General features: G+C 35.2%; 1 long non-coding RNA gene across 1 annotated transcript; it reads right to left on the reverse strand.

The window, feature by feature from the left end:
* Positions 1 to 24,027: 24,027 nt before the first annotated feature.
* LOC131028891 (uncharacterized) lies at positions 24,028 to 25,969 on the reverse strand. Its single transcript, XR_009102666.1, has 2 exons — positions 25,665 to 25,969; positions 24,028 to 25,486 (listed from the first exon to the last, which is right to left on the reverse strand). It is a non-coding gene; the product is annotated as an uncharacterized LOC131028891 (long non-coding RNA).
* Positions 25,970 to 72,089: the final 46,120 nt, after the last annotated feature.

Raw genomic sequence — 72,089 nt, forward strand, 5'->3', positions numbered from 1 at the left:
CATGCACATGGTCTCGGACATTTTTCCCGAAATTTTGGGAGCACGATCCAATCATAAAATAAAGCTTAACCCCAAGAAATTGGCAGGATATTCAATCTCTAGGTCGGCCAAAAGTCGAAATTAAGACCTAGGGTTTCATATATAAGAGCTCTCTTTCTTCATTTGAAAGGATCCGATTTTTGGCTTTCAAGGACCTCATATGCAATGAAAGAGAAGATCTTTGAAGACTTCAACAACATCCAACATCTTTCTATCAAGCATTTATTAATTTGATTCATCCATTTAGGGCTTGGAAGACATTGAAGAACAATAGGAGATTACCGACTGAAGATTGGCTTGTACTCCTCCCTTGAGGGTTGGGTATGATTTCATGTTGTTTTCATGTCTTTGCATAATCTTCAAATATCCTTTATTCATGCTTTAGATCACTTTGCATCTTGATTTAGAGCATTTACATTATCATTTACAAGCAATTAGGGTTTACTTTCTAGGTTGCTCTAGTTTACTTTCTTGCATTTTAGGACCTTGCACACACACTAGGTCTGCACACACAATACATTTTACAATACAACTTGGCTATTCGTGGAGGTGGAAATCACCGAAGTGGGGGTTTGACTAAGGCAAAACCCTATATAGCTGCCCAAACACCTTTTCAGATATAAGTGCAGGTTTCGGGACTTGGACGACGCCGCAAGTTACAGATCCGGAAGAAGCAGACTGAGACCGGCCTTCCTACCAAATTTCAGAGCAAAAGACCAGGACAGGGGCGTGGGGCACCCTGGTCCTGCCAGGATAGGGGTGCTGGGTGCCCTGGTCCCTGGGACAGGGGCGCTGGGCACCCTGGTCCTCCTGACAGACAGCATTTTCAGCATTTTGACAGCTTTTCCAGAGTGCAAAACAACAGTTTCCAGAGCAGTTTCAGGGGCAAAATCAGGACAGTGGCACCTGTGCCCCCGTCCCAAACATTTTCATTCATATTTTAACACCAGGTACACATTTACATTCTTGTCTTGTCCTTGTGTTTACAGCTTTCCATCATTTAAGTTCAATTTTGTAATCTTGTTATTAGTTCATACTTGCACTTTGGGGTTAGGGATTGAACTTGCATCATTTCATCTTTCAATTACAACAAAGGAATAGAAATCCTAATAGGTAGCTCGTGGCTCTCTCTTTCACAAAAAGAAGTAGCCAATTGTGTGATACCTCTAGGCTCTTTCGTATTCCGCAAGTGTGTGGTTGAAAGTGAGATTAGGGCATGTTGCTTAGTGTCACTTTTTCTCCTACACATTTTGGTGAACCCGACGTGAACTCCAATTTTCTCTAATTCTGATTTATGTTTTCAAATTTGAGTGTTTATGCTATTTAAAATTCAAATTTATATTTACAAGTCTTAATTTCTTGCAAGATTCAAAAATTTAGAGGAAATTTTTGCTAAAACCCTAATTTTTCAATTCAAAGTTGAACTTGTGGATAGCTTATTTGGGATCAATAATTTCAAATCTGATTTAGGAACTCATTTGAATCATAAATTTCATTTTCTAAATCTACATTCTAAGTGCTTGCATTGGTTGAAATTAAACATTTCATTCTATTTTTGCATGTGTTATCATTTGAAAGAGGAAAATTGTTGTCATGATGCATTCATTTCATAGATGTGATAATGGGTTGGCTTCCCTTGTTTCAATTTTTCCTTCTCCTAAAGAACCTCCCCCCATCTATAACAACATTTTAGTGCCTAAAAGAGTTTCTACCAATTCCTTTGAGACTCTCCCATGCTCTAAGGATGAAGAGTTTAAGAGTGATCTTGACAATTCTCCTAAAATGTGCCCTTCCTATTTAGATATCCTAGAGGAAGAGAATAATATCATAAACACCTTTCTTAATGTTACTTTACCTTCCCTACATGATGCCTCTCTATGTGAAAAGGTATTGATGGACATTGACTTATTTTCTCCTAAAGTTGGTCCTTCCAATGGGGGCATGTTAGTGCAACGAGAGGTTATGAACACTTCTTTCAAAGATCTCCTGCCTAAGCATGAATCTTTGGAGAAATATGTTCATGTTCCTCCTAAAAAACACTCCCTTCATGAGGATCCTTTTGTGCAAGAAGATGACATTATCCCTACATTTCCTAGTGATGGCATTTCCTTTTCCAACAAAATTCCCACTAGAGATGATGAATTAATGATAAATGCTTACCCTTCTCCTAAAGTTTGTCTTACCCATAAGCGTCCCTTAGAGAAAGAAGATGAAATAATAAGCAATTTCCTTAATTCTCTCTCCCCTAAAGATCATATTGAACATATTTTGAGGAAAGAGGATGAGTTTAACACATCTATTGATGCTCTTCCTCCTAAGGATGAGGAATTAATAAACAATGTTATCTCCTCTCCCGAAATTAACAATACTTCAAACATTCCTTTCAACCACTTCACTATTTGGGATGAACCATTAGAAGAAGGTGTAGATTATTCTCTCTCCCTTGATAGTTTCTCACCTTCCTTGAATATCAATTATTCTCCCTCTAAAAATAAAGCATCTCCCCCTTCTCAACTTGGTTCTACTCATGAGGAAACCCTAGTTCAAAGCAAGATGGTTAACATCTCTTTCAAAGATCTCCCTCTCAAAAGTGAGACTTTAGAGAGTAATGTTGATCCTTCTTCTAGAGAGTTTATTCCCCATGTAGATCCTTTGATGATAGAGGATGATATGACCTTTCCTAGTATTACTCTTCCTACTAGAACATCAATGCTTATCCCTTGTCTCTCTCCTAAAATTGATTTGATCCGTGATAAGATTTTAGTGCAAGAGAAGACTATCAATAATTCTTCCAACACTTTTGTTCATTCCTCTAAACCATCCTCAATCAATTTGATACATGTGAATGAAACACCTAACAAACCTCTCTTCACTGTCCAAGGTGCTTGTCTTTCTCAAAATTCTCAACCTTTAAATAAGCCTATCTTACTGGTTCAAGGTGGTTATGCTAATGATTCTTTTTGCACTCCTAAGAAACCTGTTATTACTATGCAAGGAGGTTATTCTTCTAAGAGCCCTTATGAGTATGCTAAGCAACTGACTAGAGAGAGTTATCATGCGGTTGCTCATACCTATAACACAAGAAACAATACGCAACCTAATCCTCCTCCAGTTATCCCAACTTCACTTCCTCCTTCTCAACCAATTCTTCCGCAAGCTCCACGTATTTCACAAGTTCTTGGTAAGGAATATGATCTCATAGAACAACTTAAAACTACCCCTGCCAAGATATCCCTTTGGGATTTGATCCAAACTTCTTCCGCTCATCATGGAATGTTACAAGATGCCTTGAAAGATTTGAATGTTCCTCCACCTAATACATCTAGTAATATAGTGTCTTTGGTTAACTCTGTGATGAATCCTAAAGCTCAAATTGTGTTTACTCAAGATGAATTGCCTACTAGTGAAATTCAACATCAATATGATCCCTTGATGATTGTGGTTATCATAAATGACACTACTATAAGACGAACACTGGTAGATAATGGCTCTGGCCTTAATGTGTGTAGCATTAATCTATTGCATAAGATGAATGTGGATACATCCCTTATTGAGCCTGACTCTCGTCCCATTCGAGGCTTTGATAATGTGGCTAAGTCTTCATTAGGTATTATCACCTTACCCATCACAGTGGGACCTGTTACTTTGCCTACTCCTATCCATGTTATGTCGGGAAATCTAACATACAACTTGTTATTAGGGAGACCTTGGATTCATAGTATGCAAGCTGTCCCCTCTACATTGCATAGACAAGTTAAATTTATTTATAACGATAAGACATATACCTTGATAGGTGATACTAATCTTCAGGCTTGTTTGCAAACATCTACTTCCAAAGTGAATTCTTCTAAGCCTTCCTCTTCTAGTGATGACTCATTAAACAAAATACCTATGGATGAATCATTACCCTCTAATAATCAAAATTCTTTGGATGAGCCTAAAGCTCCTGAAGAAGATCTTTCTCGACTTGAGTCTACACATGAAATGGCTTTTGATCCTGAGAAGGTTCTTGCAGAAGATGAATGGGGATCTCTTGACTTTAATCCCACCTTTGTAGGTGAGTATAGGGTTCCTCCTAGAGAGCTTAAACTTAAAAAGAAGGAAGAAACTAGAGATCTATCTTTCTTGCATGAACCTATGAGCAATAATTTTGTGGCCGCTTCTCAAACTTCTTCTCCTAACACCTCTAATTATGAAGAGTTTGATTCTTTGTCTTATGAAAAACCACCCTCTCTTCCTGAAATGGCTGATCGTTATGGTCATGGTTTTCGGATTTTTGCTAAGCATGGGTATCATGGAAATGGTTGTGGCACTCATGAACAAGGGATAAAAGTTCCTCTAGAGACTAATTTTCACAATTATGCCTTTGGACTCGGCTATAATCCCTACAAACGTACCAAAGCATCTAAAAGACCATCTCTCAATGTGAATGCTATATTTAGTAGTGATGATGATCTCACTTCAACTAAATCATCTTCTACTTCTATCAACTCTCATTCCCCTCATAAGGAAATCTCGGCGATGAACAAATCTCTTTATAAATCCCCTCAAATTTCCAAATCCACTTATGAATCTTTATCTCCTATTCATCGTAAGGTCCTTTCCTCTAGGGATAAGGCTCTAATAAATTACACTTATCCCTCTTCTAAGATTTCTTGTGACTTTTCTTCTTCAATTTTTTTATACATGTTTTTGATCTCACTTATAGTTGAGCATTTAGCATGTCATATTCAAATACCTCATTTAGTCTATCATGTCTTTAAATAACATTAATGGCTATTATGTTGCTCATCATTATGTGACATTGGTAGCTCATTTATTGGGGGCTCATTGTCATTCATGATGGTACAATTTCAAGTGCAATCATATATTTTTTGAAGCAACATAATAGCCTAATTTTCTTGTTCCTATGGGGACAAGAGTGATTTCATACATCTCTTCTTTTTCTTATGTCTAAATCTCTCCCTAGAAGATTGTGTAAGTCCTTCTCATTGAGGCAATGATCTTTCCTTATTTTTATCTAAGGATCCACTTTTTCCTATTTCGTGGACGGTGTGAACTTTATTACTTGATGTTATTCCATGTATGCATTTGTTGTTGTTTGTTCAAGGATTCTCTCTTACAAGAGGTGTAAGTCCTTGACTACAACCTCTTTTGCACTTGGTAAAATACATCTATAATGAATCCACTCTCCTAATTGGGTTAAAAAGAGCGTCATCCTTCATTAAGAATCACTTTCACCGCGCAAAAGAAGGAAGTGTTGCATTCTTATTCTCTTCTTTGTCTTATTCTAGAAGATGTTATATTTGTCTAAGACAATTCCTCTTGGGGATAGGTGTCTTTTGTACAAAGATCTCTTCTCCTCTAAGGATCTCCTTTACACATACTACAAGATATCCCTTTTCAACTATCTTATCCTTGCTTAAAGAGTGTAAAACTCTCTTGCTTGGATCTATGACATGGTTGCATTTTTTGGGGTATCTTCTTTTGTGATGAAGGTAGGTATCCTTGTTCTACTTTTCTTATGACATAAACATTACACTTTTTGAGCAATGGGTCATTCTCGGAACCAGAGCACAGACTCTTAGAGTGAGATGTTTCCATTTTTCTTTTATGCAAGCTGATTATTCTCGGAACCAGAGCACAGACTCTTAGAGTGAGATGTCATGCTTTTGTACTATACATATATAGGTTGTAGCATACTCGGGCATAGACTCCTATGAGGTGCTTCTAACCTCACTTACACACACATGCACGAGGTTGAGTGGAACTAGCGGCATAAGGCTAGACTTTCTCACTCTCCTCCCTTACATGGATCACCTAGACAGACTCTAGGGGCTAGTTTTCCATGTCCTCTTTTCCATGGATCACCTAGACAAGATCTAGGGGCGAGAAGTCCATGTTTTCTCTTTCACTATTCTTCTCATGGATCACCAATGTGTGTATTCATGCTTTTTTCCTTTCTTTTCTTCTCTTTGCATTTTATTTCCATTTACATCCTTCATCTTGTGTTAGAGAACTCCCAAATCCTCACACTCTTTGTTGTGTTGGAATTGAGATTTAGTCCTCTTTCTTACCAAATGATTCACCATTAGCTTTTTGATCTCATATCAAATCTTCTTGTGAGCATTTGTCATCAATATTCTTTAACAATTCGAAGTGGTAAACATGATACCCTGTTTCAACTCACTAAAATTAGCAAGCCGAAACAGGGGGGGGCATATAGCTACCCTTGAATTTTCATCACCTTCCTTAGTAAGAATTAGGTGATTTTGTGATCTAACGTGTGTTTTGTAGGGTGCGGTTCCTAACTGTGTACTGCAGATACCGCTGGGGGCTTCGTTGGACAGACTTATGGATATATCCTTTTTCAAATAATGTTTAATTTTCTGTACTTTAGCTTGCATATGCACGTAGTGTTCATATGACCACTAAAGTGGGGGCTAAATGTAGCGTCGTAAATTGTACGCACTTGCTAGGGTGGTACAATTTCACACCTAGTTTAGCACCCGCCTTGGCGCATTTTGCATTTTGCATTGCATTTCCCCTTTAGCACTTAATTAATCAAATTAGTTAGGTCTAAGGTTCTATTTTATCATCTCCCACATCATAAAGTTGGGCCCTTTCATTAAAGTGTGCCCTTTTCATTTTATTCTTCCTATACATCATTTAATAAAAAACCCTAATTAGGTCCTATTTTGAACTTGGGGGCTTGATTTCGGGGGTCAAAACATCTCGAAATCACCTGTAACTTCGGAATTCTCTCTAAAATCATCATATCCGATGGCCCTGAAAAATTTGGTGAAAAGTTGTCGGGACCATGGCGCCCGTGCACATGGTCCCGGACATTTTTCCCAAAATTTTGGGAGCACGATCCAATCATAAAATAAAGCTTAACCCCAAGAAATTGGCGAGATATTCAATCTCTAGGTCAGCCAAAAGTCAAAATTAAGACCTAGGGTTTCATATATAAGAGCTCTCTTTCTTCATTTGAAAGGATCTGATTTTTGGCTTTCAAGGACCTCATATGCAGCGAAAGAGAAGATCTTTGAAGACTTCAACAACATCCAACATCTTTCTATCAAGCATTTATTAATTTCATTCATCCATTTAGGGCTTGGAAGACATTGAAGAACAATAGGAGATTACCGACTGAAGATTGGCTTGTACTCCTCCCTTGAGGGTTGGGTATGATTTCATGTTGTTTTCATGTCTTTGCATAAGCTTCAAATATCCTTTATTCATGCTTTAGATCACTTTGCATCTTGATTTAGAGCATTTACATTATCATTTACAAGCAATTAGGGTTTACTTTCTAGGTTGCTCTAGTTTGCTTTCTTGCATTTTAGGACCTTGCACACACACTAGGTCTGCACACACAATACATTTTACAATACAACTTGGCTATCCATGGAGGTGGAAATCACCGAAGCGGGGGTTTGACTAAGGCAAAACCCTATATAGCCGCCCAAACACCTTTTCAGATATAAGTGCAGGTTTCGGGACTCGGACGACGCCGCAAGTTACAGATCCGGAAGAAGCAGACTGAGACCGACCTTCCTACCAAATTTCAGAGCAAAAGAGCAGGACAGGGTCATGGGGCACCCTGGTCCTGCTAGGACAGGGGCGCTGGGCACCCTGGTCCTCCTGATAGACAGCATTTTTAGCATTTTGACAGCTTTTCCAGAGTGCAAAACAACAGTTTCCAGAGCAGTTTCACAGGCAGAATCAGGACAGTGGCGCCCGCACCCCTGTCCCGAACATTTTCATTCATATTTTAACACTAGGTACACATTTACATTCTTGTCTTGTCCTTGTGTTTACAGCTTTCCATCATTTAAGTTCAATTCTGTAATCTTGTTATTAGTTCATACTTGCACTTTGGGGTTAGGGATTGAACTTGCATCATTTCATCTTTCAATTACAACAAAGGAATAGAAATCCTAATAGGTAGCCCGTGGCTCTCTCTTTCACAAAAAGAAGTAGCCAATTGTGTGATACCTCTAGGCTCTGTCGTATTCCGCAAGTGTGTGGTTGAAAGTGAGATTAGGGCATGTTGCTTAGTGTCACTTTTTCTCCTACACACATATCATGATGAAGAAGGAAGGTCCAAAGTTTAATAGAGAGAACTATATGATATGGAGCAACATAATGAAAATTTACATCAAAAGTCTGGGAAGTCAGTATTGGGAATATGTCAATACTCAATATGTTTCACCTATTTGGATTTTGACTGATGATTAGAAGAAAGAGTAACAAGAAAATCATCAACCATTAGAGGCCATTATCAGTTCTCTGTCTGATGCTGAATATGTAGATGTTCATGGTCTAGAGACTGCATATGAGGTATGGAAAAAAAAATGAAGAGATTTATAGCGGTGATCAACATGTTAAGATTTCTAAAGAGGAGAGTCTAAGAGGAAAGTTTGATGACATGCAGATGGATGAAGGTGAGAATATCCAGTTGTATGGTCAAACAATAAAAGAGATAGTTAGTGAAATTAAGAGTGCGGGAGGGAAAGTGGAAGATGCCACAGTGATCAGTAAGGTACTGAGAACCTTGCTACCAGTCTACGCTATTCGATTTGTAGCCATTCAGGAACTAAAGTCCATTGACAAAACTAAGGTAACTCTTGACTCCATCATTGAAAAATTTATTGCTTTTGAATTGAATGGTTATGATGGTAGTGTATAGAACTTTGAGTCTTCATTTAGAGCTTTTGTTTCTAACCCATCTATGAGAAAAAGTAGAGATGTCAGTCACAGTTATGAATCCAGATCTAGCAAAGATGCTGATGATGGAGACGGTTTAGTGGAGCTTGAAGCATTGTTCACAAAGCAATTTCCTAGAGGCACTAGAAAATATAGAGGTAAATTACCTTTGAAATGTTTTTCATGCAACAAGATTGCACACATAGCTACTAACTGTCCTAATGGTGAAAATTAACACAAGCGAGAGAAATTCAAGAAGTATAAGGGTAAAGGCAAGAGAGATTGTCTTATTGTTGTTGACGATGGTATCACTGATGAATAATCTAATGGTGATGCTAATGAAGACATAGTGTTTGTAGCTATTAAAGAAGAGATATCAGACCAAAAAGCATTAGTATCTAGGATGGATAACTCTGATGATTGGATCATTCATAGTGGTTGTTCACATCATATGATCGGTGATCGGAGCAAATTTATTTCTTTGAAGGAATTTGATTCCGGAATTGTAAGATTTGGTAATGACTCACCCTGCATGGTTAAAGGTAAGGGAATTATTTATCTTAATGGGAAGAGAAATGCTAATGATGTCTATTGGGTTGAAGGTCTAAAGCACAACCTTTTGAGTGTGGCACAACTCAATGATAGAGGATACCCATTGGATTTTAAAAGTGGTATGTGCAAAATCTTTGACAATCAAGGTGAATTGATTGCAACTAGGAATCAAACTAAAGGTAACCTATTTCACCTTAATCCTAAAGTTAGCAACTATTTAATTGGAAAAATAGACGATAGTTGGCTTTGGCATAGGAGATTTTTTCATATGAACTTTGATAACATTGTTAAAGTGAGTAAGTCCAAGATAGTGAGAGGTTTGCCTTAGTTAGACAAACCAGTTGATGCTCCTTGCAAAGAATGTCAATTAGGAAAGATGTCATCCTCAAATTTTAAGAGCAAATCCTTTTCAGTGAAGTGTTTTTTAGACTTGGTTCATACAGATCTTTATGGACCAATAAGAACAAAAAGTATTCAAGGTGACAGATATTTCCTGATCCTCACTAATGATTGCTCAAGGATGATGTGGGTCACATTCTTGAAGGATAAGCCTGAAGCTTTTGGCAAGTTCAAGGCATTCAAGGCCTTAGCAAAGAAGGAGAGTGGTAAGAAGATAAAATGTCTGAGGAAAGATCAAGGAGATGAATTTACTTCAGAGGAATTCACTAGGTATTGTGAAGAGAATGGTATCAAATGATAACTTTTTGCACCAAGGACACCACAATAGAATGCTATAGCAGAGAGGAACAACCGGTCAGCTTTTGAAGCTGCTAGGAAAATGTTGATATAAGGAGGTGTATCAGATTTTTTTTGGAGAAAAGCTGGCAGCATAACTATCTACACTATGAATAGAGTTCTAGTAAAAAGAGGCAAGGACAAGACTCCTTATGAATATTGGTATGGAAGATCACTTGATGTTAGTTATTTCAAGGTATTTGGAAGCAAATGTTTTATTAAGAGAGGTGATTATTTTAGAAAATTTGAGGCTAAAAGTGATGATTGTATATTTCTTGGCTATTCCACCAAGAGTAAGGCCTACAAGTGTTTTAACAACCGGTCACAGAGCATTATTGAGAGTACTGATGTTCAAGTGGATGAATATCCCAAAGTCTCAAAGGAAACTAGTTTGGAGAAGAAGGATAAATATCCATGCATTTTGTTTTTTGGAACCAGAAATGAAATCTGAAACTGGCAAAGCAAATTCTGATGCACTAGTTCAACTAGAATAGATAAATTCTGAAGAAGGTGATGATAATGAAGAAGTTGAACCTAAAGAAAATGATCATGTTATTCCAAGATATGTGAGATTGAATCACAATCTTGAACAAATTATTGGAGATAAGGATGCTGGAGTACTAACCAGAAGAAGAGTAAGAGAAAACTCTTGCATGATCTCCACCATTGATCCAATAACTTTTAAGGAAACATTTGGTGATGATAATTGGGTTAAAGTTATGGAGGAGGAATTGGATCAAATTGAGAAAAACAACACTTGGTCCCTAGTACCCTAACCGCTAAATAAACATGTAGTAGGTAATAAATGGGTATTCAGGAACAAGTTGAATGAAGATAGTGTTGTAGTTCACAATAAAGCTAGGTTGGTGTGCAAAGGTTATGCTCATGAGGAAGGAGAAGACTATGGTGAGACTTTTGCACTAGTGACAAGACTAGAAAGTGTCAGAACTTTACTTGCATTTGTAGCCCATAAGAAATTCAAGGTATACCAGATGGATGTTATGTCTGAATTTTTTAATGGAATACTGGAAGAAGAAGTTTATATTGAGCAACTAGATGGTTATTCTTTGACTAATGAGAAAGACATGGTATGTAGATTTCATAAGGCTTTATATAGATTAAAGCAGGCACCCAGAGCATGGTATGAAAGGCTTCATACACATCTGATGAAGATAGGATTTCTAAGAACTAGTGATGACAGTAACATATATCTCAAATCTAAAGGATTTGAAATACTAGTCAGTGAAGTATTTGTAGATGATATCATATTTGGAGGTAACGATGTCATGAGCAATAGTTTTGTAGATGAAATGAAAAACGAGTTTGAAATGGCTTTAGTAGGGAAATAAAAAAATTCATAGGCTTGCAGATACAACAAATGAAGAATGGTATTTTCATTACATAGTCTAAGTATGTAAAAGAGGTCTTGAAGAAATTTGGCATGAGTGAATGTAAACCATTTGGGACACCAATGGTTACAGGTTGTAAGTTGTCTAAGGAAGATGAATCTAAGTCTATTGATGAGAACGAATACATGTCAATGATTGGCAAATTGCACTATGTAGCTCACAACAGACCGAATATAGCTCATGTAGTTGGCATAGTTGCTAGATTCCAAAAGAATCCTAAGGAAACACATCTGATAGCAACCAAGATACCTTTTAGGTACTTGAAAGGTACTGTTGACTATAGATTATGGTATCCATATCAAGGAAATTTTGACTTGAAGGTGTACACAGATGCTGATTGGGTAGGAAATGTTTATGACCAGAAAAACACAATCGATGGAGCATTCTTTCTTGGAGGAAGACTTGTTTCATGGAGTAGTAAGAAGAAGAGTTGTACTTCACAATCTACTATTGAAGATGAGTATGTTGAAGCTTACAAGAATTGCACATAGGCTATTTGGATAAGGCACATTTTGGAAGGTTTTAAGATAAAGATTTCAGAACCTATAAAGATTTTATGTGTTAATACAAGTGCCATCAATATTTCAAAGAATCCTATTTTGCATGCACGAATCAAGCATATTAAATTGAATTATAATTTATTGAGGAAAAAATTGTAGAACAAAGATGTTATCCTAGAGCATGTTTCTATCAGGGAGCAACTTCCAGATATTTTTACTAAACCTCTACCTAATACTACATTTGAGTATCTTAGAAGTCAGTTAGGGGTTGTACCCTTTCATGAGGTTAGTTGAGCATGATGTAGATTACATCACTCCCTGAGCTACTTGCAGAATTTTACAAAAGCATTGGTGTAGAAGTGGAAGTTATTCCATAGGGGAGCATCTAGTTGTAGATTGTTGTTGTTGCATAGTGAAATTGGCATTACATTTTTTACTTTCAATTTGGCATTGCTATCAAAGGGGGAGAAGAATTATTTGATTATGAGGAGGAGAACCAGTGACAAACTAAAGATATGGAGAGCATGGTGAGTACTTGGTAATGTAAACTAGGATTCCTATTCACAATCACAATAGCAATCAATGGTATTGATATTTGTATTGCCATGAATGCCAAAGGGGGAGATTGTTGGCATTTGCATGAATATTGTATTAATGATATGTTATGTTGTCATTGATGTCAATTATCTGGTAATAATATTGTTGTTATTGCTGATATTGCTGATATTGTCTTGTAACCAGTAGGATGAGCTAAGTGAAGGAAATTGTAAACCAGTATGTAAGTTTGTGAGTTGAACCAGCAACTGATAAAAAGGTTAAATCCTATCCATTGATGTAACCGGTAAACCCTACCTGTTGCTTTTGTTAAACCCTAACCGATTAAGGTTCTTGAATTGGTTATGTTGGTTTACAATCTGATGATGAGCGGTAATGATATTGACACATATGGTTATTGTGTGAAGACAATTTCAAGTGTTTTTTGGCATGTTGTTGTAATCGTTTTTGTCTAGGGAATGAGCAAAGTGTATTGTATATAATGCAAAGTGTGTGATGAGTTATTGAGATCGATGAAGCGGTGATCAAGGAGTGGTCAAGGTTTCCTTGATTAATATGAGAACATTTTTTTTTTCCTTTTTAATTTACACCCTCCACTATTATAGTGTTAGATCCAATAAGATCTTGGATCAAATGTTTCAATTTATAGTACTTATTAGTATCATGGGTAGCTTAACAATGGTATTAGAAAGTATTTAGGATCAAAGGAAGCTAGCAAGGGCTTAGAGGTATCTATGGGTTTGATGGGATGAATCTTCCTAAAATTATAATTAATCAATTCAAGCATTATACTATGCAATGATTCAAAAATAGGGGGAAAATTATAATGTGTAAAAATCAATGGTAAAGGGGCCACACTTGGTGTTGCAGCCACCGCTTGAGAATTAATATGATTGGAGGAATCATTATTGTTCTTGATAAATTTATTTTTATTTTTATTCAAATTGACCCACTAAAGAAGTTGATAATTATATAAAATATGCATAATCAATAAAAAAAGGCATATCTCTAATATCCTTTTGTAAATTATTAATGAAAATTATTTGAGCATCAAAATCAAGAAAAGGATAAGCAATTTGTGAATACAAATATTAATATCAACCAATGAAATATGACACTTTTTTCCTGAACTCCATGTTTATAATGTATTACTCAATTAAAATAATTTGAGGACCAATACTATTTATAAAATGTTGCATTCATTAAAGAAAGTTTGAAAATAATCAATTGAATGACGAGGTAAGGAGTGAAACCATTGCAAATCTCTTTCTCTCAAAGTATGTTTGAATAGTTTTTCCATGATCTATGATCATGCAAGAAGTCACTACACAAAGTTTGAAATATTTGTATATAAATATGGGGGTCACCTTTTCCATCATATGTCTCCAAATGAGGAATCTCCATGAATTGTGGAATAAGAGTATGTGTGTTGTCATTAGAAAGTAGGCTAGCGGTATTACATGTGGGAAGGTTAAGTTTGGAATAGATTATGAAGGCCAATTGTTGTTGCAAAGATAAAATTATTTGGGTCAAATTATTTATAGTGGATTGGGTGGATCAATTGGAGTTGGACATGTTACATTGTGATGGAGGTGTACATGATGAAAGATAGGTGGAGCATTAGAATATAAGAAGCTGGAACATTATGGTAAATGTGTATTGGAGATGGTTGGGAAATCAATAGAAATATAGAAAAGGTAGGTATGTAGGAGTATTCAATGATATGATTCCCCCCATTACAAACACTCGTAGCATTAAAATTTTCTATAGAGGTAGCCATTACGAAACATGTATATGTAGGTAGATTAGAAAAAGATTTAGGAATAAAATTCTCAACTTGATTTGTATGATTTGAATAACCAAACACTTTGGCATAAATTTTCATTAGAATAACATGCTTGTCCAAAATATAAGATATAATATGCAACACATTCAAACCTTATTCATCATTTTGAATCCTCCTCCTCATGCATTAAATCAAGGGGACTAGCTCTCCACCCAAGAATTCTTGAGTCATCCATTGTTGAAGATCATCAAATTGTTGGTCAAGCTTCGCCAATTGTTCAATAGTAACTTGAGCTAAAGATTTATCCCCATCATGAGAATCATGAGGCGAATGATTATTCAAAATGTTAGGTATGAATTGTGTAGGAATAGAGGTTTCACTCAAGTTCCCATGCAATACGTTAGTCAAATTAGGCTCAATACACCTAGTATTTAAACTTTGGGAAGCCATATGTCTATAACTTATTCTCATAGGGATATTGGATTCAGGACAAATGGTCATTAAACTCATAAGAAAAGAGGGAAAAGAAAATGAAATAGATTTTTACTCACAATGCCTCTCATAAAATTGATAATGCAAGCAAAATAATTGATTGAACAATGTAATTTCTCAATAGAATGATCAAACGACTACTTAATTAAGTAAAATACATCATATAAATGATAGATTTGAATAATTAATGATTCTAAATATTAAAATAATACATAATAATAATTAGATATGAGCATATAAATAAAACATTATACAAAGCACAAGTCATGTTGACTAAAATGTAATGTGGTTAAAATGGGAATAGCTAGTCTTACACATGCAAACTATGAATCAAACTCATTCAAACCATTTAAAATTTAAGGAGAATATATCTAATAGGCTCAACCTAAAACCTATTGGGAAAGAGTCGAGCACAAATTGGATTTAGTCATTTTTTGAGTTGAAAGTTTTAATTAGAATTGAAATTATTAAATGTAAGAAATAGGAATAATAATGTCAAATTGATAATTATTATCATAAACATATAGTTTTAGTGTAAACATGCAGACATCAAGTACAAATCTAGAAATGGAATGTAAAGAGGTTTGAAATTTGGGCTAAAAAAAGAATGCCAATGTTGCTAGGTGACCTTGGCCCAAAAGTCTCACATAGAGATATCAAAGAGAGCTTAAAAATAAAGATTTCAATATGAGTGTCTCCTTAATTTTTTGTTAGAAAGTAATAATCACTATTACTAGGTGTCCTTGATCTAGGATTTATACTTCGTCAAAATTTAGTTATATTTGTTGCAATCTTCTCTTTTATGATCTATATTTTTTCTCTCAAGAATTTGTCACTTGCACACATAAGAGGGAAAAATGTTGTTGGTTTGATAGGGGTTGGCCTCAATAAAACCCTATCTTTGAAATAAAACCTATGATGAAAGAAACAGAAAAGAGTGTGTGTCTTCATGGAGCAGATGCTAGATCTAGAATTGAAATTCCATACTTTTATAGATATCCTTTGCCTTGAAGTATTCATGATTGCATTGATGTTATCATGTAGGATTTATTCATAAGAACTTGATCATGGATACCATCCTGGATACTTAAAACTTTAATATTTGACCTGTCCTTCACTACTCTAATGATGATGTATTTCTTGGTCACTTCAATCAATTGATATGGACTGAATATAAATTGAGAGATATTTCAAATGAGGTGATAAGACTTTCTTTTATACCTATCCTCATGAAATGTATTCAAAATTACAAAGGAGGTCAACATTGATAATCATTTGTAACTCAATTTTATTTTACTCTTAGAGAGTTAAAAAATGGGCCCTTTTGGTTTGCACAAGGGGACTAGGAGCCCTTTCCCAATCCATCTAGGCTGAAAAAAGTTTTAGGATTCGAAGAAAAAGATGGGGATCATATATTTGACACTGTTATGAGTAGAACTAGGAAAAATCAAGGCATAGAAGGTAGAAACACTGAAGTGGGGCCCATATGATTATGAAATTGTATAAGGATACAATTTATGATACCACAGTTTGTAGATTTAATTATGTTATTCTTTTAAAGTATTTGAAAACTTGTTATTATTTTATATATTTATATTTTTGTCATGTAATATTTGTTGATGTATTTTTCATTTATGGGATTTGAATATTAGATAAACCATAGATTTGGGTTCTCACTATTTTTTGGTGTGATTTTTCTATGTTTCATACAAGATGACACCTATAAATCATATCTTAATCATGCTCTTTTTTTAAACTCAAAATCCTAATCTATGTCAAGTAATATCTCCTTCACAACCTCAAATTAAAATTCATTGAAATTATTATATATCAAGTAGACGAAGACTGGGGAATGAAATTGCTCCTCCCAGATATACAATGTCTCATAGACTTTATCAAAGAACAACCCCCTTTCGTGTTCATATGTAGGTGAAGTCTCCTTAGAATTTCAACTCAAACCTCCTAAGAGTAACCTAAGTCTCCTATTATCCATGAGAATCTTTAATTAATCAATACATTCTATACTTGAAATGCACCACCAGACTCTTATAAAGCTACGAAAAAATGACCAATATACTCAATACCATGGGAAATAACAAGGTCATTTCCAAAGTTACAATTGTAGAATCAATAACTTAATCATGAAATCATGATCTAAAAATTTCATCGAAATAACCTAATGTGAAATCAAGATCCCACCATGACACAAAACCAAAAGAGAATCCTCTAAAAACGGATCACCTATAAAAATGAAACAGTCATAAATTCAACTCCTCAACCAAGAGCTATCCATAGCATACCAAGATTTTAACATCTTCAATGATGTCAATATAACCATATCTTTATAATGAAATAAAAATGGTTAAAGTACTCCCACTGTAGCAACATGGTCTAAGAGATCCTCCTTGACACTTATAACTAGTATAAAAAAATCAAGCATCACCAAGTGATGAATCAATAACTTTCCTTCTTATATACCATACATTTGAATCAATATTTACCTCTATAATCCTAGTCATTCTCATCACCCCCTTTTAATCCTCAGTTACACTTGCCCAAGACACCTATGATTTAATTTTTATTGTTAGAGTTATATTTTCCACAAATCTATACACACCACATTCACTCCACTTGGGTTGCACAATCAAAAAAATTTAATGATAAGTTGAGGCTAAAATTAGAAATTTTGGAATATAATTGAGGAAAATTTTGAAGTAGTAAGCTCTACTATATTTTGAACCAAATTTGGTTGACATAAAAATAAGGGCACATAAGAATTTTTCTAGATTTACTAGGTAGATCAAGATTTAGGGGGGAAATGTGAGCCATCTTTGAAACTTTCAATCACTAAAGAAATAAACACTAACACTCATCATAGTGTTAGATAGAGTCATTTGTCACTTGTGTCCTGGTGATAGATATTATTTCAAGACAGTAGTTCCCATCATTAACTCTTGTTTTTTACTTTATTAGAAAAATCTAAAATAAATAAGGTCATCAAACCATATTCTTATAGCTCATTTTGTATTGTCAATGACAGTCCATCTCTAGTTATAGAGATGCATATTCTCACCTTTCTCTTCCCATTTAGATATTTCTATCTAGTATATTCATGGTGTCAATTAATATGGTATATTCTAAACCTCAAGTTCCTCCTCCATATATTTATATAGTATTTAAGGCACACAACCTAAAGGCCCTCTGTAAATTAATAATCATTTAGAAAACTATATAATGAATTTATGGAGGACCTTGAGGTTGTGTTTTTTAAACATAATATAAATTTTGGATATAACACCATCCCTAATAATTTATTCAAGTTATTTCTATAGTTACAAATTTCATTAATAGTCATACAATATTACTCTATTATGGACAATCAATAAAAACATTAAGGTGAAATACTAGATTTCAAATATAATTTAGTTTTATATTAGTCTCTCTATTGTACAAAAAAATTCAATATGATTTCTTTATTAATTAGTTATTGCACCATAATATAATATAATGTGAATAATTATTTACAAACAAAATTAATATGTGGGAGAGATACTAGATATTATATGCTCTACATACACATCTTTTTTTTAAACCATGAAACATGCAACGGTAATTTTTCATCTAACTCCTTTTAAAAAAGGTAGATAGTTATTTTATTTTCATTAACAAAAAATTTACTTTCAATTATTAAATTAAATAATATTTAAAAATAAATATAATAGACAACATATTAATTGTACATTAACCGTTATAAATAAAAATTAAATTTTGATATAACACAAAAGTAGAGAATATGACTCTTGAATATGAATTCATATCCACACTTTTTTTTAATGCTTACTATTACTTTGTAATGCTGACACCTATTCTTGGAAAAATATGATGACTTTAAACCAAAACAGGCAAACATGGACTTGACATCACATTTCTACAGTAAGAAAAGTTGAAAGATTAAAGATATTATACATTAATCATTGAACTTCTAATTTTAATTTTGATATAATATAAAAGTAGACAATGCATCTCTTGAATACGAATTTACATTCACACACACTTTTTTTTTCAATTGAATGTGTACTATTATTCTGTTTGAAAATATGATTAACTGATATCAGAACGGAAGGCCATGGATTTGACGTCACAATTCTACATCATTTCTACAGTAAAAGGTGAAGGGGGAATAAAGATGGATTTGATGTCACAATTCTACATCATTTCTACTGATAAAAGAGAAGTTATGCCATTAGTGTTCTATCTTTGTTCTTTCTGCACTGTTATTATCAACGTGGTTTGAAATAATTGAGAAAGAAGAAACGAGTTGCTTTTAAGGACAAAAGCTATCAACGTGAATTCCAAACAAAGGATGTTCTCCGACAATCATGAATGATTTGAAACAAAACGCATACTGAAGAAAAAGAAGCTTCGAAAACCGGAAGATGCTTTCACTTTTTTGGACTAAGTGAAATTAAACCTCACACTTTTAAAATACATTTTTCTTTATTATAAATTGAAACCACGACCAAAAGAAATCTGGAAGCAGAAGAAAGGAAGGACGAGGAGTGATGTGTTCGTTGTCAGCAGAAATAGCGATATGAGCAGCATTTAAAGATTATTAGCTTACAAAGGCTATCTAGATAATAGTACTGCAGCCATTATTATATTTTATGAGGGGAGAGGGTTTTTAAGTAGGATCGATAGTTTATGTTGTTTTCGTTATTGTATGAGGGGAGAGGGTCTTTTAGTAGAGCATTCTAGTTTTGCCAGATATTTTAAAACATTCACAGTTTTGTATTTCAATTTGTCAAGTTTTTCACTTAGAAAATTTGGCTTTTGGTCATGTTCATCAAACAATTTAAATCACACACACTAAGTTTATACTTTTAGGTTTAAAAGTGTTAAACATTCAGAGCTGACTAGCATTTTCTAGGCTTAATATGTTGTTTAAGGTGTATGGTCACACTAAGAATACATTTCTAGACTTAAACACTCAAGTTACATTTTCTAGACTTAATAATGTTAAACATTCAAAGTTGACTAACATTCTAGGCTTAATATGTTCTTGTTGTGTGTGGTTTAGGGTTGGACACCCACGAAACAACTTGTCTACATCAGCCTGCACCCACTATAGGAGCCCCCATCATTATAAGGTCCTCTCTTTTAGTTGTTTACATTTTATTAATTTATTTATGTTTATTAAAATTGCTTATAATGCATAAGTTGTTTAATATTTAGAGATGTAAAATTATAATTAATTATTTGATCATTAAATAAAATGATTCAAATAACAATCAATTTTAATTATAATTTTTTAAAATCTTTCATCTTTAAATTATTTAATAAATTATATATTATTAATCATATGAAAATTTTATTTTCATAATGACAATCAACAATTCAAATGTTTCTATTTTATTCTTTATCTAGATATTTTTTACCCTTAAAACAATGAGTATAAGTTTTAATTTTATCATGTAAAATTTTTACTTACATTTTATTATAAATAAATAAATTCTAAGCTGATTGTACATTTAGATTATGTAATTTTATTATTAGAATTTTTATTTAACTGTATTATATATAATATTATTTAACTTGAACATATATTCATGTTATAGTTGATTGTATGGTTACATTATTTGATTTTTTATTCATATTATTTCATTTTTAATTAATTTTTTAATCATTAGTAATTTTTTACATTATTTACATTAATTTTAAATTAATAGTAGATTTTCACATTTGTTTAATTTATAATAAAATAAGTCAATTAATAGTTTCAGGTTTTTCATAATTTATATAAGTACGTTTTACATTTAATGTAAAACCATAAATAGGGCTAGGGGTCTAGCTTGGTTGGCGAGAACTTGTAGTGGTGATGCATGAGGTCAGCTCGTGTTGTACGGGGGGACATGTCACACCAATGTCACCTGTTTGCAAACCAGTAGAAGAGTTGAGTATGATAGATTTGATCTTGTGCATAAACTCTTATCTTCTCTAAAGCCACAAGAGTTGCAAAATTGGTGAGCTATAACCATGGGATTTCCAAGCAATACCACATTACATTTGTTAGTTAAAAATGGAGCGGATCATCAAGTTATCTTATTTTTTCATGCATGTGTGTGTGTGTGTGTGTGTGTGTGTGTAGTATTGTTATAATTTTGTTAACAAAAAATATTAGAATTGATTTAATTACAATTATTATTATTTTGTTTATCAAGAATTTTAACAATGTGTGTGTGTGTGTGTGTGTGTGTGTAGTATTGTTATAATTTTGTTAACAAAAAATATTAGAATTGATTTAATTACAATTATTATTTTGTTTATCAAGAATTTTAACAAATCACATAAATAGGTGTTATGCCTAGTTAATTTACACCAGCTTTTCACAATGTAGCTCAAGTCTCCATGTATGCATGTCATATACAATCCTTATTTGGGCTACTATTTCATGACAAGTTATCAAACTCTTTTTGTTAGATTGGGTTTTGTTCTATATTTTTCTCTTTTAAACTCAATAATGATGAAATATTTGTTCTAATTAATAAAAAGTGAGAGAGAAACTATACCCATTAAATAACTAGGAGGAACTCACAAGTAGTGAAACCACTAGCCTCCTAAAAAAGAGGACACCCATTTTTTGAAGAATAGCACTTTTGATTAGAGTACCCAAGTAATGAGAACAAGGGTCCCAAACCCTCACTTTCATTATCATAACAAAAAGATTTTAGAGAGAACCCCAAACCATAGCCCAAACAAAACCCTTGCACTCATCGAACAATCAAAGAAACTAAAACCTAACAAAGGTTTTGGGAGGCACCCCACAACCTTAGAGGAACACCTAGCCATTATTGCAAAACATAAAACACGCTCAAATGGAACAGTCCAAACATGTTCAAAGGCACCCCAATTAGCCACCTCATGGCATAAGTACTTCGGAACAAAATCCTAAAAAGAAAAGAGCACCTAGGGAGATGCCCCAGCCAAAAACCCAAAGAAACAAATATCCCTAAACCTTCCATGAGCAAGAGATCCACAACGGAAACCAAAAAAGTACAAGTGATTGGGGGAGAAAGGGGTAAAAGTAGAATCCCTCCACAATGACAATAGCCTCCAAAAGAAGCATTAATCCAGCACTATAGCAGATACACGAAAAACGAGTCCTCTCTAGGAGTTCTCTCTAGTTATGCACTTGTAGGGTAACCACCTCTCAGCATCCATCGTAGGACCACCCATCACAGCATAAGGAAAACTGCTACCAAAGAAGACTACGCAATCACAAAGAACAAAGACAACACCCCACAAACTCCCAACATCCAGAGAAACATTTATGAGCGCTACAACTTGCCCACCTCCATATGGTCATCAGAAAGAGCAGAGCAGTAGACACTTTCAGAACCCAATCCAAGCAAGAAAGGAGAATTGAGAGACACTATCATAAAAGGAAGGAATAAGCTAGCCCTCTGAACAAACCCAAAGCACCAAAGGACACCTTCCGCCACAGCATAAAAGTCCCCCTCCATAGGAGACATAGGAACTCCCAAAACCTCAAGAAGTATCTTTGTCCAACCAAGAGCAATGACGAGAGAGGGAGGAGGAAAACTAGAGCCCCGACCAGGCAAGAGGCAGAACTACCATAGCGACGAAGCCCACACCCTAAGTGTGAAGCTCCCATAGCAACAACAGAACCAACGCCGAACCTAGGATACTCCGCAATGAGGAGATTAGTAGGCAAAACAACCTTCCACAATAGCAGAAGGCACCTCGAAAGAAAAGCCATCAAGACGTGCAGAGCCCAGGCCGCTAGGGAGAACGTGCGGATGCCTAAAACGCAGCCACCCACCAGAAAAGTCAGACATAAGGGCCAGAACCCCACCAAACCTCTTACGATGAAACATTTGTTATCATTTTCTGGCATAAAATTGGATTCTCTAATCAATTAAGGCCAAATAACACTTGACATAGCGGCTGGTGTTGAATCTAATAATAATTGTAATTTCAGTAAGATTGCAATGATTCTGAAATCTGAGGGTGCAACTCGTAATTTAACACTACATTCCAAAACTTCTAACAGAGTGAAAACCAGAGGCGTGGCGACCAGGATAAAGTAATGGTAGTGGACATGTTGGTGGCATCTTTTTTGGCCACAGTGACATTCGCAGCTACGATTCAGCTGCCAGGAGGAACTAATAAAGATAAAGATATAACTTCGAACAGGGCATTACAAACCCTTTTCAAATGTTCTTATTTTCAGATTGCCTTGCCTTCTCTGCCTCCATCACAGTGGTGATGGCTTGGATATTTCGGGAATGACTACAGGAAAATCTTACCATGAATCGCTCTCCATTGGCTAAACTATCCCTGCTATGTTTAGAACTCACAGTAATGTCAAGAGCTAATGCATTTGTAAGTGCAGTCTGAAAACAAACAGAAAAACAAATGAGAAACCCAAAATTGGGTTCTCTGGATTGAGACACCACTTCTACCTACCATGGCTCTGATACCATGAAAAACAATCAAACACAGAGAGACAAATCAACACACTTAAACACTGCAAACTTGACCGCTGAAAATCCCAGGCTCATGTGTTGTATTTATAACCAAGTGGATAGTAAATGCAATATACACTGTAGCTTATAATTAATTGGATCATTAATAGGTAGCAGGTAAGGGAAAGAGATATGGACGGCCGCAGACGGCTGTAAGCGGCGTTGAGCGGCTGCACGTGAAGAGCATGAATGCCCTAGAAACTTCTGTTGGTCTGTGCCGACAATGGTATATGATTAATTTATCTCTAACACAGTCATCCTTGTTATAACACCCCGGAATCTTAGGAAGAATGACAAGCATTTCAGGGAATATCAGTTAATCTTTGGAGGTGTAATCTCGACAGCATCGCTATTGCCTACATTTGATGTTATCCTTCTAGCCCTTGTCTGGACTTTCGAATATTATTTTAGCGCCACAAACGATTCCAGACGAAAAATTGAAACCCAATTTTCAAAAAGCTGTAATCTACATTATTCCCTCGTCTCCTCATATTCGTAGTAATTTTCACCTATGGTTACGACCAAGTAAAGTGACACCTTCCTTATAAAATCTCTTCAACAGATGAATTTTAGTCTTCCTTTTATAAGGTGAATGGAAGATCCATTTTCAGTACTATTCCATATTCTGTGTACTGCCTCTTGTTGGATAGGCAAGTAAATAGAGAGCAGGAAAACACACACACACAAAAAAAGTACAGATATGAACTAAAAGAGATTTATATATTTATATTTTTTCAAATACAAACAAGAATTAATATATGCTTCATAAATATGAGACTGCTACCCTTCATAAACATTTAAGTGCTGCCCTTTTCTTGTGCTCAGAAAATGCTGAAAAAGTAAGTCCTGTTCATAATAGACATCCCCTGTTTCATACTTCATTCGCTGTTGCTACAGTCACACACTTTCTGCTCTTTCTTATACATAACATTACTAAACACTAGCCTAGTTTAGCGTATATGCCCAACAGAGAGGGAAAAACAAAAGCAATCATTGCACATTAAATATACATTTAAATCTCAGTCCTATCTGCATGGGATGGAAGCAGAGACAAAATGAAGAGAGCTGGACGAATTGGAGGTTGTCCTTATTCACAACTATCGATTCCAATTTCAACATTCAATTCCTCTACGGCTGTGCCAGTCATACAAACCATTCATTTCTCCTTTGAGAATGGCAACCTCTTTCAAGATTCAGTAACATTCTCTTTGCCTTTTGTAAATCTTAAATCTTCTTTTCAAACATATCTTCGATTGTCTTCTTGTGATTTACCTTATATGGCAGCATCACGTGCCTTATATCCTTCAAACAATCCGATCTTCTAACAGCTGCGGCTGTATCAAACTTTGGACTTTGGGTTTTCATTAGTTTGATCTTTTTATGGATTTGTTACGCTCTCTTTCAACAGTTGGGCATACAACCTCTACCTTCTTACAATAGACAAGACAAACTTCCCGAAATACGAAACATACCGTGTCACCCTCTGAATGTTTTCCACTTATGACTCAAAACTATCATACACAGATTTATCAAATTGCCCACAGTGATGCAGTACTGATCTTCATTAATCAATTGTTAACAACAGATTATATTGCCTGAGAATGCTGCTGCATTCCTCATACATGATCAGCTGAAACTCCTTTGATACTTAACCTATTACAATTGCCTCTTTTATAGAGGTCTTTAGAACTATCCAGAATTCTAGATATTCAAAACACATACTTGGATAATATTTTAAAAGTAAATGGAAGAAGTTAATGCCGATGGAAAAAGTTAATGCTGAACTTTATTTCGTTGGAGAAACCTCCATATTAAATGCTCTGGAAAAATTAATGCTTCCCAACACTCCGGCTGGTTCTTTCGGGATAGAATCATAGATTCAATCTGAGGTAAGGTTCTTTTGGAATAGATTCAAAGTAGACTGGTTAAGAGCAACAGCATTAGGCCAGCACTGAGCAAGGCAGTTGCCAGATGCACAGTAGTCTGATGTACTTCCACACCAGTTATATATGCTGCAACATCGCCCACTGTTGCACCAGAAGTTCCCTGCTGGACTGCATGTTGGATCTCCCTTCACCTTCACCTTCACCATAACTGTCATCAACACTAACAACATATAAACTACCAAACTTAATCTGCTCTCTGCCATCTTTTCTCTATCTGCAATAACAAAGAATCCCATAATAAGAATGGCATAGTGTTCTCTTCTTTCTGTAACAAAAAGAATATCGTACTTGTAATGTTAAAGCCAGTTATTAGAGACTAGCTACTGCGATTAACTAAATAGTTAGAAAAAAGGAAAAACTTGTATGGAAATCGGTCAAGCAGTGACTCACACCTGTTTGACAAGAGGTCTGCTTAAAAGACCAACAATGGCAGAGCTGCCGAAGTTTTTAAGAGAATTTTGTAAGATAAATTATTGTTCAGGGCATCTCTATATATAAGTTTGCAAAACACACTTATCTTAATTATTTCAGTGTTATAGTAAGATCCATTGTTTATGTTATATATTAATTTGTTTTTAGGGAAGGGTTCCAATCCATTAATCAGACAGTGAATAGCAAAAATGAAGAGAAAGTGGTAGGGTTGCAGTCACGTAGTTGAATTACAACTAAATCTTAGAAATTAGACATAAGATGTTAGTTGAATACTTACTATTATTACCTTATAATCTTATAATCTCAAGATCCGCTTCCATATATTTATATAATGCTTAAGGCACACAACCTCAAGGTCCTCTATAAATTAATGAACACTTAGAAAATTGTACAATGAATTTATGGAGGACCTTGAAGTTGTGTTTCTTAGATATAATATAATTTTTTGATATAACACCATCCCTAATAATTTATTCTTTATTTCTATATTTACAAAATTTATTAATCTTCATAAAATAATACTATATTATGCACAGGCAATCAAAATGTCAAGGTGATATACTAGATTTCATATATATTAGTTTTATGTTACCTCTACATGGTACAAAAAAATCCATATGATTTCTTTATTAATTAATTACTGCACTATAATATAATATAATATGAACAATTGGTTACAAAAGAATTAATATTTGAGAGATATACTAGATTTTATATGCTCTACATACACATCATTTTTATAATCATACAATATGCAATAATAATTTTTCATCTACTTACCATTAAAAAAAAGATAGATAATTATTATTTTATTAACCAAAATTTACTTTCTATCATTAAATTAAATAATATTTAATAACAACTATAATTCATTAATTATTATACATAAAATTAAATCATTATAAAACACAAAAGTAGAAAATATGACTCTTGAATATGAATTCATATCCACAAAAATAATTGAGAAAGAAAAAACGAGTTGCTTTTAAGGAAAAAAGCTACCAACGTGAATTCCAAACAAAGGATGTTCTCAGACAATCATGAATGATTTGAAAAAGAAGCTTCGAAAACTGGAAGATGCTTCCACTTTTCTGGACTAAAGTGAAATTACATCTCACCCGGCTGTTTAATATCTTCTGAACTGAAGGGTGTCCAGTTATTGCTAGAAAGGAAAAATATTCCCTAAAACACTGTTAAGATACATTTTTCTTTATTATAAATTGAAACCACATCCACAAATTTAATGAATAGAATATTGGTAGAAGGTCAAAAGAAATTTGGAAGCAGAAGAAAGGAAGTACGAGGAGTGATGTGTTCGTTGTCTGCAGCAGCATATAAAGATTATTAGCTTACGAAGGCTATCTAGGTAATACTTTAGCCATTATAATAGATAGTTTATGTTGTTTTTGATATTGTACGAGGGGTGAGGGTATTTGAGTTGAGCATTCTAGTTTTTCTTGCATTAAAATTTTATGGGGAACATTCACAATTTTGTAATCTAGTTTTGTAATCTAATTTGTCAAGTCTTTTAATTATTAAATTTGGTTTATAGTTTGTATGTTCATTGAACTGCTTAAATCATACATATTAGCTAAGCTTATATTTCTAGACTTAAAAGTGTTAAACACTTAAATTTGACTAACATTTTCTAGACTTAATATGTTGCTTAAGGTGTGTGGTCACACTAAGAATATAGTTTTGGACTTAAAAGTGTGAAACACTCAGAGTTGACTAACATTTTCTAGGCTTAAGGTGTGTGACCACACTAAGAATACACTTGGATGCCCACAAAATGACTTGCCCACATCAGCATGCTTCTTGTTGAGGTGTCTCAAATAGTTTGAATATAAGGTACGAAGGATAGTTGTGAACAAAGACATGTTTAATTGGTGTGCTAATGTGACACCAAATAATTGATTTCCTTTTTTTTATTTGTCAAAATACTTCTTGACGATAAGTATGATAGGACTATTTTAAGTGTTCCACTAAGGGACCCATTTTGATCAACTCTTATACCCACTATAGGAACCCCCATCACTATAATGTCCTCTCTCCTAGATGTTTACAATTTATTAATTTCTTTATGTTTATTAAAATTGCTTATAATGCATAAATTGTTTAATATTTAGAAATATAAAATTATAATTAATTATTTTATCATTAAATAAAATGATTCAAATAACAATCAATTTTATTTTTTATTTTTTATTTTTTGAAGTCTCTCATCTTTAAATTATTTAAAATATCTATTATTAATCATATGAAAATTTAATTTTCTCAACTTAAAAAATGAATGGCAATCAACAATTAAAATGTTTATATTTTATTCTTTATCTAGATATTTTTAACCCTTAAAATAGTGAGTGTAAATTTTATTACACACAATTAATATTATATAATTTTATCATGCAAAATTATTACTTACGTTTTATTATAAATAAATAAAGTTTAAGCTGATTGCACATTTAGATTATATAATTCTTATTAGAATTTTTATTTAATCGTATTATATAAAAATATTATTTAACTTGATCATATATTCATGTTATAGTTGATTGTATAGTTATATTATTTGTTTTTTTATCCATATTATTGTATTTTTAATTAATTTTTGAATCATCAATAATGTTTTACATTATTCACATTAATTCTAAATTATTAATAGATTTTCACATTTATTTAATTTATAATAAAACAATTTGTATATAGTCAATTAATAGTTTAAGTGACACAGGAGTTTACCATTGAATCAATAATCTTTGGGGTTTTTGGAGATATGGGCGATATGCAAAGCTGAGAGGCATTGCGGGCTGGGGTAGACACTAGCTACATGAAGCAGTGCTGGTAGGTGAGTGGCATTTGGGGCCGTCTATTCGTTGAGTTAGGGAGGTGTGCTGCGAGGGTGGCAGCCTTTGTTTGTTGGGGCTCTTTGATGGCTGGGTCCAAGCTTTCATTGGGGTAATTTGGTAGTGCTTTGTGAGGGTGTTCACTACCTTTGCATGCTGCAAATTTGGCTCGTAGGGTTTTTTTTTCAATTTGTTCTAGTTTTGTGGGAGGTGTGTGTTGTGTTTTCAAGGGAGAAGTTGTGTTGGGGCTTGTCTCTATGCGACTCTAGTATCTTGAGGGTGATTGGAGTGTTTGCTTTTGTTTCCAAGGGAGAAGTTGTGTTGGGGCTTGTCTCTATTCGACTCTAGTATCTTGAGGGTGATTGGAGTGTTTGCTTTTGTTTCCAAGGGAGAAGTTGTGTTGGGGCTTGTCTCTATTCGACTCTAGTATCTTGAGGGTGATTGGAGTGTTTTCTTTTCTTTTCTTTCTTATCAATATGGGTTTGCATGGAGACTTCTCAAGAGGGGCAGGGTTCATTTCAAAGATGCATTAATCGGAGGTGCAGGTTCAACTAACATGCATATAATCTCATTTTTGGTCAAAATAATTCTGGGGAGGGTGTAAATTTCATTCATGATGAGATTTTCAAGTCTGCAGAGATTAATGGGTGCCTTGCAATAAGCAAGATTCGACTGATTATGGTGATTCAACCCAATTCTGTGGGGAAAGATATTAATTAAATGACAAACCATGCCTTAATTTGCAAGTTTATGGGGCTTCGAGTTCCATTAACCTTTTTGGATTCATGGGCGCAACATACATGGAATCCTGAATGGGAGATGGAAGTGTTATTGGCTGCAAATTGCTATTTCTTGGTAATTTTCTCTTGTACATGTTTGATAGAAATAAGGTTTTCTAAGGGGGACCTTATTTCTACAATCAAGTGGGCTTATTTGTCAAGTCGTAGCATCTTGGATTTAATCACTCTAATGAGCTTCTATCCAAAGTTCCAGTTTGGGTGAGGCTTCCAGAATTCCCTCTTGAATTCAGGCAAGAAGATATTTTCAATTTGATGGCGACACCAAGGGGAAAGCTAGTCGGTCCTTCATGAAAAACTATGGATAAAAAGGTAATTACCTATGCCCATGTTTGTACTGAAATCGATTTAAGTAGACCTTTACTAGATTCCATAGAAATTTGCCTTGGTTCAAGCTCATGGATCCAATTACTTGATTATGAGACTTTTTCATTTAGATGTCATATTTTCCATGAATATGGACATTTGCAAAGGGTATATCCTAAAGCTAAACTATTGGGAGCTTGTTCTAGTGGGTTGGCTCACCCTTCCTCTAAACAAGATAAGATAAAAGCTCCTATGTTGAAGGACAAAGAAGGATTTATACTAGTGAAGAATCGAAATAAGGGTGGCGGATGAAGTGTTTAACTAGTTTGAGGTTTTAGAGGAATTGGATCAATATGATGGAAATATTGCATTTGTAGCTATTGGTCAAGCCCTTATGTAGGCTGATACAATAGGTGTTGAGAACGATAGTTCCATTCCGATTGGTATTCAGTAGGGAGACTTCAATTCTCATATGGATTTACATATAGATACGAATACCACAGTGTTGAGCTCTACGTTAGTGAGGACACCTAGACTTAGTGCATGATTAAAAGGCTCGAATCTTACAACTCTAGGTTATATTTTGGTGAAGGATCCCTAGGATAGTAATAAGGGTCAGGGTTTAGCTTCAAGTTTTGGAATTCATCAAAAAGCCTTGAAAAAGGGTACCCCAGAGAAGCCTCTAAAACTTGGTAGGAAAAAGGATCAAGAGAAGATAAAGCTAATTGGTGAGAACTTGGTCGAGTCTAGTGCGGTGAAGACTATTGATTCCTATTTCTCCCCATCTTAGAAATGATTGTAATTTCATGCAATGTAAGGGGGTTGAATAGCATCCCTGGACAAAAGGCTATTTGGGAGTTATTTGGTTCTCATTCTCCTGATATTGATTTTATTCAAGAAACTAAGCTATCTATGGAAGGTATGCTAAATAGAACTCCTAATGTAGGGTAATTTTGGAGGTTTGGCTTTCCTTTGGGATCCTTGCAAGCCTACCCTCATCTACTAGATTTCAAATAGGTCTTCTATTTCTTTTGTGTCTATAGGTTTTGAGTCTGGTGAGATACTATTATTTACTAATGTTTATGATCCCATACATGTTCTTGGTAAATCAGTCCTTTGTTCACATATAAGATTGGTTCATTCTCTGGCTCTATTATTCCCTTGGATCCTTGATGGATATTCCAATGCAATCTCAAGTTTTGATGAGAAAAGGGGACACAATCCTAGGTTAGACCCTTCAGCAAGCCTTCTAAGAAACAACATTGACCTCTTAAGGTTGGTTGATGTCAAACCTAATAATGGAATTTTTACTTGGATAGTAGAAGATGTGGGAGGGATGTTGTGGCAAAGCATTTAGATAGGTTTTTAGTCTCCTGCTATTGAATGAATGAAAATTGGGCAGCCAGTTATGAAATTCTTGATTGGAGAGGCACTGACCATTGGCTGATAAAGTTTTCTTCTTCTATTCTCAGAACCTATAAAAACCCATCCTTTAAATTTCATCATATGTTCTTCAAGATCCATCTCTTCAGGAACTTATGACACTATGGCGGAGATAAGGGAAGCCAACACATGGAACTATTATGTTCTATTTTGTGAAAAAAGAACTACAATTTGTCAAGTATAAGCTTAAAAGGTGGAATAGGCAATGTTTTGGAAATGCTTTCCTGGCAAAGAAGGAAGCTCGGTCTTAGTTTCATTCTATAACACATGAGATAAGGGATCAAGGATTATCAAAGGAATTACATAGAGAAGAATCATTGGTGCTTAAGGGGTTGGAGGAATGAGGGCTTTGAGAGGAGATTTTCTGGAAGAAAAAGTTGAGAGTTGAGTGGCTTCAAGAGGGTGATAGGAACACTTATTTTAAATATTGTGAAGGATAGAAGAAGTGGTAACTCTATCACTTCTCTCATTACCTCTGGGGGAATTCAAATCTCTTCTACTAGGGAGACCTACCAAGAGGCTACCAATTTTTTCTTGACCTTGTTTACTAAAGATACACCCCCTACTGAAGTGGAGGAGAGATGTATCTTGGATTGTATCCCTTCCATTGTTCCAATGTGATGAATGAGAACTTTCTTAGACCCATCTCTTTTCTTAAGGTGGAACAGGTTGTGTTTGGAATGAGGAAGGGAAAAGCACCTGGCCCTAATTGTTTTCCTATAGAATTTTATCAGGAGTTTTGGGATATTATTAAGGAGGATCTTTTTGAGGTGGTTATGGAATCATACAAGACCAATTAGATGCTTAGGGCTATAAATGCCACATAGCTCTGTGCAATGTGGTGTACAAGATAATCACAAAACTAATTGCGGAAAGGTTGAAGTTGTGGCTTAGCAAGTTGGTATCTAGAGAACAAGGTGGATTTGTTGTTGGGAGGTAGATCTTTGATGAGATCATTATTACAACAAACTATTCACTCTATGGTAGAATATAAGGAGAAGAAAATGTATATTAAATTAGATATGGCCAAAGCATATGATAGAGTTAGATGGACCTTCCTCCATAATATTCTTGCTACCTTTGGTTTTAATATGATCTGGATTAGATGGGTTATGAGATTTGCATTGGATATAAGCATGGAGTTGTGTCACACTTTGGGCCAACTAAGGGTAGTCTAACCAAACTAAGTCCGACTAGACTCAGTTCAGTCAAACTACCCCTAGGCCGCGTGGCATCACGTGGCACTGAAATGGTGTTGGGAGTCTGGTCACACTGAGTATGACCAAACTCAGTTAAACCAAACTCCCTTAGTTTCTTTGAGTCCATTACAAAAAAAATTTCAATATTTTTTTATAGTTTGAAATAAGGGTAGTCCAACCGGACTAGCCCTATGCGTCATGTGATGTAGCAAAAAAAAGGTGAAAAACTCTGTATTTCTAAAAAATTTCACTTTTGCTCAATTTTTCTTCAAGCTGAATATTTTTTTACAAAAATCAAAAAATAACCTTTTGTAGAGCTCGAAGTCACGAAGCTAGACATAATTTTTTTAGTATTTTGATTAATTTTAATATTTCTAATTAATTAAACATTGCAAGTAGTATTTTAAAGTTAAAAAAGAGGCTGATTAGAAATTAAAAAATATATATTAAATGATAATAAAAAAATTAAAAAATTAATTTTTCACTAGATGAGAGAATCTTCTCAAAAAGGTTTTTTTTTTTTTTTGGTTAATGATAAAATTAGTAGTCAAAAGATGGCATTGAATGAAAACCGTCAAATTTAGCTATGTTGGATTACACACTATTATAACGAGAAAAATATACATCAAAATTAGTTTTATTTATTTTTTAACACTACATATATATGTTCTCCATTTGGGAACAAAAATTAGAAAAAAAATAAGTCTGTTTCCTTTTTTTTTGCTGATGTCGACTAGAACCCTTGATTTTCAACATTTTTCAGCAATGAAAAATCTGTCTTTGAATTTATAAAAAAATATTAATTTATTTTCTAAATTTTCTAAAAAATAATAGACACAAATTTCATTCATATTTCTACGTTTGATCAGTTTACATCATTTCAAAATTCAATTTAGAAATGCCCCTTTTATGTAGTCGAAGTTAAACAATTTTAGTCATGTTGGCTAGTTCCTTTATAAATTTGTGACACAACATTGTGCTTTTACCCCATTACTTCATCCTCTTTTGCAATCCTTATCAATGGGGAACCCGCAAAATTATTTGGAGCATGTAGGTGTCTTTGGCAAGGAGACTCCCTTTCCCCTTGTTTATTATAATGGCTGAAGGCTTAGGAAGGTTTATCAAATCTTGTGTAACTCAAGGGTTGATTCAAGGGTGGAATTGGTGACATGATCTTCCTCCTTATTCTCATTTGCAATTTGTGGATGATACAACTCTTATGGGTGTTGTGGGGATTAATGAGGCTACTAATTTTGGAAAGGCATTGGATATTTACTTGGCTGCCTTTGAGCAAAGGATCATGAAGATAAATACTTTATCTTTTTTTTCAATACTCCCTTACTCATTCAAGCTGAGATATCTAGGATTTTGTGTTTCTAGGTTGGAGCTCTTTCTTTGGTTTATCTTGGAATTCCTATTTCTACTCACTTCTTGGGCAGTGTGCTTTGGCAAGATATTTTGGACAAGCTTCACCAGAAGGTTAGTCATTGGACTCGTAGGTGGCTCTCTATAGCTATGAGAGTGACTCTCCTAAAGTGAATGGTGTAAGCCCTCTTTACTTGTAGATGCTTTGTACAGATTTCTCATGTTACCTTCATTAGGGATTTTGACTCACTTTGTAGACAAATCTTGTGTACTAGTAATTTGCTATCCTAAAAAAGGAGTTTCGTCAAATGGGACTATTTGTAGATCAAAGCAGGATGGTGGTTCTAGTTTGTGGCAAACTAGGTTGGTTGGAGAACCCTTGGTTGCTAAGTTGTTTTGGAGATGGTGCACTAGACAAGATTAGGCATGGGCTAAAATTTTGAACTTCAAATACCTTGGTGGAGTGGATGACAAAGATGTTCCCTGGTATGAGTTAGAAAGTTCTAGTTGTTGGATTTTGAATAATCTTAAAAAGGGGGCACAATTGGTTAAGCAAGGACTTTTTTTTATTTGCAACAAGGGTGTAGAAGCTATGTTTTTGTATGCCTCGTGGGATAGATTTCCTCCTATCAACTCTCAATATCGTCAGCTTTAGAATCTTTGTGATATCTTTCTTGAGGTTGGTTGCATTAGAGTTGAATATTTCAACGTGCTTTCAAGTTTGGGACAGGGAACTAAGGCCAAATGGAAAGCTCTATAGGAGTGGCCTCCTGGAGGGACTACGGATGACAAAGACCAACTTGCTAGGATTTTGGAAGGAAGACTCTATAATTCCATGAGAAGTGTGGATGTTTTAGCATGGGGTCCCAACTTGAAGGGAAGGTATATTGTGGCTTTGGGATACATGGAACTAGATAGGAGGATTTGTGGTAAGGTGAGTGTTCCTTGGGAGAATCAGGTATGGAACAGGCTAGTTTGGCTCAAATGCAACTTCTTCATTTCCAGCTTGTGGTCCAAAATAGATGTTTAACCTTGGATAATTTATGTAAAAGAGTATTTCAAGGCCCTTCATGTGTGTGTTGTAATAAATATGAGGAGAGTGCCTCACATCTTTTCTTTTAGTGCCAGTATACCAAGGAAGTTTGGCATTATTGGCGGGCACTGTGGAAGCATGCTTGTGTTCACACTAACTCTTTGCTAGATTTTTGGAATTGTGTTGGTAGACCACCTGCTAATTCTCCTATTATTCATGGTTCTTGGGATATTGGACCTTGTTTTATAATTTGGCAAGTGTGGTTGGAACGAAACCACATGATTTTTTAGGAGAAAAAGATGATGACCCATTAGGTGTGGTTGACAGTTGGTAACATGATTAGAGAAACTTTGTTGGCTAAAAGTGACCTCTCTAGAGAATTTGATCCAGGTGATGGGTGTATTGCTCAAAAAATTGGGCTCTCAAGGGAGGTTATTAGTGATTCCCTTTATGGAAGGAAGAGTTAGGAATCAAGAGGGTGTGCAAAGAAGAAGGCTTAAAGGACTGGCAAGTGGTTCTCCCTACCCCATGGTTTCTTGAAAATTAATGTTGTGTGTGTGAAAAGTGGATTGTATCTGTATCTGGAATGCACAACACTTCAATTAAGTAATTAGATGCATGGTTACTAAATCAATCAACAATGAATAATAAACCATCAAAAAGTGACCTATTGCCTTCTAGTAAATGTGAGTTTAGATTGCTCTCAGATTGATAAGCTATCTAGTGACTAGACGATACCTAAATGAAGGATTTTTAATCTATATGAGCATGGATTTAAGCTAGATGGATGCAAGATTTAAGCTACATATGCAAGATTAATTTAACATGATTTAAGCCATAAATGAATATTTAAGCTAGATGATTTAATGAATATGAAATAACTAATATGCAATATCTTGATGCACCAAATCTCAATGAACCCAAAGTAAAAACATCATAATAACAATATATTCTCTAGGATCCTTGAATGAGAGATGAGAGATTGAATTTATAGAAAATTAAGAAAGAAACCAATGGTTGAGATCAAATGATGATGAGCAGTCAAGATTTTCCAAGAGGAAGCATAATCCAGGTGAATTGATGTGATTGGCTACTTCTCTCAATTTTAAAGGAAATTGAACTAAAAATAAGATAAAAATTAGAAAAACTGATTTATTCTCTATTTCATTCAATTTTAATATTTAAATTTTTTATTTGCTTTCTCTGAGATTATTTCAATTTTTAATTTGATTTTCAAGATTATCTCCATTTGATTTCTTTTCTCACATTTTAATTCTTTTTTTGTCAATTAGTTCCTTTTTTGATCATTTAATGGAAAATTTATTTAATTAAATACACAAAGATATTCAATAAAATAAATAGGATAATTGTTTAAAAATGATTTACTTGGAATGATCAATTAATTAAATAAATATTTAATTAATATTGGTTGATTAATTTGCCATGTGACATTTGATGATTTTAGAAATTAATTGTGTGCTCAAGATTAATTTAATTGCCTTTGGTTAGGACCTTGGTGATTTTGTCGAGATTAGGGGCCCATGGTTTATGTGACCATTTTTAGGGTATTTACAAATACAGATAGATCCTCTCATGGCAACCCCTGACATGCTTGTATTGGGGGTGTTGGAAGAGACAGTTTAGGAAAAGTGATATTCCTTTCTCTAGTTATAAGTGTTGTCGATAAAATAATAATCTTATGGAGGCCCTTGCAGTTCTTTGAACACTTGAAAGAGGATGTGCACTAGGATGGAGCAAGATTATTTGTGAATTAGATTCTTAGGTTGTTGTTGATATGTTGAAAGGTCAGAGCATGGATGGAGTTGAGAGGCACCTTGTTGTTGTCGGTAGACAAATTATCGGTATGAGAGATGCTTTGAAATCAGTGTCTCAAGAGTGGAATTGATTTTTGTTTTCTCTTTTGGGGCAAGTTGTTGTAGGGTTTGTAATGAGTTTCTCATTTAATAAATTTTTACCCCTTTTCATACAAAAAATTAATAGCCTAAGGTTTTTTCATAATTTATATAAGTATGTTTTACATTTAGTGTAAGACCATCAATAGGGTTGGGGGCCTAGCTTGATTGGTGAGAGATTCTAGTGGTGAAGCATAAGGTCACGAGGTCTAGTCTCCCCCCAACCCACGTTATATTTGAGGATGTGTTGTGCCAGCATCACCGGTCACCTTAAAAATTTTACCTGATGCACTACAATTTATAGGGGTCATCTGCATGAAATTACAATAGTAAACCATAATATATTATGTTTATCTCTCCCATGTTCTACTTGTTTCTTCATTAAAAGTTCATCTTGATAACATGAAATTTCTTTATTTTAATTATAAGTTCATTTTGATAATATGAAATGTGATAATTTATAATGTAGATGTAGATGTAGATTTAGTGAAGTTCATATTAAGGAAGCAAATTTTTTGGGATCAACTATGTTTTATATCTCTTGTTTCTAATGTGCACAGTTTCACTCCCTTGCATATTGTGATTAATGGAAGACATATGAACATTGAAAATGAAATAATGAACACAAAATGAAATTCATGGTGTTGTAGGCATTGGTTTAACAAAAGTTTAATGACAAATAAAGATGAACTTGGAAGATGTCTAATTCACATGGTAGTATTCTATGGTTGTTTAGAGATAGTTGAAGGACTTATCTTTGCAACCCAAGATTGTATACAAACTTGTAGTAGAGATCTTAAAACTATTGTTTTTGTGGAGTATGATAGATTTGATCTTGTGCATAAACTCTTATCTTCTCGAAAACCAACAAGAGTTGCAAAATTGGTAAGTTATAACCATGAAATTTCCAAGTAATACCACATTACATTTGGTAGTTAAAAATGGAGTGGATCCTCAAGTTAGCTTTTTTCTCTTTTTCAAATGTTATACTCAATTTTTACATGTTATAGATATATATGATTTTATGTTTAACCTTTGTTAATTATATATTTTTTTAAATTAATTAAATGAATTGGTATTGTGATAATTTCGTTAACAGAAAAATATTAGAATCCATTTAATTACAATTATTATTTTGTTTATCAAGAATTTCTAGAAATCACATATTACACAAGCTCTTCACAATGTAGCTCAAGTCTCCATGTAAATATGTCATATACAATCTGTATTTGGGGAAACATGTCATTACAAGTTATCTAACTCTTTTTGGTAGATTGGGTTTTGTTCTATATTTTTCTCTTTCAAAGTCAATAATGATGAAACATTTGTTCTTTATATAACTAGTAGGAACTCATAAGAGTAAGACCACTAGCCTCCTAAAAAAGAGGATAACCCCTTTTCGAAAAATAGTGCTTTTGACTAGAGCACCCATTGGGTGAGAACAAGGGTCCCAAACCCTCACCAAGCTTTCATTCTAATAACAATAAGATTTTGGAGAGAACCCCAAACCATAGCCCAAACAAAAACCCTTACAATGACATAAGTGTCAAGAAAACTTAAACCTAACAATAGCTTTTGGGAGGCACCCCACAACCTTAGAGGAACACCTAGCCATTCTTGCAAAAGATAAAACAAACTCAAATAGACTAGTCCAAACATGTTCAGAGGCACCTCAATAAGCCACACCTCAATAAGCCACCTAATGGCATAAGCACTTAGGAACAAAATCCTAGAAAGAATGAGCACTTGGGGAGAGGCCCTAGCCAAAAACCTAGAGAAACAAAGATCCCCAAATGTTCCACGAGTGAGAGATCCAAAAGGAAAACCAAAAAGGCACAAGTGATTGGGGGAGAAAGGGGTAAAAGTAGAAGTCCTCCACAATGGCAATAGCCTCCGAAAGAAGCAAGAATCAAGTGCTATAATAGATTCATAAAAAAATAGAGCCCTCACTGGTTAGGCACCCGCAAGGTAACCAACCCTCATCCATCCCGGGTCCACCCACCATAGGACAAGGAAAGCTGCCAGCAAAGAAACAACACAAACACGAAAAACAAAGACAACACCACACAAACTCTCAACATCAAAAGAAACATTTATGAGCACTGTAATTTCAAAGCCCACCTCCATAGGTCATCAGAAGGAGCAAAGTAACAAACACTTTCAGAACCCAATCCAAGAAGGAAAGGAGAAATGAGAGATAGTCTTATAGAAGGAAGGAATAATTTACCCCTTTGAACAGACCAAAAGCACCAAAGGATACCACCCGCCACAACATAAAAGCCACCCTCCATAGGACCATCAACATTGAACAAAGGAGTCTGAAGCATCACGACACAAAGAATGTGTAAGGAAGCAAAGGTGTGCGGAAGCGCTTCCTATGCTAATCTTGAGGGGATAGTTATGCAACTTTCAACTTAAATATTACTAAGATATCAAGAAAAGCACAATAAAGCATAAACAAAATAGCAATGAACACATAACACAGTGATTACCATGGGGAAACCCTTCTGGGAGAAAAACCCCACCCTCCAAAACTTGCACAATGTATTATCAAATCAAGCTGATTACAATACACTTGCAATGCAAGTTCTTACAGGGGCGCATCACCACAACTTGAACTCAGAGAGACTCCTTCTAACATCTGGTCTTGCAAAAAAGTCAATAATCAAACTCCTCCCCAAGCTCTCATTTTATAGTGATTTTAAAACCTGGAAACCACTTGTGGTTTTACAAAACCATGGGCTTAACCACCATGCCACATGGTGCCTATTTTTGACATTTACATTTTCAAAATGGAAAAACAACCAGGTTAAAATAGTAATCCCGTCCATAATTTGGTCCCCTAGCTTAGACCCTCTAAAAATTCACAAAATGAGTCATTAAGGCTCTAAAAATGGCTCACCTATATTCTACTATGGACAAGACTCATTTTTAACAACTCCCTAACCATTTTCCAATGCATAAACATATGGAAAACTACCTCAAACAAATTCTAGAATTTTCCAGAAAAAGACTGCAAGGTTGAAACACATGTTTTTCAACATTCTCCCACTTGTCGAACACCTTGCAAGAGTCAGGGGATCCAAAATATCATGGACTTAATTGCTAGGGGCTGAGAGGCCCATAGACTCTGAACACCATCTAAATTTCTTTGTGCTCACGGGCTTAGTTAATGCATCAGCAACATTCACCAAAGTTTCTACCTTTTCCAGTTTCACCTTGCCATCCTCAATCATATATCTCACAAAATGATATTGTACATCAATGTGCTTGGTCCTGGCATGAAAAGTAGGGTTCTTTGCTAGGCAGATTGCACTCTGACTGTCACTGTAAATTATCATTGCACCCTGTTTGAACTCTATATCTGAACACAATCTCTTTAGCCAGATGGCTTCCTTACAAGCATGAGTAGCTGCCATATATTCTGCCTTAGTAGTGGACAAAGTGACCATAGCCTGTCGCTTGCTCATCCAACTAATTGCACCACCAAATAATGTAAACACATATGCACTGGTGGATCTTCTTCTATCAACATCACCGGCTCAGTCTGAATCCACATAGCCTCGAATATCTAAGGAATGCTCATTTCCTATTCCACAAAAACATATCGAGTACTCTGAAGTACCCCTCAAGTATTTGAAAACTCTTTTTACTGCATCCCAATGTGCTCTTCCTGGATTAGACATATAATGAGAAAGAACTCCCACTACTTGGGCAATGTCTAGTCTTGTATAGACCATAGCATACATCAAACTTCCAACAGCACTCTAATATGGTACTTGACTCATCTCTTCCATCTCCAATGGGGATGTAGGACACTGTGAACTAGAAAGCTTTGTTCCCATTGTAATAGGAACACTCAATGGTCTTGAATCTTGCATATTGAATCTTTTCAAAATAGTACCAACATACTTGCTCTGGCCTAGCCAAAGCTTTCTGTTTTGTCTATCTCTTACAATCTCCATTCCTAGAATGTGCCTAGCTACACCAAGATATTTCATTTCAAACTTTATTGAGAGCTGAGATTTTAACTCTGCAATCAAAACTTTTCCTTTGCCAATAAACAACATGTCATCGACATACAGGGCAATGACCAAGAAACGATCACCATCAGATTTAAAATATATACAGTGATAAGATTTAGATTGCACAAATCTCAAACTCAACACATATGTATCAAACTTCTGGTACCACATCCTAGGACTTTGTTTTAAACCATACAAGGATTTCTTCAACTTATAGACCAAATGACTTTTACCTTTCATCACATAGTGCTCTGGTTGTGTCATGTAAATTTCTTCCTCCAAATCTCCATGAAGGAAAGTCGTTTTCACATCCATTTGCTCGATCTCTAGATCATAGGTTGCTGCAATAGAAAGTAAAAATCTAATGGATGTCATTTTGGCTACTAGAGAAAAAATCTCTCCATAATCTACTCCCTCAACCTGAGAGTAACCTTTTGCAACCAAATGTGCTTTATACTTCTCAATGCTTCCATCTGAACCCATCTTCTTCTTGAACACCCATTTACAACCAATAGGCTTTCATCCTTCAGGCAATGGTACAAGGTCCCATGTTTCATTCCTCTTAAGAGCTACCATTTCTTCATCCATGGCTATTTTCCAGGACTCTGAATCATTCATACAAAGAGCCTCTTCTATAGATCTCAGTTCATCAACGTTAGCATTCAATGCAAATATGCATCTCCAATCATCAGGAGAATACCCATACCTTTCAGGTGGTTTCCTTTGTCTAGTAAACCTTCGAGCAAGATCTCGTTCAGGTTCAACTTCAGGTTCAGCTTCAGGTACCTCTTCTTCCTCTGATGATTTAGAACTCATAGAGCTCTCCTTGACTTCTTGTCTTTCTAAGGGCCTCGATTCAACATTCTCCGGTGTAGCAGGTAGTTGAATCACATCTTTCTTTTGTTCTGTTTGTTCTGGCTGCACTGTAATAGAAGAAGGCTTAGTTTCTCTAAAAATAACACTTCTTGAATAAAATACCTTTTGTTCAACAGGATTCCAAAGCTTGTATCCTTTTAGACCATAACTGTATTCGATGAAAATACATTTAACAACTTTGTTGTCCAATTTTGTCCACTTCCTCTTTGGCACATGAGCATATGCTTTGCAACCGGACACTCTCAGATGTCTAAGTGAAGGCTTGTGGCCCGACCACGCTTCCATTGGCATCTTATCAACAAGAGCTGATGTAGGAGACCTGTCTATCAGATAGCAGGCAGTGGCTATAGCTTCAGCCTAGAACTTTTGTTCTAGTCCAGCTCCACTCAGCATACTCCTAGCCTTCTCCATCAAGGTCCTGTTCATTCTTTCTGCAACTCCATTCTATTGTGGAGAATACGAAGTTGTCTTCTCTCTTTTAATACCACAATCTTTACAAAATGTGTCAAAATCATTGCACAAAAATTCACCACCATTATCAGTTCTCAAACATTTTATTTTCTTTCCAGTCTACAACTCAACCATTGCTTTAAATTCTTTGGAACAACCGAAAACTTTAGTTTTACTCCTAAGAAAATAAACCCATGTTCTTCTACTAAAATCATCAATGAAAGAAACATAATAAATTGATCTACCAATAGAAAGAACATCAACTGGACCAAATACATCTGGATGGATTAGATCCAAAATACATGAAGACTTATGAGAACTCAAGTAAAACTGAATGCGGTTTTGTTTACCATAGATACAATGCTCACAAAAATTAAATTCAAAATTGCAATCATTCAACCCATCAACAAGGTTCTTATTTTTCAAGGTTCGTAGACCCTTCTCACCTATGTGGCCAAGTCTCTGGTGCCATAGCATGGTCTTCTCTACAGGCAACTTTGATTTGGTAGATAGAGCACCCTTGGGTACCCAAAAACCATGACCATCTGTTGAAAGAGAAACCCTCTCCTTTTCCAACTGAGTAGTCTTTTTCACAATCTTATCAGAAGTACTATTGCACTCAATTGTGCATGCATCAAGCTGGTACAGTGTACCCAATCTGCTTCCTCTTGCTATTACCATAGCACCTCTCACAAGTTTCACACCTGCTTCAGAAAACTGTAGATGCACACCCACATCTATTAGCTTGCTAACAGATAACAAATTCCTTGCTAGTCCTGGGATATGCAAGACACCATCAAATCTTCTAATTCTACCATCAGAAAATTTCACACAAATACTTCCATGACCAACAATATAAAGTACTAAGCTATCACCCAAATACACCTTACCACCATCAAAATTTTCATACTTACTAAACCAGTTTCTATTAGGAGTCATGTGGAAAGATGCATCTGAGTCTATTAACCATGCATTGTCACCTACATGAGTGGCCAAGGCTACAATAAAAGCATCTCCATCTTCCTTCTTGGACTCAGAATCAGAATCTTACTTCTTCTTCTTTTTCTTCTTTTCTTCTTTACAGTCCTTTCAGAAATGTTCAGGCTTTCCACAATTCCAGCAAATTACCTTGGACTTACCAGGAGATTTTGATCTCCCTTTGTTCTTGGACTTAGAATGGCCATGCTTCTTTTCATTGTTGCCTCTTTGTTTTGGTCTTCCTCGAACACTCAGAGCCTCTTTGGCATTCAGAGAAACCTTCCTTCTCATCTCCTCAGAAAGTAGAGAACCAACAACATCCTCCATCTTCAAGATGACTGCAGTGCTCCCTATGGCCATAACAAGGCTGTCCCATGAGTCTGGCAATGAACATAGCAAGATTTGGCATCTTTCTTCTTCATCCATTGGCACCCCAACAGAGGTCAACTGAGTTACCAACATATTAAAGCTTTCCAGATGCTCAGAAATTCGTCCACCTTCTTCCATTCTCAAAGAATACAATTTCTTCCTTAAGAAGATCTTGTTTACAAGTGATTTTGCTTGGTAGATCTCATTTAGCTTCTTCCAAAGCTTCTTTGCAGTAGATTCTTCATGGACATTAATCAAAATTGAGTCTACAAGGCACAATCTTATGAGACCTTTAGCTTTTCTATCCATTTCATCATATTGTGTAGCTAAAGTCGGATTTGCGAGCCTATGCTTATTCTCATCAATCACATCCCATAGATCTCGATCAATCAACAGATCTTCCAGCTTCAGCTTCCACATCTCAAAGTTTGTGCCAGAAAACTTCTCTACATCAATCCTACCTAATATACTTGCCATCTTTACGATCCTGCAATACAGAAATGAAAAACTCTGCACAAGCTCCCACTCAAACCTTGATTAGCTCAAAAAACCCTGTACCCAACAAATAGAACCAAAACTGGTGAGGCTTTGATACCACTTGTAAGGAAGCAAAGGTGTGCGGAAATGCTTCTTACGCTAATCTTGAGGGGACGGTTATGCAACTTTCAATTTAAATACTACTAAGATATCAAGAAATGCACAATAAAGCATAAACAAAATAGCAATGAACACATAACACAGTGATTACCGTGGGGAAACCCTTCTGGGAGGAAAACCCCACCCTCCAAAACTCGCACAATGTATTATCAAATCAAGTTGATTACAATACACTTGCACACTTGCAATGCAAGTTCTTACAGGAGTGCATCATGACAACTCGAACTCGGAGAGACTCCTTCTAGCATCCAGTCTTGCAAAAAACTCAATAATCAAACTCCTCCCCAAGCTCTCCTTTTATAGTGATTTTACAACTTGGAAACCACTTATGGTTTTACAAAACCATGGGCTTAACCACCATGCCACATGGTGCCTATTTTTGACATTTACATTTCCAAAATGGAAAAACAACCAGGTTAAAATAGTAATCCCGTCCATAATTTTGTCCCCGAGCTTAGACCCTCTAAAAAGTCACAAAATGAGTCATTAAGGCTCTAAAAATGGCTCACCTATATTCTACTATGGACAAGACTCATTTTTAACAACTCACTAACCATTTTCCAATGCATAAATATGTGGAAAACTACCTTAAACAAATTCTAGAATTTTCCAAAAAAAGACTGCAAGGTTGAGACACATGTTGCTCAACATTCTCCCACTTGTCGAACACCTTGCAAAAGTCAGGGGATCCAAAATATCATGGACTTAATTGCTAGGGGCCGAGAGGCCCATAGACTCTGAACACCATCTGAATTTCTCTGTGCTCATGGGCTTAGTTAATGCATCAGCAACATTCACCAAAGTTTCTACCTTTTCCAGCTTCACCTTGCCATCCTCAATCATATGTCTCAGAAAATGATATTGTACATCAATGTGCTTGGTCCTGGCATGAAAAGTAGGGTTATTTGCTAGGCAGATTGCACTTTGACTCTCACTGTAAATTGTCACTGCACCCTATTTGAACTCTATATCTGAACACAATCTCTTTAGCCAGATGGCTTCCTTACAAGCATGAGTAGCTATCATATATTCTGCCTTAGTAGTGGACAAAGCGACCATATCCTGTCGCTTGCTCATCCAACTGATTGCACCACTGAATAATGTAAACACATATGCACTGGTGGATCTTCTTCTATCAACATCACCGGCCCAGTCTGAATCCACATAGCCTCAAATATCTAAGGAATGCTCATTTCCTATTCCACGAAAACATATCCAGTACTCTAAAGTACCCCTCAAGTATTTGAAAACTCTTTTTACTGCATCCCAATGTGCTCTTCCTGGATTATACATATAATGAGAAAGAACTCCCACTGCTTGGGCAATGTCTAGTCTTGTATAGACCATAGCATACATCAAACTTCCAATAGCACTCTGATATGGTACTCGACTCATCTCTTCCATCTCCAATGGGGATGTAGGACACTGTGAACTAGAAAGCTTTGTTCCCATTGTAATAGAAACACTCAATGGTCTTGAATCTTGCATATTGAATCTTTTCAAAATAGTACCAACATACTTGCTCTGGCCTAGCCAAAGCTTTCCGTTTTGTCTATCTCTTACAATCTCCATTCCTAGATGTGCCTAGCTGCACCAAGATCTTTCATTTCAAACTTTATCGAGAGCTGAGATTTTAACTCTATAATCAAACCTTTTCCTTTGCCAATAAACATGTCATCGACATACAGGGCAATGACCAAGAAACGATCACCATCAGATTTAAAATATATACAGTGATAAGATTTAGATCGCACAAATCTCAAACTCAACACATATGTATCAAACTTCTGGTACCACATCCTAGGACTCTGTTTTAAACCATACAAGGATTTCTTCAACTTATAGACCAAATGACTTTTACCTTTCATCACATAGTGCTCTGGCTATGTCATGTAAATTTCTTCCTCTAAATCTCCATGAAGGAAAGTTGTTTTCACATCCATTTGCTCGATCTCTAGATCATAGGTTGCTGCAATAGAAAGTAAAAATCTAATGGATGTCATTCTGGCTACTAGAGAAAAAATCTCTCCATAATCTACTCCCTCAACCTGAGAGTAACCTTTTGCAACCAAACGTGCTTTATACTTCTCAATGCTTCCATTTGAACCCATCTTCTTCTTGAACACCCATTTACAACCAACAGGCTTTCGTCCTTCAGGCAATGGTACAAGGTCCCATGTTTCATTCCACTTAAGAGCTGCCATTTCTTCATCCATGGCTATTTTCCAGGACTCTGAATCATTCATACCAAGAGCCTCTTCTATAGATCTTAGTTCATCAATGTTAGCATTCAATGCAAATATGCATCTCCAATCATTAGGAGAATACCCATACCTTTCAGGTGGTTTCCTTTGTCTAGTAAACCTTCGAGCAAGATCTCATTCGGGTTCAACTTCAGGTTCATCTTCAGGTACCTCTTCTTCCTCTGATGATTCAGAACTCATAGAGCTCTCCTCGACTTCTTGTCTTTCTAAGGGTCTCGATTCAACTTTCTCCGGTGTAGCAGGTAGTTGAATCATATCTTTCTTTTGTTCTATTTGTTCTCGCTGCACTGTAACAGAAGAAGGCTTAGATTCTCTAAAAATAACACTTCTTGAATAAAATACCTTTTGTTCAACAGGATTCCAAAGCTTGTATCCTTTTACACCATAACTGTATCCGATGAAAATACATTTAACAACTTTGTTGTCCAATTTTGTCCACTTCTTCTTTGGCACATGAGCATATGCTTCGCAACCAAACACTTTCAGATGTCTAAGTGAAGGCTTGTGGCCCGACCATGCTTCCATTGGCGTCTTATCAACAAGAGCTGATGTAGGAGACCTATTTATCAGGTACCAGGCAGTGGCTATAGCTTCAGCCCAGAACTTTTGTTCTAGTCCAACTCCACTTAGCATACTCCTAGCCTTCTCCATCAAGGTCCTATTTATTCTTTCTGCAACTCCATTCTGTTGTGGAGAATACATAGTTGTCTTCTATCTTTTAATACCACAATCTTTACAAAATCTATCAAAATCATTGGAGGAAAATTCACCACCATTATCAGTTTTCAAACATTTTATTTTCTTTCCAGTCTGCAACTCAACCATTGCTTTAAATTCTTTGAAACGACCGAAAACTTTAGTTTTACTCCTAAGAAAATAAATCCATGTTCTTCTACTGAAATCATCAATGAAAGAAACATAATAAACCGATCTACCAATAGAAGGAACATCAACTAGACCAAATACATCTGGATGGATTAAATCCAAAATACATGAAGACTTATGAGAACTCGAGTAAAACTGAATGCGGTTTTGTTTACCATAGATACAATGCTCACAAAAATTAAATTCAAGATTGCAATCATTCAACCCATCAACAAGGTTCTTATTTTTCAAGGTCTGTAGACCCTTTTCACCTATGTGGCCAAGTCTCTGGTGCCATAACATGGTCTTCTCTGTAGGCAACTTTGATTCGGTAGACAAAGCACCCTTGGGTACCCAAAAACCATGACCATCTGTTGAAAGAGAAACCCTCTCCTTTTCCAACTGAGTAGTCTTTTTCACAATCTTATCAGAAGTACTATTGCACTCAACTGTGCATGCATCAAGCTGGTACAGTGTACCCAATCTACTTCCTCTTGCTATCACCTTAGCACCTCTCACCATTTTCACACCTGCTTCAGAAAACTGTAGATGCACACCCGCATCTATTAGCTTGCTAACAGATAACAAATTCCTTGCTAGTCCTGGGATATGCAAGACACCATCAAATCTTCTAATTCTACCATCAGAAAATTTCACACGAATACTTCCCCGACCAACAATATCAAGTACTGAGTTATCACCCAAATACACCTTACCACCATCAAAATTTTCATACTTACTAAACCAGTTTCTATTAGGAGTCATGTGGAAAGATGCACCTGAGTCTATTAACCATGCATTGTCACCTACATGAGTGGCCAAGGCTGTAATAAAAGCATCTCCATCTTCCTTCTCAGACTCAGAATCAGAATCTTGCTTCTTCTTCTTTTTCTTCTTTTCTTCTTTACAGTCCTTTCGAAAATGTTCAGGCTTTCCACAATTCCAGCAAATTACCTTGGACTTACTAGGAGATTTTGATCTCCCTTTATTCTTGGACTTAGAATGGCCATGCTGCTTTTCGTTCTTGCCTCTTTCTTTTGGTCTTCCTCGAACACTCAGAGCCTCTTTGGCATTCAGAGAAACCTTCCTTCTCATCTCCTCAGAAAGTAGAGAACCAACAACATCCTCCATCTTCAAGATGACTGCAGTGCTCCCTATGGCCATAACAAGGCTATCCCATGAGTCTGGCAACGAACATAGCAAGATTTGGCATCTTTCTTCTCCATCCATTGGCACCCCAACAGAGGTCAACTGAGTTACCAACATATTAAAGCTTTCCAGATGCTCAGAAATTCGTCCACCTTCTTCCATTCTCAAAGAATACAATTTCTTCCTTAAGAAGATCTTGTTCACAAGTGATTTTGCTTGGTAGATCTCACTTAGCTTCTTTCGAAGCTTCTTTGCAGTAGATTCTTCATGGACATTAATCAAAATTGAGTCTACAAGGCACAATCTTATGAGACCTTTAGCTTTTCTATCCATTACATCATATTGTGTAGCTAAAGTCGGATCTGCGAGCCTATGCTTATTCTCATCAATCGCATCCCATAGATCTCGATCAATCAATAGATCTTCCATCTTCAGCTTCCACATCTCAAAGTTTGTGCCAGAAAACTTCTCTACATCAATCCTCCCTAATATACTCGCCATCTTTACGATCCTACAATACAGAAATGAAAAACTCTGCACAAGCTCCCACTGAAACCTTGATTAGCTCAAAAAACCATGTACCCAACAAATAGAACCAAAACTGGCTAGGCTCTGATACCACTTGTAAGGAAGCAAAGGTGTGCGGAAACGCTTCCTACGCTAATCTTGAGGGGACGGTTATGCAACTTTCAACTTAAATACTACTAAGATATCAAGAAATGCACAATAAAGCATAAACAAAATAGCAATGAACACATAACACAGTGATTACCGTGGGGAAACCCTTTTGGGAGGAAAACCCCACCCTCCAAAACTCGCACAATGTATTATCAAATCAAGCTGATTACAATACACTTGCAATGCAAGTTCTTACAGGAGTGCATCACCACAACTCGAACTCAGAGACACTCCTTCTAGCATCCAGTCTTGCAAAAAACTCAATAATCAAACTCCTCCCCAAGCTCTCATTTTATAGTGATTTTACAACCTGAAAACCACTTGTGGTTTTACAAAACCATGGGCTTAACCACCATGCCACATGGTGCCTGTTTCTATTTTTGACATTTACATTTCCAAAATGGAAAAACAACCAAGTTAAAATAGTAATCCCGTCCATAATTTTGTCCCCTAGCTTAGACCCTCTAAAAATTCGCAAAATGAGTCATTAAGGCTCTAAAAATGGCCCACCTATATTCTACTATGGACAAGACTCATTTTTAACAACTCACTAACCATTTTCCAATGCATAAACATGTGGAAAACTACTTCAAACAAATTCTGGAATTTTCGAGAAAAAGACTGCAAGGTTGAGACACATGTTTCTCAACAGAATGTGCAGCAAGAAGCTAGTTGGCAGAGCCACAACCATCAGCACAAAAATGGTAGCTATTCACTTACACCACTAAGAATAAGATGTACCCACATTGACATCACAACCCCGCCGCACAGGAGGAGGTACACAGTGCAGTGAGAAAGCCTCGCAATCACGCGTCACCCGCCCACAAACAGAGAGGAAACACAGGAACTCCCAAAACTTTGAGAAGCATCTCTATCCAACCAACAACATCGATGAGAGAGGGAGGAGAAAAACAGTAGCCTGGACCAAGCAAGAGGTAGAGCTACTGCAACAACGAAGCGTACGCCCAAATTCTGAAGCGCCCATAGCAACAACAAAACCAACTCCGAACTTAGGATACTCCACAATGAGGAGATTAGGAGGTAAAACGAACTCCCACAATAGCGGGAGGTACCTCGAAAGAAAATCCACCTAGAGGTGCTGAGCCCAGGCCACCAGGGAAAACACACGGATGCCTAAAACATAGCCACCCACCAGAAACCTCAAACGTAAGGGCCAGAAAGGAATGAGATCGACCTAACTCACAAGAAAACTCAGACATAAGGGCCGGAAAGGAATTAGATCGACCTAACCCACCCACCTAGACAGAGGCAAATTGGAGAGTTTCCAAACCCCACCAAAACTCCACCCAAAAGCCAGGAAAGGCAGGGCAAAAACAGACCCACACCAATCTTAAAAAAATGGCCAAACTGTCATTACCGCACTAGGAAATGGCCGTGGCTATTCTGGTTTTAAAATGGACCTTTCATACAGCTTGATAGCGACGTGTCAGTCAATTCTGCGTAAAATGCGTGACTAACACACGTGTTAGTCAATCCGTACTGTCATTTTGAAACCAAAATAGATGCGTACCTAAAAAACAGGGACCAGAAATCCCCCATCATCATCAGATTCATCATCTTCCCCTGCATCTCCCTCTTATCACAAAACCCTAGCACCCACCCCGCTCCTGCTCATTGTTTCAAGAAGAGACTCTTATGATGAAACATTTGTTAATAATTTAGCTTGTGGAATATGTGTTATCATTTCTGGCATAAAATTGAATTTTCTAAACAAGGAAGGCCAAAGTGCACTTGACACGGCGGCTGGTGTTGAATCTGATAATAATTGTAATTTCAGTAGGATTGCAATGATTCTAAAAGCTGAGGGTGCAACTCGTAATTTAACACTACATTCCAAAGCTTCTAACAGAGTAAAAACCAGAGGCGTGGCGACGAGGATAAAGTAATGGTAGTGGACATGCTGGTGGCATCTTAGTTGCCACAGTGACATTTGCAGCTGCGATTCAGCTGCCAGGAGGAACTAATAAAGACAAAGAAACAACTACGAACATGGCATTACAAACCCTTTTTCAAGTGTTCTTATTTTCATATTGCCTTGCCTTCTCTGCCTCCATCGTAGTGGTGATGCAATGGATATTTCGGTAATAACTACAGTAAAATCATACCATGAGTCGCTCTCTATTGGCCAAACTATCCCTGATATTATAGAACTCACAGTAATGTCAACAGCTCTTGCATTTGTAAATGCAGTAATCCTGGCCATAATACCCCGCAATCTTAAGAAGGATGACAAGCATTTCAGGCCTCAGGGAATATCAGTTAATCTTTGGAGGTGAGATGTTGACAGCATCGCTAGTACGTACGTTTGTGTGTTCTCCTTCTAGCCCTTGTCTAGACTTTCGAATATTATTTTAGGGCCACAAACGATTCCAGACAAAAACTTGAAACCGAATTTCAACAAGTTGTAATCTACATAATTCCCCCTTGCCTCCTCATATTCGTAGTAATTTTCACGTTATGGTTACGACCAGATAAAATGACACCTTCCCTATAAAATCTCTTCAACAGATGAATTTTAGTCTTCCTTTTATAAGATGAATGGAAAAACCATTTTCAGTACTATTCCATCTTCTGTACACTTCCTCTTGTTGGAGAGGCAAGTAAATAGAGAGGAGGAAAACACAAAAAACTAAACACAGATATGAACTGAGAGAGATTTATATATTTATATACAAACAAAAATTAATATATGCTTCATAAATATGAGACTGCTACCCTTCATAAACATGCAAGTGCTGCCCTTTTCTTGTGCTCAGAAAATGCTGCAAAGGGTAAATCGCTATTCAAAATAAACATCCCCAGTTTCAGACTTCATTTGCTGTTGCTACAGTCACACACTTTCTGCTCTTTGTCATACATAACATTACCAAACACTACCCTAGTTTACCGTACTATATACCCACCAGAGAGGGAAAAACAAAAGCATTAATTTTACATTAAAAATACATTTAAATCTCAGTCCTGTGTGCATTGAATGGAAGCAGAGACAAAATGAAAAAGCTAGAGAAAATGAAAATTTACATGCTTGAAATGATGGATATGATATTTTGACGGCAAGAAAAAAAAGAGTTAACATTCAATTCTTCTACTGCTATGGCAGTTATACAACCCAGTCATTTCTCCTTTGAGAATGGCAACCTCTTTCAACATGCAGTAACATTCTCTTTACTTCTGCAAATCTTAAATCTTCGATTGTCTTCTTGTGTTTTACCTTATATGGCAGCATCACGTGCCTTCTATCCTTCAAACAATCTGATCTTCTAACAGCTGCGGCTGTATTAAACTTTGGACTTTGGATTTTCATCAGTTTGATCTTCTCACGGATTTGCTACTATCTACTTCAACAGTTAGGCATACAACCTCTACCTTCTTACAATCTACAAGACAAACTTCCCAATATACAAAACATACTATGTCACCCTCTAAATGCTGAAAACAATGTCTTCTCCTTGACCAGAATTAGTGGTTTTTCACTTATGAGTAAAAAAAATCAAACACAGATTTATCAAATTGCCCTCAGTGCTGCAGCACTCATCTTCATTAATCAATTGATAACAACACATTACATTGGCTGAGAATGCTATTGCATTCCTCATACATGATCACCTGGAACTCCTTTAATACTCAAGCTATTACAATTGCCTCTTTTATAGAGGTCTTCAGAACTATCCAGAATTCTGCATATTCAAAACATATGGTAGAAAATATCTTGGAAGTTAATGCTGAGCTTTATTTGGTTGGGAGAAACTTCCATATTAAATGCTCTGTTTTATAACTGTAGATATTTGAGGATGCGTCTATTCTGGTTTCGAAATGACAGTACGGATTGACTAACATGCGTGTTAGTCGCGCATTTTACACCGTCAAATTTGCAATTAACGGTTTCGATTGACTAACCTTTCACTTACACGCTGTACGAAAAGTCCATTTTGAAGTTGGGAGAAATCAATGCTAACCAACACTCCCCTTAATTTCGAACACATATGTTTCAGAAAGTGATGGGTGATGGGTTGCTATGGAGAGGCTGAGTTAATGTTCTTTCGGGATAGAATCGTAGATTCAATCTGAGGTAAGGTTCTTTTGGGATAGATTCAAAGTAGACTGATTAAGAGCAACAGCATTAGGCCAGCACTGAGCAAGGCAGTTGCCAGATGCACAGTAGTCTGATGTACCTCCACACCAGTTATATATGCTGCAACATCGCCCACTGTTGCACCAGAAGTTCCCTGCTGGACTGCATGTTGGATCTCCCTTCACCTTCACTTTCACCATAACTGCCATCAACATTAACAGCATATAAACTGCCAAACGTAATCTGCTCTCTGCCATCTTTTCTCTATCTGCAATAACAAAGAATCCCATAATGTTTTCTTCTTTCTGTAGTAAAAATAATATTATACTTGTAATGTTAAAGCCAGTTATTAAAGACTAGCTACTGCAATTAATTAAATAGTTAGAGAAGAGAAAAAGCTTGTATCATAATATATGCATATCAAAATCGGGCAAGCAATGACTCACACCTGCTTGACAAGAGGTCTGCTTGAAAGATCAACAATGGCAGAACTGCAAAGGTTTCTAAGAGCATTTTTTTATGATAAGTTATTGTAAGGAGCATCTTTATATATAAGTTTTATTTGGCCCAGCAGTTGAGAGTCTTTCTAACATTAAACATATATTAAATAATTATCATCTTTTTAGAAATTGTTTTACAATTTGTATGCATATATATTATGGTAAGCAGAGGAATTAATTGGATCAAACATGTAGAGATTTGAATTCAGATAGAAAACACAATTTAAGAAACATATCATCATCAATTGAACTCAAATCTCTTTCATAACAATTAACATTTGATATTCCATTCGCAAAATTAATTAATATATATATATATATATAGTCGATGTAAAGTCAATAAACTGAAGCATCTAGCGGATTAGAGGAAAGAAAGTACGTGAGCGCCGCCCGTGACAAGGGGCGGACAGTCTGGGTTGATGGAGATAGAGCGCGGATTTTTGCCGCTCATATTGGAAGTTGTCCTTCCCGCCATTTAAGTCTTTCTATTGCCATGTTGACTGGCATGGTTTCATAAAGTATGCTACTTTAATTTAAAGTATGGGGGATATATTCATACTTTACTATGGTAAATTTATAAAAACAAAACAAAATCTTTCATGTGAAATGATAAAGACTATGGAGTCATAGAAAATACTTTCATTAAAATAAATTGTAGAAATATTTATGTTTCTTTTCAATATAAGATTAAATTTATTAATATCTTAGTTGCATTGGTTCTATTGATTAAAAGTTAGACCTTTTAAAAACTATCTCTATTTATTTTAAAATTGAATTCAAAAGTATTTGTTTAGGGTTTTTATTTTATTTTTTAAGGTGATATTGTTTCATATCTTAAAAAAATTAATTTTTATGTGCATTGGTTCTATTTGTGCATTGGTTCTACTGACTTCATGTATAAAGATTAGACCTTTTAAAAACCACCTCTATTTATTTAGAATTCAATTCAAAAGTATTTGTTTATAGTTTTTTTAAACTGACGTTGTTTCATATTTTTTAGTATTTAATTTCTCTTAAATAATCCATTAAACTAATTAAGGGTTGGAATGCAGATCATAAAATAAAACATTGGTATCTCAAAATAATAGAGAAACATTGTTTTTAGTTGATTTTTATGGTCAAAGGGTAGTTTGGTGTTGGCTTAATAATTTTTTTACTGTTGTTGTAGAGTTTTATATGAAGCCTACAAAATTTTTAGTTTGTTGATATGGGAGCATGATTTTTAGGCTAAAACTTTTTCAGTTAAGAGCTAAGAACTAGGAGGTATTCGTTCTACCACTATCAAGCAAGGCATGATCCTGGTGTCAACCCTTAACAAGTGAAGGCATTGCACTCAACGAGATTTGATCTTTGGTGGAGCATTTAGAAAAATGAAACCTCGCTTATTATCCAAGGGTCTATTGACATGATCATAAATTTGAAATAGTAAATTGAATTAGGATGTTAACATAATTTTGTAGATTGCTCTACAACATGCAAAATAAACTCCAATTGTTGTGGATCTAAATGCTCATGTAGGCATAAATTGTAATTTGTTTGAATAAGAATCTTGATAGTGGATAAATGTGACATGTGCAATATAAAACTTGTCTTTGTTGATTCTTAGGGATTGGTAGTATCAAAAAATATCTTGGGCTGATTTTCATATCACTAACTTCAAGTTCTTCTAGGTCCACCAAACTAAATTTAGACTGAATTTATGGTAATGAGAATAAACGAGGACAACACTCTTGGGATTTGATTCAAACTTTACCTACATACCATAAGTTGATCCAAGAATACTTACAAATGATAGTTATCTGACCTTCTGTGAGACTAAATGTAGTATCCTTGCTTGATCATATGCATGAAACAAAGTTAGATATTGTGTTTAAATAACATAATTTACACTCTTTGGAAATTTAAAATCAATATGATCTTCTCCTTATATTATCCTAATAAATGTAATGTAATAAGGCATAACCAAGTTGATAATGGATTGGGTTTTAATGTTTGCAACATAGATTTGTTACATAAAATCAAAGTAGATACAAGTCCCTCATTCAAATTGATTGTAAATATATAGATGCCTTTGATAATTTTGGTAGATAGTCATTAGATACAACTTTGTTACCTAGTATGATAGGACCCATAACTTTACCCACACCTATCCATGTCATGTGTAATACCCTCACATACAATTATTTTCTAAATAGACTACAGATTCTTGTTATGCAAGTAGTTCTATCTACACTTAACCACACAATAAAATTCATATATGACAATGAAATTTACACAATCAAGTCATATTCTAATCCTTATAATGGTGTTGAAGAAATTGGATGCATATATTTCTTTAACATTGTGATTTCTTCTATAACACAATCTCCTACTGATGTTTCTTCTTATAGAAAAATTGAGGTCCATTAGACTCTACACCCTCCTTTAAAGGAGATTACAAAGTTCCCCAATAAAAAAATGAAGGTTCAAAGGCTCCTTATGTTTCATTTATCTAATCTATCTCATTTCCATTTAACACATGCCTTGATGATGGTTAGGAATCTTTATGTACATCACAAATTGATTGAAGCTAAGAGTAAAACCTATCCTACTAACATTTTAAGACCCACTAAGGATCCTAAATTTAATTTGAAAAGACAATATGTAGTTGGTTTTAAAATTATTTCAAAATATTGATAAAATGGACTTGATTTTGGTTGTGTGGAACAAAGTATTGAGGCTTATAAGAAATCTATATTACACTTTTCTAAATAAGGTTTACATTTCCAACATCTTAGTTTTTCAATATCCCCTTCTCCCTTTTCTAGTACATCTATGACTTCTTCTTATAGCTTTTAAAATAAACAAGAGAGTATTTTGTTTGATCTTCTTAAAGCCATCATGACTTCCCCCCCTTGACCAAAACAAAAGAGAAAATACAAATAAAACTATGAAAATACTTCTTTTTGTATGTATCACTAAGTGTATGCTCATTCTACTAATTAATTTTAAGCTTTGGAGTGTAAAATTCAACATATCATATCCAATATCATTCAAATGACAAGTGACACTGACTAGTACCTTTATCTTTTCCCTTCTAAATAACACTTATTTCTCATTATGTTGGTTCTCATTAAGTGACACCCATAGCTTAGCTTTTGTGAGATCATTGTCATTCATGGTGGTACAATTTTGTTTGTAATCATACTTGGATAGCAATTGCATGGTGGTGAAAATTAGGGTTTCACCAATTAGTAATCTAGTATGACTACTAATCTCACCAAATCCACCAAACATTAAAAAGGGGACCTGTAAATCCATTAGATCTAGCCACCCTTTCAATTAGTAAAAGGGCTAATATGAAAATTAGATTTACCTTGTTTGTTTGCCTCCCCTCTTTAGAGTTGGAATTGGATATGAATTGTAAGGTTTTAAGGTAAAACAATAGAGAATTGGAATAAAACAGTAATAATAAAATATTCTAGATTTTAGATAGAGCCATAGATAGAGATTTGAGAAGAAGAAGGGGATTAGAACCTATAGCTGAAAATCCAAGCCAAATTGTCGAGACCAGGGTGATAGGTCACCCTGGTCCTATAAATTTTAGATGGGCAAGTGGGATGTTTTTTGGATCAGAGAGATGCACAAGATCCACTATTGAAATATTGGGCAAATATTTCCACTCCAAGGTGGTAGGTCGACCTGGCCCTCTGCTTTTTGCCCTTGTAAAATTTGTATCTATTTACACCATCATCTATTCTTTTGAAATCTTCAATCACAACTCCTAAATCGGTTTCTTGAACATAGAGATATAAAAAGGGGTTGTGGATAGGGGTTTTCCTTGGGTCAAACCTCAATTTAGGAATCAACCTTGAGTTGAAATGAAATAGAACATGTAAATATTGAAGTAGATGTTGGAATATATACCTCAAATCTGCAATGATTGATGGGAGATTGATAATGAAATACTCTTTAGATGTCATCATGAATGCTAAATGCAATAATGTACAAAAACGTGAACATGATTGATGGGAGATTGATAATGCAATACTCTTTAGATGTCATCATGAATGCTGAATGCAATAATGTACAAAAATGTGAATATGCTTGAGTGGAATGAAATTTTGTCTTCAATTATTGAGAACGCTTGACGTCGAATGGGCGAATGCTATGGATGGAGTCTTAGACCTAAACTATATTAATAAGATGGCATTATATAGGGTTCCCTAGTTAAATTACTAAATAGGCCAACCTCCAATGATCAAGTGGATCCATGGGACCAAAATCCACTAGGGAGGAAAAATGCCTACCCATATTTGAAATGGGTCATGTTTAAGGAGCATTGGGGCATTGTGGTGGCATGGTCCATACAAGGGTGCCACAAATCCCTTTTCCTTCAAGAAAAGGACAAGCATATGAACAAATAAGGGAGGATAAACATGAGATAGGGTCCACTTAATTGTGCAAATAGGTGACATAAGATTCAGAGTATAAGGGGGCCAAAATGATCCTAGGGGTAATGAAAATAGGACATGCTAAAGTAGGAGCACAAAAATGAGGTGTGAATTGTACAAGGTTACAATTTATGAAGCTACATTTAGCCCCCATTATAACAGGAGTATGAGCCTATGAAAATACTCGTGATAAAGTCAAAATATGAGAAAGAGAGAGAGGAGATCAAATAGGAGCAAGACCACAAGGGGATAAGAAATCACTAATTTTGAGGAACCAGGCCCCCAATATTAGGACCTTAACTCACATAATCACATGTAAGGACACACAACAAAGGGGTTAGTACTAAAATCTCTAATTCAATTAGTTGAAGTGACCTCAATAGTTAAAATTTCTTAGCCACTAATCTCATTCTCATAATTATATTACAAGGAAACAAGTGGTCACATGGAAAGTGTAAGAGAATTCACCAAGTGATGAACCATGATCAAACAAGTGGCAAAGATATGAGCTCATTGGAAGAAGAAAGGAGAGTACATGGATGCCACATGCTAGAAAGATGTATTATGCTAGGTGAACCATGAAAAGAAAAGCAAGAGATACCATGGAATTCATAGGCTAGCAAGCAACATTATACTAGGTTATCCATGGGAACATGAATGCTCACAAGACAACAAGTTGTGTTATGTTGTGTGATTCATGTAGGTAAGGAAAGTTGGAAAAGTCTAGTAAGTTATTTTATGATAGTTCCGCTCATCTCAAAAATGCCATACAAGGAGGGTTGAATAGTCTAGCAAGTTGTGTTATGCTAGTCAACCTAAATTAAAGAAGTTGAAAAAGGAAGAGTTGAATGGTCTAGCAAACTACATTATGCTAATCAACTCAACCTGTTGCATATGTTTCCATTTGGTTTAGGGAGTTAAACATCTCATCTAAGATTTAGGTATGGTTTTGAACATGCAACAACCTATATAAGACATGCAATTGAAAATATATATGTCTAGTTTCGAGAATGAAAAATATCTTATCTAAGAGTTAGGTCTAGTTTTGAGCATGTACACCTCGTATAAGACATTTAAAAATATTGCATCTAGTTTTGAGAATGAAGCATCTTGTTTAAGAGTTAGGTTTTCTTCCAATAATGCAACAACATGTATAAGACATATATAAGGACAACCAAGAAAAGTATTATACCAGGAAAATCACAATTTGAATAAAAAATATGGTACGAGGAGGGCATGAGGTATGCGCCCCCTTAAGATGTCAACATCATGGTATGTTCATGTCTTAAGGAAGCTAGAAAAAAAAATACACACTTTCATCACAAAGGAGATATGCTTTAGGCAACAATATTCATAAAATCCAAGATAAAGAGGCATGACTCTTATAAGCAAGGAAAAGATAGTTGGAAAAGAGATATCATGCAACAAGTTTAAAGGGAATGTTGCAGGGGAGAAGGATGAAGATATCATTGCTCAAATACATATACCTCTAAGAGGAAATTTTGAACAAAATAATATCATTGACCAAAATCATGAGGGCTTCACTTAGTGAACCTAGGTTATAGCACGTGCATTCATGGTATAATAAAGAATCCCCCTATTTTCAAAAAATATTTCCCTAAAATCCTTTTTTGTCACCCCCTCCCAATACACAACCCAAATTTAAAGCCCCCTTTTTCACCAAATATTGTATTTTTTCATAGCCAGAATTAAAAACCCCGTTATTTTCACCGATAGGCGATATATTGCACCCTCATTTTTGGGATATTAAACCCCCTAATATTATCACACGTGATATAATATTTCCTAGATAGTGAAGCCTCCGTGACCAAAATAAAGGAAGGAGAACAAGAATTCACACCTTCTTCTTATTGATAGCTAAAGGGATTCTTGATGAAGGATAACACACTTTTGACCCTAAGTGAGGGATTGATTTATAATAGACATACATTGTCAACTGAAGAAGAGATTGTACTTAGGGATAAGCACCTCAAGGATTACCTAGCATAACACAACTTTCTAGCTAGTATAATCCATGATACAAACATGAATCGAGAAACATAATACACCATTTTGACTAGTAGAGTTTATAGGTTTTCCTGGATGGACACCTAGTATAACATATCTTTCTAATCATTGGATAATGGACTCCCGTCTCATCAATTGGTCTATGCTCTTTTTTATTTCTATAATTCCACTTGTTCTCTTGCAATAATATTTCAACAAAGATATTAGCAATTGAAACATTTTTGACATCAAGGTCTCTTCAACTTGTGGACTTGGAACCATTTTTTTCCTTTAGTACTAACATTATTTACTTTATGTATATTTGAATATTTTTGCATGTATTGATAGGAGCCTAGCTTGGGGCTTTATCATCCATAAAACTTAGTGGTATTCTATCCCCACCTTTTCTTTCTCTTAGTTGCTCTATCTCTTCATCTCTACTTTATTGCAAGCATGAGTAAACTTTAGACTCTTGCTAAACTAAGGGATAAATATAGTGTCATAAATTGTAACCCTTTACAATTTCAAACTATTCCTAGGACATTTATTTATCATGTCTCCTTTTGGGTCATTTTGATCCTATTCGATCCTTATCACATCCAAAATGTCATCACATGCTAACCTCATGACTAGATCCTATGTCCTGGACATGTGCGCTTTGTAACCACTTTTCTTTTGTCCCTTTTTGGTTGGAATGTGGCTCCTATAACCCTATTCCTAGTGGAATATATCCACCTAACATCTTAGCCCCTTTGAAAGCAACACAAATTTGAATATTTGGGATTGTCAGTTCCCACCATTTGTGATCATATCCTAATATTTTGATATGACCATTGGAATTTGGTCTAAATGTGAAAATATCTTGAGAACCCTTCATAATGCAATCATTTATCATCCAAAAGTCCTAATTCACAAGTCACAAGTTAAAATACAAGCATTCCTAATTCCTTCATAAAGAGATGACCTAAAAACAAAGAGCATCAAGCTACAACAACTTATTTCAATTATTTTTTCATGATGGGTTTTGTTATGATTTTTCATGATATTGCATTAAAACTTAGATGACTTATCTATAGAGCATTGTATCACCACCATTATCAATCTTAAGGTAATATTATTTCAAATAAATCATTTATTTTTAGATTTAGCATTGGCCCTACCATGGGTAAGCTCTCTTTCTAATCATCAAAGATATAGTGGATGTCGAAACACCAGCATTGAGTGTTACCTAGGAAAGACCCTATATAGTAGAACCATTTTTCCATCTTCTCTATTTTTAGGTTATAGATATTACGATAGAAAGTTGTAGATTTACATAGAGCATATTGAAATGAATAGTTCTAGATTTTGAAGAGAAAAAACTCCTAGGTTTATGCCAATTCAAACACTTAATCGACACTTTTTGGCTAAATTTTTGAGGGAGTGATATGTAGGGAATTTCAATAAAGAAAACAATATTTTAAAGCTATTGGAAGCACCTCTTGATCTAAGGTAGCCAACACACATGATCAACACTTTTAGCTCTAGATTTTAGTGACAAGTTCTTCTCTACATTTTATTTCTAGATTTGTGCTCCTATGTTATCTTTCTATTCTATATCTATTTATTTATGCTACATCTTATCAATTTCATATCATTTTACTTGTTCATTTCAAATTCATATCAAATAAAGTCAAATTGAAAAAGAGGTTTCAATAACCTTACACAATATTTATCTCTCCTTTAGGACTTTAGTTGGATATTGTTAGCTATTTCCTCCAATGAATGATATTAATTTTGATCCTAGTTTGTATCTCTAAGCTAGGATCACATTTCATTGCCTTTCAGTAAGTAATTAGATTGAAGTTAGGTATTATGTCTATGAATTTTTTCATTTGTGTTTAGATATGATAGAAAGGTCTTTTAAAATATAAATGAAAATAATCAAGAACTATAGTACTAATTATGAACCTCAAAAGATACCAAGTGATTATCCTAAGAAAACTAATTTATTTTAAAAGGGAATGATATCAAGAGAATTTTTTTGACTAATACCTATATAAGGTGAAAATGGAGTGATAAAATTATTGCAAAACCAACAAAGATCCAAACACATAAAATCCCAGTTCTATAATTAAGAATCCACCATACACCAATGAAGAACCTAAAACATGCAAAACATCAAAAACATGAAAGATTATACCATTCACATTCTTAGTAGGGTTCAATATCCATTATTTTCTATCTCCATTAATCTTGTTTGATATAACTGATCTTAGACTTTGTATTGTGCACAAGAGATCAACAAAGAATGGATTTTGGTTGTGTAGATGCTTCATTGCTTGAAGTTGATTGATTGATCACTGATTAGTTATTTTTCTAGATTAGGGTTGTGAAAGGATGAAGGAATCCCCTTATATATAAGACACCTTAGAAAATCTAATGAATTAATGAAAAAATTGAAGGTCTATTTAAGTAATAGAGGAAGTGGGACAATTTAAATAAATAAAATATTTATTTAATTTAGGGAAAGGCTAGAAAGGGCCTAGTGAATTAATTGAATAAATAAATAATTTATTTAATTAATAGAAGGCTTAGGATAAACTAATTAAATAAATAAAATATTTATTTGATTAGGAAGGACAATTTTAGGTGTCTACATATTTCCCCTCTTTGAGACAATGCAACTTGTCGCATTGTTTCAAAGAAGATAAGATTAACTAATACAAAGTTGCCCTAGGATGGGAGTGTTATCCCCCCTTGAGGGATTGGATGAAAAATTAAAAAAGAATGCACACAATCTCTCAAAAAGTAAGAAAGGTTAAAATGAATAAGGATAGGATGATAGGTGAAAACTAGATTCAAAAGGGATCAACAGATCGGAAAAAGGTGATGGGAGGTGAGCATGAGCAATTAGGGTTCCACAATCTATATATACAGGCCGCAAGGAAAAAATCATCATTTGTATTTGTAAGATTTGAGAGAGTAGAGGAGAAAGAAGTTAGAGAGCTTAGTAGAGCAGTCAACAATCAAGAGATCATGGTAGTCATATTTCATCGATTCGATCGAGTCTAATAGTTCATGCAGCCTGCAAACATGGGCAAGCTAGTGAGAACCTCAAACTTACTTGGTCCTTTTGCATTTATGCCATATTTTTTAGGCTAGATAGGTAGGTTAGACAAAAATGCAAGATAATTCATTAGGGTTTGGAACACATCTACATAGGTTTAGGGCACATCTGCGATGCACAAACACGTTTGTGAAGAATAAGTGTGCATTTGTGACTGTAATCATGTTTGGGTCAAATATATGCACGTTTATTATTTATGGTTGTTTTTAGGATAAGATGTTACATGTGTACAAAATAGCAATGCGTTTGCACATGAAAATGCATTTATGCATGGTAAAACTATGTCTAGGCAGTAAATACATGTATATGATAAATAAACCCATGTTTGTATTAAAAAAAGGTTAAAATTGATAATTCTATGATAGACATATGTTCTCAATTAGATAATATATTGAGAGGATACACTCAAGCAAATGCCCTAGCTAGGAAAAGATAGGATAAGGGATGGAATCAACAATCATATGATAGACATGCATTGCCAATTGGATAAACTGTTGAGAGGATACACTCAAACAGGTGCCTCTAGGGACGTAGGATGCTAAGATGATAGTGGATAAGCCATCGAATTGATAAAATCTAGTGAGTGCTCTAGCAAAAATAGAAGTGAAATGTGATAAACATATACAATGATAGACATAAGCACTAGGAATAGAGATAGATGAACAATACCATGTGATAGACATAAGCACCACTAGGCTAGGATAGGATAAGAAACACTATATGATAGACATGAGTACTACTAGAATTGATGTGATATATTTTGGTATGAATGTAGGAGTATCTAGCACAGTTGGAGTTGCAAGAGGGATTCCCTATGACACAGTGGCTTCGACCAAACCCGACTACCAATGATCATGTAGCAATAGAGGCCATGGGTTTGAGACACATCATGTTCATGGATAAGATTGAAGTGAACATAGGATTTCTTATCTCTCTCATAGAGAGGTGGTATTTCAAGAAATTCTCTTTTAGGGGAGCAGAGATGGGATCTAGGGGCCAGGCCTTCAGGAACTCAGATTCCTTCAAGGCCTACCAACTTTGAGAGAGGGAGTTCATCATAGCTCTCTTTGGTCCATTTTGAATTGGTTTTATATGATGATGTAGACACCTTCAAGTGATTTTGTAGTCATATGATTTTTAACATCATTATCATGACACATTATTATTGATATATATTAGAGATTATCTATTGGCGAAGATCATGTACATGTGTTCCTATGTGATGCATTTAATTTAATGTTATGCTTATCATGATTATGTTTTTATATGATTAATGAGATGTTCTGTGATGCTTATGAAATGAATGCCTATGTATGAGATGCATTTTTTTATGTTCTCTTTTAATGTTTATGTTATGCATGATGATGATGTAATGCAAATGTTCTAGTTATGATGATGTAATGCAAATTTTCTACTTATGAAAATGCAAATGTTTTTATGATTATAATGATGTATGATGGATGCACATTTCCTAAAATAATATACTAATAAGTGGTGTGTGTAGGATGTGATGCGCTTATATACACGTTCATGATATATGAAGGACAAATGTACTTATTATGTATAATATGGATGATGCATACTAACATGTGATATTTCAGATGGATACTACATGAGATGAAGGTATTTTTGGAATTTTGTTATACTCAATCATGTGATTCCAGACTACAGGGACTCGACCAATGACAATGGAGGACAAAGCAAAATGAGGGACGCAAGGTAGAAGATATGGAAGTGAATGAGATTCTTGTTCTATTATCGTCATTGAGATTTATTATGGCCAGTGTATTGTGACCATCTAGATATAGTTTCCATCTAGATTGTCATCATATCATTTGTTGGCATTTGATCATTTGGTCAACCAGTAATGTAATGTGTGTTTTCTTGATGCAACTGGTATATGTCTGTTGTGCATAGAGATTAGATTTATGTATGATGACTATTTTGTATGTTGTCACTGATGGAAACTATGTTTATTAAGTCATCTAATTCCTACAGATCAATTGGCTAGACTTAAACGGTAAAGCAAAGACAATTTTATCAGAACCGGTAATTACGACTTCAACTGGTAAAATGACTAACAGAGTCTCACACCGACAACTGATACATGAAACGTATGAAGGATGAAGGAATACGGTTTTGCAATAACGTTGATGACTAGAAGTTGAAGATAACTTCATAAACGCATGAGAAGATTTGATCAGATGAATGATATTTGATCAAAAAGGAAAAGACCAAGAAACACAGTTAACCAGTAGTGATGAAAATCACTCAGATCGGTAAAATGACACATAATTGGATATTTTTATGTTGGTGGCCGACATAACTAAAGCCTACAATGCAAGATTATCTAGATGCATTGAACCTAGGGAATTGTAATAAGGTTCGAGCCGACCTTATGATAATTTTAAGTGTGTGGTGAGGTATGAAAGGATATATATATATATATACATGAGCATGTTAGTGTGATATATGATGAGAAAATTTGTATTTCTGATAGTGTGAAGATCAGAGGAGTTGAGATATGTAGTCTTTGTGATGTTGTAATTCTTTGAAGCAGATCTTATCAGACACAGAAGGTTTTATAATGAGATCATTTGTACTTGTTGTCTTCCTAATAGATGCAGCAAGAAAATCCTCTTACAAGGTCACTCCTAACATGGTGCAGTCAGATCCTAACAGTTATGATCATTATATCCTCTAACCAGGAGACACATTAGCTTGTGTTTGCAAATCCCAGTTACTTAGGTAGCTCCTAATAGGGCTGGTCCTCACATACCATTTTTTAATGCTCTTAACTGGGATTAGACACTTCTAATAGGCTGTGCCCCTAACTGGGTGTTGTATACCTTAATCGGTCTGATCTTTATACTGCAATTAGTGGATCTTGTGGGTACTAACTCCCATTGTGGTTTTCCCCATTTGGGTTTTCCACATATAAACTCTTGTGTCATGTGGTTTATTCTTTATATGGTGATTGCATACTTGGTGTTATTTCTTACATGTCTATTGAGTTTTAAGTTGGTGAAATTGATATTCAAATTTGCGTTGTTTTTACTAGCACTGATTCACCCCTCCATCTCATTGCCTTATAAGTTCATCAATTGGTATCAGAGCCTAACTTCCTTAAGAATTAACTACATGGAAGGGATCCTTAATCCTAAGGCAAATATGGGTGAAGGAATGAGCTATAGAGAGATGGCTACAGAACTTGTTGAAACTAAAGATAAGCTAGAAACCCTAAGAGGCAAATACAAGGCTTCATAGGAAAAAAGAAAAGAACCGATTGAGAAATTATTGGAGATCTCTAACAATATCTCTTTAGATGAGGTGAACATTGATGCATTGGCTGAGGAAGTGGAGCAACTGAATGGTGAGAAACTTAACCTAAGGAGAGAACTTGAAGCACTTACAATCCATATGAGTCAAGAACTTGAATCTAGGAGGGCAGCTGAAGACCAAATCAAAGAGAAAGACCATGAGATCTTTAAGATCAAGTAGAAGAATGCAACTTTGTATGAACATTGGCATGAGGAGAATGAAGAGAAAGAAGAAATCAAAAGAAATCTTGATATGGTAATGCCTCTTAGAGAGACTCTTATTAAGAAAAATGAAGATCTTACTGAAGAGCTTACATAAGCTAATGAGAAGCTTGCAAAATTCAACAAGAGTTCTACTATGATAGATGAAAAGATCAAATCTCAGAGGATGAAGTTGATACATCTGGGTTAGGATACAATACGTCTGAGAAGGGAGAACCTTTTGGTACCAATAGCAACATGCATGAAGGTAAAAATGCTCCTAAGGCTCAAAGGCCTACTGATAAGAAGGGTTACAAAACTATTTTCTTTAACTAGCATAAACTAGGAGATACTGCTAATGTTTGTAGAAGCAGATCTGATGGTAATATTGGTTATAGACCTAATACTACATATGTACCTATGAGATTTGAAGGATATTGTTATATATGCAACATATATGGGCATAGATCAATTGAATGCAGATATGGAGAAAACAATCTTACACCTCACATGGACCCAAGACCTATTGGTGAGTGGAGAAGAAATTTCACTAATTGAAGGAACACAAATTGGCAAAGACCCTATGTTAACTAGTCTAGTCCTTATGAGATGGAAAAGAGAGTTAATGTGACTTGTTCAATCTCCAACAAATTTGGACATGTGACAATTAGTTGCAAGAGAAGAACAGGTAGAGGCAACTCAGGACCTTGGAGAGCATCTAGAATGGCATGCTATCATTGCAACAAATTGGGATACATTGCCAAGTTTTGCAGAACATAGAAGAACCAATCAATGAATCATCCTACAGACCAGAAAGGAAAGCAAAAGGTTGATATTGAAGAAACCAGAGCTGAGATGAATAAGACATGGAAGAAGAAGAGTGATGAAAAACCATATGAGGAATCAGATTCTTCATCTAATGTGGAGAATCCCTCTCCGGCAAACTAAGTTGTTTCTAAAACTTGGGGTGAGCTTATTGTCAAATCTTGAGTTGAACCCATGGATGATGTACTATAACTTAAGTCTACATATTTTGATGCATTTTGATATTTTGATGTGTTTTTGGATCATAACTGGTAAATATCATTGATATTTTGCTACCAATAATATGCTTTAGAGTTTGCTCAGGCATTTTAGGGTTTTGTCGGTAAATGCATTTATTGTAGTAGTTTAAGTGCAAATAAATATAAATTTTTGAATTTCATTTATCACTTTGCATCTTGAGAAATTTTGGCGAAGCGAGAAGAGCAGAGATAAGTTTGTGAAAGCAACATTTAAATCATTTATTGGCAATCTGAGGTGATCGAAGTGAAGTTTGATTCCATGATTGAGTGTTGAAATTTTTTGATGGTCAAAATGTTAGTATTATGGATGACTTCATCATGTTTTGCATTGGTTTTGTCAATGATGTCAAAGGGGGAGTAGTGGTGTATGAGAAAAATGTATAGAAGGAGATCATTTGCTCAGGAGGAGCACACTCAATTTTTGGACTTCAATTTTGGATATCAGTTTTTGGATTTTTGTCATGAGTGATTCCATGAATGCCAAAGGGGGAGATTGTTGGCATTATACACTCAGATGAGAATAGTTGATGTTTTCATTGATGGCAACTGGTTGGTAACATGGTTCACAGGTTACAACAGCAACATACATCATTTACCGACACCGATAGGCACTATAATTTTATTCACACAAGCATCTAGTCTACACAGACAGTAGATGACACCGACGCTCTAAGCCGACATGGAAATAATATTGTTTTGTATTGTAATATTATTTGTATAGACAACATGATGTATTGTAAAGACTCATATATGTATGAGATCTTGTAGGTCATTTTGAAATGTAATTAGGTAATGAATGTAAATGGTATATGAGAGTGAATAACTATATATGCATTATAATGTAATTATTTTATGAGCGAATAAGAGCAGAGAAGAGCGAAGAAAGGTTTGTTGCAGAGGTATCTGACAGAGCTTAAACTAGTACTGAATCCGGCAATGCGGATGCTATTTTGAGCAGTACATTGTCATTGGATTTAACCATCCAATTGTAGTTAGTGGGACTCCATTGTTGTTGTTGAGCAATGAGCTCTAGGTTGTTGGCCTTCCTGCATGTGCAGACCCCTATTATATAAATAATATTTATTCATATTGGCTAGTGAGTAAATATTGTGGGTCACAAATCCCACTGAGGTTTTTCCCCTACTAGGTTTCCTTGCCAAAAATATCTATGTTATGGTGTGCATTGATGGTTATACTTTTTTTTTTCCTTACTACATTATTATTTTCTTAGCGGTATATTAATTTGTGTTATAAAGTTGCAAAGTAGTTTAAATCTTTTACCCATTGGTGAAAAATTGATTCACCCCCACTCTCAGTGTCTTTGGGACTGATTAAGTATCTAACACGAAAACCCTAGTACCGAAGCAAAAGAGGTATTTGTCAAAGAAATTATACACTTTTCTTGGTGATTTGCATATTATAGTATGGATACTCTACATCTAGTTGATGTGACCGAAAGGGCAAGACTTGAATACAAACAACATCCATACAAGTTGGAGGAAACTGACCCTGTCGGTGCCCTATTCGGTGTATCGAATGGTGTTTTGCATGTAGATGATGTAAGATCCTTTTATCACTGCAAACTTGAAGACTTGGGAGTTGCAGTTATTTATGAGCAATATAGATCTCTATGTAATGAATAGGGAAGATTGAAAGAACAGTTTAGATGCATAGCCAATATAGGTTTTCATCATGCGATCAATTTCATTGATGATTTTGATGACAATTTGGTGAGATTTGTTTTGAGCCATATTCATTATCAGTTTGTGTGGTTGGATAGACCTCACAAAATCACTAAGGAGGCAATCCATGTTGTAACCGACTTCCACTCAACTAGTGAAGTGCCATTGCTTAGGTCTATACCTAAGGATGATGTTGTGAAGTTACCTGGATTTAGATGGGATAAAAGAGCCATGACTGTGAATGATATTAATGATCCTGCTGTTAAATTTTCATCTATGGTGATTGGCTATAGAATTTTCTATTCAAGAAGAATGAATAGTATACTGGCAACAACTATTCACACTACCTACCAGATGATTAAGGAGGATGTTGATTATGATCTCCGTGAAGAAATGAGAAGTCAATTAACAGCGAATCTTGAATCCATGAAGGAGGACAAAAGGATGAGATTTAAATTTGGTCAACTTATCATGGGCTTATTCTTTTATTTCCAAATTTTTTTCCATGGTATTGGTGATGTATAATAGATAATCGGGACATTTGCCCTTTTTAACATGAAGAACAACATTAGGATGATAAAAACCAAGTTTGATGATATTTCATGAGGATATTTTAAGAAATTTCAGAAGGAAATGCATGCTAGGGAATGCATACTGGCAGAGGTAGTCAATCGGTATGAGGATTCCATTTGTTTCATGGTTGATACAGATGCATGCCTGATAGAAGCTGTGATTCCAAGAACCACATGGGTAATGCCCATGGGATATGAAGTAGACAAAGATCTACTTGTTTCTTATGTTGACCATTTGTTAGGCCAATCGGTAGATGCTACTGCTGAGAGGTTTGGAACCTACAAGAAGAAACTAATGAAAGTGCATTCTGAACTACTAAAACTAGTGATTGCAAAGAAATTTAGAAAAGAGGTACAGGCCTTTGCTGAGCAGGCCAGATTTACCAACGAATAGATAGCTACAACAAGAGCCAAACATGAGGCTCCACAAAGTGGAACTTTGAGTTTACCAACAGGAACCCCCATCGGTAAGACCAAAGTAGCCAAAGTACCTGAGAAGAAGACAACATAAGAAACTAAGGTGAAGCCTGCTCAATCTCAAAGAGGGAAACCCTCTCAAATACAATTCTAAAGAAAAGGTAAAACTGTAGAACCTCCTATTGTGCCTGCCCAAAACGAAAAAGGAAAGAAGGTGAAAGCTCACAAACCGGTGATAGATATTGAGGAAACAAAATCCGAAGAAGATAAGAGAGCACTAAGGGAAAGTGCTAAGAAGCACAAGACTACTTGAAAAGGTAAAGTAGCTACAAAATATTAATATTAAAATGTTCTTTCACTAGAATGATTAGAATTATTAAGGAGTATGGTCTTTACAAAGATTTAAACATATTGTTTACTCATTTGTCTGAAAGTCAAGGAAGGGAGATTGAAGATGCAGTCATCTTCAGTATGAACAAGTTTGGTAGATCCCTCATTGAAATACAAGGGCAAATTCTAGATTCCTTATATGATTTGATTGATGCTAGGTGGGAAGGGGAAATTAACCTTGATAAAGAATTTATTGATTATACACTTAAACACTTGCAATCGGAAGCAACTAAAGAGGAAATTGAATAGATAAATGTAAATTAAAAATCTCCATTCAGATCAAATAAGAGATTACCTAGAATGTTGATAGGTGATATTGAATCAGTCCAAAAGGAGACTGAAATTTTGATAAAGTAATCTTTAGGTGTCATCCATAAAGAAGAAGAAAAAGATGAAGAAGATGAGGATGATAAACCTGTTAAGTTAAAGGGAGAAGATTTTTCTAAGGGTGTTAAGCCTACAGATTTTGAGCCAGATAATAAGTTCATTGATGACCCTATTGATACTAATACTATAGATATACTAGATGATGATGGGGGTAAATGCACAAAGTTGGTTCCCAATCCCGCAGAAGTCCGTGGGTTGGGAAAAGAGCCAACTAAAAATGGGTGCCCGATTTTTACAGATCGGGCACCCATTTTACTTCGGGTGTCTGAGCCATTCAGAAACGGGTGCCCGTTTAGAAAAGGGTGCCCGAAGTTAAATGGGCACCCATTTTTGGAATGTATTTATTTATTTTTTTAAAACCATTTTCCATCATTTTCACTGCTTCAAAAATGAGTAGACATTTCAGAGGAGCATAGATGCCCATTTTTTTTATACTAGCTGACCCCCCAGACCATTTTTTACCTCATTCTAGGTATTTAGTTTTATTTATTTATATTATTTTTCATAAAAAAAATGTTAATTTATTGTTTTTATTTTTCATTAAAAAATGTTAATTTATTGCTATTTTTTAATTTTAGTGTTTTAAAGTTTGAAATTTTTTTTTAATTTAATTTTATTTCATGTTTAAAATAGTTTTTTAGTTTTTAAATATTGCAAAAAACATGAATAGTAAAAACTGATAACTTAATGATGAATGAACAGTACCAAACCGGTACTGAGAGGGGGGGGTGAATCAGTACAGGCAAAAACTCAACCTTAAATTGATTTGTCAACTAACATTTATGCACTGACAGACAAACAGTTGCATCAGTCCTTCAACAGAGTTCAACTGGCAAAACCCAGTGTAACTAAGACGAGCAAAGACCGGTTGACAATTATCTTCTCATATAATCTAACTCTTCATTCCCATTTCACTCTAATGCATGAACATGCAATCTACCATCAAAGATGTACATATTACAACAAGATCAACATGCATCACCACTTAATAATAAAAC

Source organism: Cryptomeria japonica, chromosome 5, assembly GCF_030272615.1.
Source record: "Cryptomeria japonica chromosome 5, Sugi_1.0, whole genome shotgun sequence".
Classification (NCBI taxonomy): Eukaryota; Viridiplantae; Streptophyta; class Pinopsida; order Cupressales; family Cupressaceae; genus Cryptomeria; species Cryptomeria japonica.